We start from the raw sequence: 63168 nt of genomic DNA, 5'->3' as shown, positions 1-63168 counted from the left end.
TTCGGATCCAATGTAGTAGAGGGATATACTCCTTTCAAACTAAACCAGCATACTTTATTTAGGTAACGGTAGTTAAAAAAAAAAAACATAAAAAAACAGTGGACAGAAACTAAATTTTGGATAGACATAAAAATTGGTACGATTTTGGATTTTTTTCTAATATCTCTATCCAAACAAATACAGTAGTTTTCCGATTTAACGACCATTCAATTCTACGAACATCGCATTTAACGAACAAGCTAATTTTTCCTATTGACTACCTTAAATAACGAACAAAACTTGTTTTTTGTACTCTGTTTAACGAACTAATAAAAATATTATTATTTAAATGAAGATAAAATGACATTTATCAAAAATAACAAATAACCTAAGTTGTAGCGGTGCTTTTATACCCAAAACTGTAACACATTCTGGGTTCTTATTAAATTTTATTTCGATGTAGCTATGTCCGTCCGTCCTTCAGATAATGACTTTAACGCTCATTACTCGCTTAACAATACGAGTACGCCGATGAAATTCGATTCAAACATGTTCTATACTAACCGAAATTTCTAACAAATTTTATGGGAATCGGTCCATAATTGACCTTACCCTCCATATCAGGCCCCCTTAAGAAAATTACTTCAACGCTCATTACTCGCTTAAAAATACGAGTATAGCGATGAACTTCGAGAAATAACTTTAACGCTCATGACTGAATTAAAAATACAGCGATGAAATTCGACACAAATATGGTTTGAAGGTGGGTATATAAGATTCGGAATTTTGTGTTTTGTGCTATTTTTATAAAAAAAAGAATTAATTTTTATAAAATACATTTAAAAAATATTCTATGTACCTATTTTTAATTATTTTCCTACCAAAAACCCACGTTTTAGTTAGTACTGCATATAACGAACTTTTCAATTTTACGAACAGGCCTGACAACATATGGGTTCGTTAAATCGAAAAACTACTGTATTAAATCTTTTTTAAAATAAAACGTAAATATTTACATATAAAGTGTGAAAATGTTTATATCTAAAGAAAAAAATATTCTCAATATTTTTGATTTTTTTTAATTTCCATTTGCAAACTTACCGTAAATATAAAATTTAAAAGCAACAAAATGTGTTTAATTGTGGTAGCAGCCAGACCCATCTTGTTTATTTCATCAATTTAGAAATTTTTCATAATTTTCTACACACTTCAGCTGCAAATATTAAAATTTCAAATAAATTTCTTGTTAAAACTAATTAAACTAAAAATATTGAAAATGACGTAATTTTTGTTTCAAAAACTTTTTATCTGTCTGATCTGATGATGATGCACTCGAAATTACTTTTATTTTTTCAAAAACAAAAATATAATTGCAAATTGCTTAAATATAAAATTAATCATTTCATGTTTTCACTTTTATTTTAAAAAAAGTATTTACGAAAATTTAAAAATACTCATTAAATAGATACATATTTATGAATGAGTTGACAATTTCAAAATCAACATAAAAATTACATGCTTAACAAATTGGTCTGCTTGTGCTGTTGTTTTGAATATTTTCTTTTTTTGTTAAATATTGAAATATTAAACTGTTCTGTTTCACAAATGAAAATTGACTGAGATTTTTTTATTTTTTTTGTTTTGTTTCGAAAAAGATTCTATCTAATATTTATTTTTTTTTTTGCTGCCATAAAATGCTCCATGGATATCTAATATATTTTTGCTCATTAGTATCTCGTATCTTTAAAAATATCGGCACACTTACACAAATACTATGAATTGTATACAAATCGTCATCTCTCATGCAATTTTGTTCTTTCTATTTAGTTCAGTTGACTTTTGTACAAATACAACAACAATAATAATAATAACAAAATGTTCATTGAGATCTTGGTTCTACTCTCACCTCCTACTACAACAATTTCCATTTGTTGCTTTTGTTGTTAATTTACTATTCGTAAAAGATAAGTGGGTTTTTGTTTTTTTTTTATTTGTTGTTTATTGTTTTGGATGTTTTGACCATATTTTTCTGAGTTGTTTCATATTTGTAGCAAGTTCAAACGTATATTTGTGAAATAAATCATTAACCTACGCGATCTGGTTACAGACGTATTATTATTCATTAGGGAGCTTCTTTTTTACTTTTTTCTAAGTGAGTAAATTGCACTACCACGAGATTACTAAAATATTAGTACTGTCATTGGTTCTGAAGTTTATCCAGCAAAATCTTTACTTACCCGGTAAATAGGCCAGTAAGATTGGAGCAAAGTGTAAGTACTTACTTTTTGGGTAAATAACCACTTATTTTTTTCGACGATAATGACCAAAAAACTTCTATTTGCAAATGTGCTTACCCGACTTTCCCGCATTTAACACCTACTTTACAGTCATTTTCTGTGTTTATTAATCTATTATCTTACTCAATGCTCCATAACAAGCTATTTTATCGTGCTTTTTGGAATAGTTTTAAAAATCCAATTTAGTTTCCGTTCGTTCGTCTTGTGCCGTGTATTACATTTGTCTCGGGAAGGATGTATTTTGGGTTAAATCAGTTCATTCTTTCACCTAGTCCCCATGAAGCTGTGGAGCTGATAATTATGTCAAATATACTAGTATCTCTACAAAAACGATATTCTTTCTCTATCATCAGGTCACAATTATTACCTAATTTTAAAAGTGTAGGATATCATATGGTCAACCAAGTCCGACTCACTCACTTGTTGTTTACTATAAAAAATTTAGCCTTATAATCATAATTAATAAATCTCCATTCATAAAATCCATAGAAACGTAAACATTGTAAACAGGTTTTATTTATTTCTACCATTTTTAGGTACCAACAAAGTTTTACATTTTAAAAATTTAAATTAAAACTTATAACTTATAGTATTTTATAAAATAACAACACATATTCATTTAAATTAAACAAAAAATCAAATTATTTTAATTTAATATTCTCAAAAAAAAAAAAAATTAACCTAAAAGCTACACATTTTATGTTACTCTCATTTCGAATGAAAGTATGTAACTCCTTTGCCAAAGCTTAGGTAATATTAAAAGATTTTTTAATTTTTTTGATTTTTCGATAAACGAATAAAACGGTTTTTTACTTAAAAAAAAATATCGGTTTCGACTACATTTGCTTTTTGTCGAAGGGATACTTAAATCTTCAGTTCTAGGTCAGTTCTATTTCAGTTCTAGTTCAGTTCTAGGTCAGTTCTAGTTCAGTTCTAGTTCTAGTTCAGTTCTAATTCAGTTCTAGTTCAGTTCTAGTTCAGTTCTAGTTCAGTTCTAGTTCAGTTCTAGTTCAGTTCTAGTTCAGTTCTAGTTCAGTTCTAGTTCAGTTCTAGTTCAGTTCTAGTTCAGTTCTAGGTCAGTTCTAGTTCAGTTCGAAAGCTGTATGAATATTGTAGGGGAAAAAAGGGAGAACTATCGATAGTGGGTATGGCATTTCCTACACCTAATATTGCTAGTCAATACCAAATGGCGTAAATTTCAGAAACTATAACACTTACAGTTCCCAATATTGTGCGATAAATTTGTCAATATGATAATTTTTTGTGAAAATAGACGGACAGAAAATAGTTGTAATGTTAATGGGCAAATTATCAATAGCGGACATGTTACCTTTCATACAAAATAAATAAGTAAGATAATATAGTCCGGCGAGGTCTACCATAGCATACACTACTCCAGTTATAAAAATAAAATGTGATTTAGTTTTCATAATAAAGCATTTAAGTTGAATTGTACCTTGTCTAAGATATAAATACTTAAGCCATTTATTGTTGAATAAAATTGTGGACAGTTAAGTCATATTTTGAAGGGGGCTTTGTATAGGGAATAGGGTCAAATGATGCCCCTTCATTATAAAATTCATGAGGGTCATCAAGGCTAGTATAGAACTTGGTTTTGCAGCTTTTTATCGAGATACGAGTATATTAAACATAATTATGAACTTAAAATCCCTATTCGAGGGGTTCAGTTGTATGGGGGCTATGTAAAATAATGGACCGATGTTAACCATTTTCCATAGACTTCGTCCTTGAGGTCATGTAAAAAGTTCAAAGTTCATTGAATTACCTTCAAAATTGCGACCTGTAGTTTGATTACAAGGTTTATACCCAATAATTGTATTTATATTATTTTTAGGGTAGCGAAGCACACCGGGTATAGCTAGTATTTTATATACAAGTAAATCAAATCGTGAGCAACACAAATTAAAGCACACTACATTAGTTTCAATTCCGAGTACTCTGAAACTTGTGTGTGGTAGAATGTTTTAGCCCCGAAATTACGCAGATTTTTCGAACTCTAAAAATAATTGTTGCGAAAATTGGCCGTCTCTACCTCTAGACTTATACTTTGAGTTATATAAATTCATTCTGGAAAATTTTAGAGCGATAGAAACACGTTAACTGGTGGAACCATGATATGAAGGCGAAAACGATTTTTATATAATAAAAATAATAAATTGGAATATGTATGTAATTATCGTTCCAATAAGTTATAAAAGACAGAAATTTGTTAAAAATTGTAAAAGTTATCACAAATTCCTTCGATAATTTAGTGTTACAAAACATTTAAATGGGAAATATTAAAAAAAAAAAAAAAAAATAGAAATTTATACCGTAAACCGTATTTGGGTATAGCCATAAATGGGAAACCCTTCAGACGACAGTTTTAAAACTTCAGTTTTAAACTTTTAACAATTTTGTTAAGCAAATTTTAAAATTTTAAGAAATGATCATATATGCGCTCATTTTCTGATCATAAATGATGCATTCGTCGGAAGAAAATGGTATCCTACGCGCGACTCTTCTAAATGAATCTTTTATGAGCCCCACTTCTGATCAATTATGTCTAATTTTTTAATATTTTTTGAGTCATTAATGAGCCGAATAACTAGTCGTTTTAGAGTTATTTCCGAATCATATTATAGTCATTTTTAAGTCTTTTCTGAGTACTTTTTATGTTTGTTACAGCAAATACAATACAACAGAAAACTGTTTTTAGTCTTCCGACTGCGCGAAATATAACTACATACAAACTAAATTCATAAACAATCATATTTCAAACACCTGGATCACCTATTTATGATTGGTATACATTTTGTTATTGTTTTTCAAATAAATCAGATTTTAAATTATTTAGACTTAGTTTAGTGATTAGTCGCCCAACTATCTTCCGTAGAAGATCATTAAACATGTAAAATTATTATAATTAAATCATAATATAATTTCAATTTTCTTGACAGAAAATCGACAAAAATATCACACAAATTCAAATACTTATACATTTAATTTTATAAACGAAACATCAACTCATTTTAGGCCACACAAAATGTTTTGCTAACTCTTCCAAAAGAGTCTTTTCTGAGCCCCATTTCTAATCAGTTTCGACTTATTACAAACAAAAACAATTACATAAGGAACAATTTTAGATCTTCCAACTGCTTGAAATATGACCATAAAATAAGTTTTCAAAACCATCATATTTTAAACACCAGGATGATCAATTTATGATTGCCATACATTTTGTTATTGTTTTTCAAATATTCGGGATCATTTTCGAGTCATTTTTTAAGTGCTCAACTTATTAATCACTTTTAGGTCATCAAAAGGATTCAAAAATGACTCAGTTTACTAATTAATCATCCAACAATCTTCCAAATGCTAGCTGGGATGTAATATTGGGAAAATTTCTTGAAACCATAATGAAATATTTTTTTGTTTTCAACCGATTTAAATGAATCTAAGGATATATATATAATGAAGACCCGTATTTATGATGACATCGAAAAAACTCGAAATTAACCCTTAAACTTAAATATATTTTTATAATTATATAATATGTCCGTAATAAATGACCAAAATATTCGATGCCATTTTGTGAGAAAATAATTGGTGATAGAGAAAAACAGATATCAGATTTGGTTTCATTAATATCCGTCGAATTGGTTTCAAAAGTTTTCACAAACCTTCATTTCGTTGGCCTATGTAATTATTTAATAATATTTAAACACAGATTTTTCAGTTTTTTGTTATATTTTTAGGTACACAGTTTTAAGGGAGATAAAAATATAAAATAAATATGTATAACAATATAAATAACGAGCATTATAATGGCTTTAAAAATATATTATCCCCTTCTAATAAATGTTTACATATATTTTAATAAATGACGTTTTAAATATTCGTGCGAATCATTTTCTATTCCTTTTTTAAGTGCGCAACTGATTAATCGTAATATGACCATCAAAGACGAAATTCGTATATTTAGGTACTTAGTTTATTAGTAGATTAGTCATCAAGCTATTTTCCAAATGCTGGCTGGTAATGAAGCATATAATCGAGTTATGCAACTTAATCATAAGAAGGGTTTATTAACAATATTACAGCTCACTATGCTTTGAACGTCGTGTTCTATTATTTAGACTGCTATATAAAAGCCAACTAAATATAAAAGATGTAATCTATTGAAGAGAAATGTGTAAATTATGATATTTTTTAGCAAATAATAAATAAATGTATGGGAATATCATTACTTACTTCTGCAAATATCAGCAAAATTATAACAATATTGAATAACGATACTCTGTTGTGCATATATTCCTTATATTTTGATTCACAGCCTTCTTTGTAGATATTTTCGGGAATAGTACAATTTTGATCTTTGCAACAAGATTTTGGTATCTCATGATCTATTCGTCGATAATCTTCGGTACTATTGACACCACAACATTGTAACTAATTAGAGAAAATTGTATGTTATTAAAGAAATTTCATATGAACTTAAATGTAATGCAATTTGAATAAAATTTTATTATATACATTTTTGCATAAATATATAAAATATTTTAATTACTATATACTGTACCTCGATATAATTGATTTTATTCGTTCATCAATATTTACCGTATTTTCAAATTCGGCTAATGCGCCTGTTTGATAGCTTTCCATCAACCACAGCTGATCAAATCCAGTGTCAACACTATCGGATGTATCATTTTGTTGACTAGTCACTCCAATAGTAAATAATAATAATTGTACCAATACTAAAATAGTTAATGCTGAAAAATACTGTTATAAAAAAAATCAAAATAATTATAAATATTTTAAATAATTGCAAATATTTTCTATTTATACGCACAATTATTAATTTTGTTTTGGATTCACGTATGGTTGCCCAACAACCGAATATTGCAAAGAGTGTTACGATGACACCAACCGCAATTATGATTAATCCGATAACTTTTATTATAACGGAAACAAAAATTGTAACGAATATAGCTTCCATAAGATTTTCTTTATGATGAAGTTCCAGATGTTCTGCGGTTAAAAAATATACTATTCCAATAAATATCAATATCAGTCCTAAGACCTAAAACAAAATAAAAACAAGTAAGAAATTATAGTCGGGCGTGGCCGACCATATAATACCCTACACCTTTGTCAAAAATATAATGTGATTTATTTGCCATAATAAAGCATTTAAGTTGAATTGTACCTTGCCTTAGATATACATACTTAAGCCGTTTATTGTTGAATAAAATTGTGGACATTTAAGTGAAATTTTGATGGGTGCTTTTCATAGGGGCTAGGGTCATATGAGAACCTATTATTATGGAATTCGTGGGGGTCATCAAGTCTAGTATACAACTTGGTTATTGCAGCTTTTTGTCGTGCCATTTGTGCCAAATTTCATTGAATTATCTCCATAATTACCGTTATTTGTTAAGTCGTTTATTGTTGAATAAAATTGTGGATATTTAAGTGAAATTTTGATGGGGGCTTTTCATAGGGGCTAGGGTCATATGAGAACCTATTATTATGGAATTCGTGGGGGTCATCAAGTCTAGTATACAACTTGGTTATTGCAGCTTTTTGTCGTGCCATTTGTGCCAAATTTCATTGAATATAATAGGCTTCGTCTACGGTACCATAAAAGATCATGTGCCAAATTTCATTGAATTATCTCCAAAATTGCGACCTGTAGTTTGATTAAAAGTTTTAAAAGCCCTATTCGGGGGTTCAGTTGTATGGAGGCTAGGTGAAATAATGGACCGATGTTAACCATTTTCAATAGGCTTCGTCTACGATACCATAAAAGATCATGTGCCAAATTTCATTGAATTATCTCCAAAATTGCGACCTGTAGTTTGATTACAAAGTTTAAAAGCCCTATTCGAGGGGTTCAGTTGTATGGGGGCTAGGTGAAATAATGGACCAATGTAAACCATTTTCAACAGGCTTCATCTACGGTACCATAAAATATCATGTGCCAAATTTCATTGAATTATCTCCAAAATTGCGACCTGTAGTTTGATTACAAGTTTTAAAAGCCCTATTCGAGGGGTTCAGTTGTATGGGGGCTAGGTGAAATAATGGACCGATCTTAACCATTTTCAATAGGCTTCGTCACTGGGGCAATAGAAGATCATGTACCAAATTTCATTGAATTATCTTCAAAATTGCGACCTGTAGTTTGATTACAAGGATTACAAGCCCTATTGGGGGGTTCAGTTGTATGGGGGCTAGGTGAAATAATGGACCGATCTTAACCATTTTCAATAGGCTTCGTCACTGGGGCAATAGAAGATCATGTACCAAATTTCATTGAATTATCTTCAAAATTGCGACCTGTAGTTTGATTACAAGGTTTACATGGACGGACGGACGGACGGACAGACGGACAGACGGACGGACAGACGGGCGGACATAGCTAAATCGACTCAGAAAATGATTCTGAGCCGATTGGTATACTTTAAGGTGGGTATAGGACCAATATTATTGTGCGTTACAAACATCAGCACAAACCCAATATACCCTCCCCACTAAAGTGGTGTAGGGTATAATTAAAGTCTATAGCACATGCATGTAAGTAATTAAGATCTAATTTGTTTCATCATTTCATATACAAATAATAATTATTTTAGTATTTTACAAATTGTTGGCTAATTGTTTTAAATAGTAATATTAAATTACGCATCACCTATCATTAATGATGTATAATACATATTTTAATTTATAATTAATGCAATAATGAGTCACTATTTTTTCAGAACCTTATAAAATTAAAAAAAACCCAAGTTAATTATACAGGCCCTCAAATTTTTAACCCAGAGACCAATTGAAACTTACCTCAGAAAAACCCCCGTTTTTGGACACATTTGAGATAATGTACAACCGCGAATAGATCTTATAAAATCTGTTTTGCCATTTGAAAGTTCATGTTATATGTATATTCATCCTTCATCGAGATATCTAAACCTGAAGCTTGGGACAACCATAAATTGACAAAAACTGGATTATTTACAACAAAGGCAATATATCTCTAAGAAAGAAGAAACTCCAAAAAAGTCCTCTGATAGGTTAGTATTCTAGTCATGTAGACCGGAGGTCGTGTGTTCGATTTCCAGCTGAGGCTCGATATAGGCCTAGGTGTATTTCTTCGGATTTGATGTAGGTATGCTTGTATATACATATGTCCTTTCAAACTATGGGCAAGGTTAGTACTATGTCTATTGTATAGACACAAATTTAGACAAATGTTTAGCTCTATCGTTCGAGAACTACCAGACTTAGAGGGGGTCAAAGTTGGACATTTTGGTCATACAAGGGTTTATTTAAATTTAGTAACATTTTAAGTCGAAACCACAATAGTTGCAATATTTGTAAAAAGCTGATTTTTGTAACCTTTGACCCCCAATATCTCGCTTAGCGTACATGGGATTAATTGAGACTTAGGACCTGAATTAAGATTACAAGAATAAACCCAGTGCCAACTTTCACTTAGATATCTAAAATTCCTAACTTTGCTAATTTTTTGACTACAAGACCGGCATAATCCAAAAAAGGTCGTTCCGGGAAAAATGGCTTTGAAATGTTACTGATATTTTACTATTTCTTAAACAACCTTTAAACAAAACAGGGGATTTAAGATATTTAACCAGTTTCAGATAGTTTACAACAAAAACTCGATCTCATACCGAAAATAATAGACATACATATTTGAAATTTTGGTAAACCTATATGAAAGACTTTGAAATGACGCATGTTTTGTACCCCTTGGTTCAAATAATCCGAATTTTGGATTATGCCAGTCTTGTAGTAAATGAGCTACATATATCTACATTAGGGAAATAACTAATTTTTGCAAAATTTTTGGCATACCACCACGTGATGGCCAATGTTGTATAATTAATATTCATTAATAATTTTTATTTTAATAATATTTTTTTGAGTCATTTGGAAACAAAAACATCACGCACCAACAACAATTTCTGAAATAAACCAACTATTACTCCTTTTTACCCATTTCATCTACTAAACATTCGAGTTTTCAAAAATATTGAACCTAGAAACATGGAATTATGCATATAGAGCCCAGAATATGTGAGAACATATAAAATGGTACTATTTGGTACTTTTTCGTTCTGTAAGTGAGAATCTATAAAATGGGACTTTTCGGTACTTTTTCGTTCTTCAAATTTTTAATTTTTATAATATTGAACCTAGAAATATAAAATTAAGCATGTAAAGCCCGGAGTGAAAGAGATTCTATAAAATGGGGATTTTTGGTACTTTTGTTTACACATCATGGTGAAGGATATATAAGATTAAACACAGCCGAATATAGAACTCTTACTTGTTCTTATAATATGATGAGTTGTTCTCTGATGACAAACGGCAAAATTAGTCTTAATGGAAAATATATGAAATTGACAAACTTATATTGTATATTAAAATTTGAAATTGCTTAATTAATAATAGTTAATTTCAAATCTTTTTTTTTTTGTATTTTTTTCTATTTTTAATTATAATTAATTCAAACAATAATTATTATTTGAATCAAAAATGTTATTATAACAAAAATATAAATTTTAAAATTTCAGTTATTCTCTTACCACAAATATAAAATTTAAAAATAATAAAATTTTTTTAATCGTTGAATCACTCAAACCCATTTTGTTTATTATTGTTTTTCAATTCAAAAAATCTATTACTTTCAATAATCTAAAAACATGAAAATTGACGTAAGTTTTTAATCTGATGCATGTATGTAGATACGTAAATGCATCCACCAGAAGAAGGAATTTGTTGAAAAGAATAATGCGCAAATGGAAATTTTGTCACTTGTAGTTTTCACGTTTATTATAAAAATCTACTCGAGAAGAATTTCTTTTAATAATTCTTAAACCGGCACCAAATTTAGTTTGAAATTTATTTTTGTTTTCAATTTGTGAGTTAAACAATTGTTGTTTTTAAATTGTGAGTTAAATAGTTTTGTCCTAAGCGCATTTACAAGGTGGTGACTATTGCACAAAAACAACAAATGTTTTTAAACTATGTGCAATGCTGCCACGATAGTTTTTTGCTAACATTTTTCACAACGAAGCAAATACGAATTTTGCATGTGTTTAATAACAAAAAAGAATTGTCAAGTATGATTCCAAACATGAAAGATACCAATCACTTTAAAAGTTGTATAGAAATCAGAAAATTATTTATATAAAATATTATCTAATATGCATTTATTCATTGCTAAATTTAAACAATGTATTTAAATATACTCTCATTCATATGTATTAATCTGGCAGCTTTGATAATAGCAACTCTATTACATAGCAAACTTAACCACAACAATATGTTTTTGTTTTTAAAAAGTCAAACTAACCTGTCTATGTTTTTGTATTGTTTTTGCTTTTGTTGCAGCAAATGCACATGCACTTATAGTAGTTTCATTTTAAAACGAATGACATATACAGTGTGGTTAATTTAGCGACTTTTAAACTACAATTCACAATTTATTGTAATGCAAAATGTATTTATAATTTAAGTTAAAATATTTTATATCTTAAACCTTTTTATTTAATTTATTACTTTCGTTTGTTACTGAAATTTGCACTAGTTCTGTAGGCCCAATATGCTGATATATTATTTTTGAAAATTTCTATATTATTTGAAACATAAAACCAAGGACCCGAAAACTTTATTTTCAATCATAAAATATAAAAAATATATTTTCCAATCAATATAAAAACAGTTTTTTTTCAAACTCAAACACATATTTGAAAATTGTGAATATTGCATTAAAAGAACAAGATTTAATTTGCTGTAGAGAAAATCAGGTAAAACTTAAAATTTTTGTTTGCAACTATTTAAGTGTTAAAAAGACAATCGCTGAGGATCTTGTCAGTTTGAATGACGATAAGGAACACGCTATATGCCTTGTATGTGACAAGGTTTTAAAATTTCATTTGGGAAATGTTAAAAGACATGACCAAAAAACCCTAACAAGGATTTTGTTATGCTAAATTCGATTGTACTTCCGTCATCGTCAAAGAAAGAAAAATGGTATCGGTACTATTAGAAATGAATACGGATGAATACCTTAAAATTGTAGGCAAAACAGTTTCGCAATTACATATGCCTTTTAGGTTCTTTGACCATGAAGTATTTCAAAAACTATTACAACCTTGGAATACAGCATATGATGTCAAATTCAATTCTAAAATAAAGAAGCCCCAACAGAATGGAATTTATTCTGATAAGATGGACCACACCGTCCACAAATCTGAAGCTCAATACTTCTACTTTATCAGTAGGATATATTATAACATAATAGTTAAAATAAAGAAATGTACAACACTAGATGGGATAGAGTACTCCAATCAGACTGGTCATCCCGTTATTCAACCAGGTTATAGTTAGAAAGATCAAGCCCCATCAAATCAATTAAAAAAAAAAAAGAAATCGATAAGAATAAAAAAACCAAAACATTTCGTTCTGAATTGACAGGTATTATGAAAAATATTAAAGTTCGTTATTGCCAACAGCATAATGTGACCAAAATGTTTCGTTCTAAATAACAGGTACATATATGCATATTTACCTCTATTCATACGACTATATCCCAAAGTTTATCTGTTGTACATTGTGCAGCTCATACACAGCAGTTGACATCATGGGATGCCATTAAAAAGATAAATTAACCATTGAGTTTGTTAAGGGAGGGCGTAAAGGCCATACGAAAAAAATGAGGAAGTTGCAAATCAGTCCTATTCCAACATTAGATAACAACACAAGATGGAGCTGCACCTAAAGTAAATATAGATAGGAAATTTGCCAATAATTTTGAAAAATGCTTCAAACCGTTTGCAGAAACAACAACAATTTTTGATGATTTTTAACAAACTAAAGTCATGTGGAGTGGCCTCCGGTAGGTTAGTGGTTAGTGTTCTCGATGAGGCACTGGATAAGGAGCGCACAACAGTCCAGATAGAGGCCTAGGAGTATATCCTCCTTTCAAACTAACTAACTAACTAAAGTCATTTGGAGAACTACATACATCTATTCCCACAGCCAAAGAAGATTATTTTGTCTATCCAATTGATGAAAGATATGAGAAATTGGAAAAGAAGTTTGCTGCTGCTTTGCTGCGGCAGGATGACTGCAGCACTGTTTTGGAATGATTAGAGCATTTTCAATATGGAGAAAACTTCGATTTAATTCCAACATACTTAATTATTGGAAACAAAAAAGTTAAAAAATTATGCTCTTGCTAAAATTGCTAAGGTAGCACTAGCAGCTCCAGCAATCCAAGTTTCTGTTGAAAGAGCTTTCAGTGGCTTGCATATTGTAATGACAAAGCTCAGAAGAAATTTAAGTCCTGAAAACAGAAGACGTCTTATTACTTAAACTTAATAAGAATAAGAACAATTTTTTTATTATTGAAAAAAAAAATTTAATAAGTTGGTATTCAAATCGGTTTCCTGATAAAAATTATTATTTATAAACCATATACATACAAATACTTGATAAATCGATCGATTATAAATATGTAAATGTATTTATATGTAATTGGCATCACTCAGTAACAGATGATAGAATCTGTATATTCGATAAAATGCCAAATGTAAAACCTGTAAACAAAGTGTAAGTAAATAAAAAAACGACATACAAAAATATCGGAAAATGGTTATAAGACAAGGATTTAATGTATAGCTTAATAAAACTATGAAATATAAAAGTTTGAAAAAAAGGAAAACTCATACATACTTACATATTTTTATAATACATGCATAGTTTACGAAAATAAAAGTTGTTTGCCTGTCGCTGGTTTCCCAGATGATACATTTCAGAAATAATATTTTCTTTATTTTTTTAACATTATCATATCGCTACTACAAGGTTGGCATAATCCAAAAAAGAGTGCTGCCCCAAAAACGGCTTTATATATTTTATGACTCTTTACAATTTCTTAAATAACTTTTAAGGAAATCATGGAAAAATTACATTGAAGTTATATATATTGGTAAGAAGGGCCAACCTGCTCTGGAACTACTAAGTTCACTTCAAGTTGATATTCATATTGATATCACTCTCGAATTTAGTAATACATATATGCCTTTCAACCAAATATTGTGATGTAGAACCAATCCGCTCCATACTCAATTACAAGAAATGGCATAACTACCAGTTATCTAACCTTATTATTTCCTGAACTTATGGGCCATTCCGCTCTGATTTTATTAATTACCTTCGATGATAAACTAATTAAGGAGAAGTTTATCAGTAGGACATACTATAACCTAATAATTAAAATAAAGAAATGTATAACACGAGATGGGATAGATTATTCCAATAAGACTGGTCATCGCGCCCTTCTATCAGGTTATGGTAAGAATGATCAACCGCCATCAAGTCAAGTGATAAATAGGGGAAATAAAAAAAAGTAATCGATGCATCGCTTTGTTTTGATGAGAGAATTGAACAGACATTTTATTATTTCTGAAATAATTTTAAATAATTTATCGGATTTCAAACATAAAACCAGAAAAAAAGGATATGGTTTAATATGGTTCAAATCTAGATTTAAACTAAATTTTTACTAATGAAATATGTATATGAAAAAGCGTAAATTTCTGGTTTAACGTTTACAGCAAATAAATCACCTTTACATCGAAAATAGTAGATATTTTTGATCGATGGTTTTAAGATTTATAAAATTTTTGAAAATTTCAAATCGGCCCTATGTACATTAGGGTGTCCTGTGGACCATTTTGTAGGAGGAATACTTCTAAAACGATACGTTGCAATGTTAAAATTAATACGAGAAAATTAAAAATAGTTTTTTTTTGAAAAGATCCTCAGTTCCCTACCAGCGATGAAAAATCTTGATCTCAGTACAATATGTTAAAAAAAATTGTTTGCAATCTTTTCGAATTGGGTGTTAAAAATTCCGTAATTTTGAGCTTATCGCGGGAAAAATAATTAATAATTATATGGGGCATATAAAAAATTCTGAAATAATCTAAACCAAATGTCAAACTGTTTTTTAAATACTTTTCTGTATGAACTAAAAATTACGAAATTTTTGAGACCCATTTCGAAAATATCGAAAATATTTTATTTTTCAAAAACAACTCTAAGGTCAGGATTTTCAATCGCTGGTAGGGAACTGTGGACCATTCCAAAAAAAATTTTTTTTTCTCCTGTTTAGTACATTTATACGCATCGATTGAGTGGTATTCATACATGAAATTCTTAAAAAGGCTGTTCTTCGGGACACTTTAATGTACATACAAATATTAAAAAGTAAATGTATTCTTAAATTAGGTTAGGTTGATAGGAGGATGTATAATATATCAAATCCGAAGAAATACACCTAGGCTACTATCGGGCCTGTTGTGCGCTCCTTATCATGAAAAAAGTTCACTGAATGAACTATTTTTCAGTGTTCAGAAACTCAGTTTCCTAAACGTAATTCCTAAGAATCTTCCAATCAGTGTTAGTCAGGAATGTTATTTCCGGAATAACATCATTTCCAAGATACTTGAATCTAACTTCGACGAATGCCTTTCAGTGGCAAAGAAAGTGCTCCAGAGTTCCGCTGTCCTCTCTACATGCTCTACATTCGTCTGAATCCGCTCGTCCAATTTAGCATAGATGTGCTCGTAATCCTGTGTGTCCACTCAGAATACGTACCATCTATTTGCAACAATTTCCTCTACGTGGTAGTTGAACTCGATCCCAATATTATTCTTAATAATATGAACTCGAACAAATCAAAAATTTAATATTATTTTTCTTTTTAACTTAATCATAATCAAAATGTTTATTCTACCGAATTTTATAAATAAAAATAAGTATGTAAATAAATAATTTATAATTAAAAATAATGATATCTATTAGATTTTTGATATATACAATACTAATTTCAAATAAAAACATTATGGTCCTTATTCATAACAATTTATCAAAATTTTATAGAATAAATTTTCATAAAATATTTGTTCCTTAAACCTTTGTTAAATGATTTAGAATATGACCCTATATACTTAATTTATTTTAACTATAAAAACGTTGGCGATCTCTGTGATTTCGTATGCTGTCAACTAAAACGCAGGCAAATATAGATCCGATAAACTGTAGGTTTGATAAAAAATATATATAAATTAACAGTTTTATTGATAAAAGTATTAATTGTAAAAACCCACCTCCACTGTAATTAACAACCAGCTAAGAATATTGAAATAATTTGTTTTGGCTCTAACATAATTATTAAACTTTTCCTCACACCCAACCGTGTATAAATTGTAGATAATTGTACAATTGTGATCTTCACAGCAGCTAGATGGAGGCACTTTGTCTAGGAGAAAATAGTCCTCTGCACTATTTTTGCCACAACATTTCAACTGAAAATTTGTTTAATAATATTTCCAATTACTATACAATTGTAGGAGCAGATAACTTTTCCTTTAATGGAAATAACAACTTACCCATTCTTCATATATGGAAAGTGTTGCATTAGGATTTTGATATTTTGTATCCCATAATTCATCAAAACCTTCTCTAAGTTTTTTTGATACTGTAGTATTAATAGCGCTGTGGGTTATGCTGACCATTATGAATTGTATGACAATTAAAACAACCAATAGAACGGCAAACTTTATAAAAAGAAATTTTTAAATTTATAAATTTGTTAAAAAAAAAATGTATTCAAAAAGAGTCGTGAACTTACATATATTAGCATTTTCTTGCATTCCATTGTAGCGACCACAATCCCATAGATGGATACACAGAGCACAACCACTCCCAACGTAATGATTAGTATTCCACCCAATTTTTCACCATGATCAAAGGTAGAATTATCATTACTTTGATATAGCCATATTCCATACCATGTCAGCAATATTCCAAGAATCTGAAATATATAAATTATTTATTTCATTACTAAAGAAATATATGTATGTATGAAAACTATTTACAGGTCCCGAAGGATATACAAAACAAGTAAGAGTGGTATATTCGGCTATGCCGAATCTTATATACCTACCATCAAAACGTATGTTTTAAATTAAAGTTAATTACTGACTTTTATCTTAGAAGTTTAATAGGCCTTGACTCTGCAGAATGGACCTGGCTCTACAAAATTTAAAATAGTGAATGTTTTCCAAAAAGTAATTTTTGTCGAATTTTACATCAATTCCATAATTTTAAAACGATTTAATTTAAGTAATTTTAGTTTATATAAAATTAGTTTCTGTCGAAATATTGACCGACCCTCATATAATTTGGTAGACAGATTTTTGTTCCTTTAGAACTTGTTTATGTCGAATTTCGTCGCTATATTGCTATTTTTAAGTCAGTTATGAATGTTAAAGTAATTTTCTGAAGGGGACCTTATATGGAGGATAAAGTCAATTGTGAACCGATCCTCATAAAATTTAGTTGAGAGATGATGGTTCCTTGTTTTTGTCTAATTTCATAACTGTGCGGGTAGTCTAATTATGGGCGTCAATTTTTAAAGGACACTTTATATGGGAGATAGGGTAAATTATGGATCGATTTACATGAAATTTTGCAGAGACATTTTTGCTATAAGACTTGTTTATGTCGAATTTTGTCGCAATATTGTTATTATTAAGCCAGTTATAATCATTAAAATGATTTTCTGAAAGGGAACTTATATTTGAGGTAGGGTCAATTATGGTCCGATGCACACCAAACATTACAAAATTGCTTATTTTCTATACCAAACTAAGCTTATAAATAGAGAACATATGCAAAATTTCAAACATTTATCTCCTCCCGGATATGACCAGGTCGTCTTAGAATTTAATAAGGACCCTGAATATATATACATTTGTGGGTCTACGATCAATATTTCTATGTGTTAATCAGATAATATATATATGTATGTTACATAAAATAAAATGCATAAAATTCGGATTCCGTAGTAATATTGGTAGTCATTTAAACACTTCACATGAAAATGAAATCGGTCCATTATTTTGCCAAAACTAAGTTTTATATAAGCATAAATGATACATCCGATATTCAAAATGATCAGATCTCATTTGAGTCAAACACCCATACAAACTATCCTTCAGAAAATTACTTAAAAGTCCATATGTAATTGACTTTTAAACATCAGTACACAATGAAATTTAGTATAAACACCTTTTATGACACCTTCAGCGAATATTATGACGATCAGCCTAAATTTGGCCCTAGCACCCACATAAAGCCAATTTCGGAAAATGAGTTTTTTCATAATGGATGAACAACGGTGAACACACTCTAAAATGGTATTTTTATTTAATATTAACTATTTATTCTGACTTATGGGTTCAATTGTCTGGTGGAAAGGGCGAAAACCAAAACACATTAATCAGATTAACACCTCAGTTCAGTCTGAAGATAATGCTAGATATGAAAATAATGCACTATAGCACGAAAACAACTAATTACAACAAAAATAGTCTTCAAACTTAATGAAGGAGATTTAATTGCCTACGGAAATGTACCCAGCAAAAAAAGAACATCCTAAGAAGCGAAAAAGAAGTAGAATTTACTCCATGAATGTACTGAAAAAGACCTGCAAAAGTGATGATTTTAACACAGGCTTGTCATAGGAGGGAAGTCCTTTTTATTTGATTCCAAATTCACTACTTCTGAAGTCATTCTTAAGAAGTAATTTTATGCTCTTTTTTGCAAGTTATTTGGATGCGAAATTGTTAATATTAAAATTAATAAGGGAAATAGACACATTACAAAAGCCCAAAAATACAATTTTTTAACTCATAAAAATTTAAGATTATTTTCGCTTCTTTGGAAGTCATTAAACATAACTTCCATAGAAGGTAAAAAAATCACTTAATGCTACTTTAGAAGTGGTGATAAATGTTCTTCTTTGGAAGTACTTCGTTTTATTTTTGCTGGGTAGTAGTTTTTGGAAAATAAAAAACTAATATTTTTGTTACCTTTGACCTCAAATATCTTACTTAGCGTACAAGGGATTAATAATGACTTTTAGCCCCCCTTAATAAAGATTCCAAGCCGAAGTCCTTTACCAACTTCCATTAAGATATATAATATCCCCTAGTTTGCTATTTTTTTCGAATAATGTCCCTGGACTACTTGGTATTTTGGATGATCGGTCAAGTTTACATTTGTACCCTCAATATCGATTATTTATGATTTCAGTAAATAACATCCCATACAATATAAAGCAAAATATAAAATCCCACAAAATTAACTAAATATTTCATTTAGAAGAGGTTAAATAATGACAATGACCTGTCTAGCTGACAGTCGTTCAAACAAATAAATTACCAGCAAAATGATGCTCAAATGTGCAGAAACAATTTCGGTTATTAAATACTAAAAACTTTCGATAATTTTTTATGTTCTATTATTTATTTTTAAAAATGACCACCCAACCAACAATGACTAATAATGCTGTTCCTACAATATGTACGAATATTAATCTCTTAAACAGGTAATACAAACTGCCACTTACCCCACATATTGTATTTAAAGAAATTGTAATAACTTTGTAGGTTTTTGTTGTAAAATACATTTAAATTTTATTTTTAGTTTCTTTATTTAAAATATTTTTTTTAATATCGTTTTGCGAATCACATAAAGTATTTTTCACTTTGTTTATATTAATTTAATAGATAAATATTTTTAATAAAATGCCTCAATTTTAACACTCGCAAAATTGTCTAGAACATCCGTTTTTCATTCACGTACATTAAGAACTGAACACACAAAAAAAACGACAAAAGATAAAATTCATTGTGTCCAAAAATGATGAGTAAAACTTAATTTTTCACAAAAATTTTTTGATCAACACATTGAATTTTTAACTCAACACATTTGTTTTTTGTAAGATGTTCAAACAAAAGTTAAATAGAGAGACATTTTTAGTGCTTTCAAAATATTGTCCCCTCTTTAATAATTCTCTCACATTCGAGAATAAAGTGCAACGTTATTTTAATCGTCAGAAAGACAAATAAACATTCCCACATGGATAAACAACAACACATTCTCCACGCATTCGAACAAAAACAATAAAATTAAAAAAAAAGATGTTAAGAAAATCACAAAAGCTCAAAAAGACACAATCATTATGTCGATCAGGTAAATAGATAAATCTCCTACACTTTTTGTTCTCCGATATAAAAAACAAAAAGTGATCATCTCTACAACAAAAATATAAAATAAAGATACAGAGATTTATACTACAATAAGATGCAGATACAAACATGAAAATACAAAAACAATATAAAAAACAAATATTTTGTTGTAAAACTAAAAACAAAACGGAAACTGCGGGTAGTCAGCCGAAAAAGATGAATCGTAAAGACTTTTTACTATATGATGCTAAAATCTATACAGATTTGTTTTGCTTTTTGATGCATATTTAATTAGAAAGAGAAGTATCCCCACTGATAAACAAGAAAAAGATCATTTTGTCATTCCGTTTGCAACGCATTGAAATACTGGTCATAGACTCTGGGTCCTTATTAAATTCTAAGACGATCTAGTCATGTCCGTCTGTCTGTCTATTGAAATCACGATAGGGACCACACAGGAAGAGCTAGACATTTGAGCTACTAAATTTCATGCGGCTCGGTCCATATACCCCTTATAAGGTCCCCTTAAGAAAATTACTGTAACGCATATAATTAGACTAAAATTAACTGCATAAATTTGACAAAAACTAACATCTCTCTACTAAATTTCATGATAATCGGGCCATAATTGACCTTTCCGCCATATAAGGTCCTCCCTCTTCCCCATATAACTTTCTTCATAATACCATTACAGCGACAAATATCTACATGCAGTCAACCTCGCTTATAACGAATTCTCCGTTATTACGAACAAGTTTTCAAGTCCCACAATTTTGGTAACTATTTTCATACAAAAAACATCTCTTATAAAGAACTCGGTTATTACGAATCCTCGTATAAAACGAACTACTTTTTAAGTCCCTCAAGTACAATTTCATGCAATTTCCCTTTTTTATAACGAACTTCAAAATTATGTATTGAAATCATAAGGATATATTTTGCTTTGTTGAAAAAAACTTAAATTTAAGAAAAATATTAACAAATAAAATCAATGGTGTTTTTTGTAAATAATATTAAATAAATTTATAAATCATATTCTTAAAATTTCGTAAAATGACACTTTATTTTTGGAACTACAAAAACTTCACCTGCCTTATTACGAACTTCGCTTATAAAAAAACAAATTTGACTGGTCCCGCGGAGTTCGTTATAAACGAGTTTGACTGTACATAAACAAAAATATCTCTACCAAATGCAATGTATTGGCCCATTCAAGGTCCATTTCAGAAAATGACTTTATGGCTTTAAAATTAAAAGCTCACAAAGTTTTTGAAATTTAATATTTAACCCAAAGATCAAAGTATACTTTTGTTAAGGATTAAGCATTGTTATACCCTAATTTGGACCTATAAAGTATATGGGTATATTCCAAGTCCTAATAGATAGCGGATTTGGTCATGTACATCTGACCGTTTTCTCATTCTTGATTAGTTTTTCCAAAAACCCATAAATAACAGCTATTTCAATATATATTGTCACAAGTCTTTTCTTTCTCCCAGTGATTGACATGGTTGAAAAGGCGCTACGAACGAAGTCCTCAATGAACTAAATTCCAAATTGATAATAAACAAAATCCTCAAATTTTTATATTGAGAAAAACAAGAACGATTTTTAAAGATTTAGTTAATTATTTTGGGGCTTTATTCAGAAAGAAATAACTCCCCATTTTACGTTTATATTAAAGTCATTTACCCCAATTTTCACCACCACCAATTATCGTTTAACTGGTAGTTATTCTTCCATTTACGACAATTTTTGTATGAGGACTATCATTATATCTTAAAGTTAAAAAATAACTAGACATTGTGAAAATTTAAGTCAAGAAACATACTCTTGAAAATTACAGGTTGCAAGGTTTTCATGGAAACAAAGACGGACATAGTATACTTTAAGGGTGTTATAAACATTTTTGGATGTTATAAACATCAGCATAAACGCATAATACAGTCCCCACTATAGTGGTATAGGGTATAAAAACAGATTTCTAGTGTTCGAGGTATTAACATATTTTCCAATAGTTCATTATCATCATCACATTTAATTTTGTATAATATTATTATTAATATTTTCCTCCTTTACAGCGAGCGGTCCACGATGTATTTGGAACCGGAGATGACTATAGAGACATCAAAGTGGATCATGAAAAATTTTGCAGAAAATTTTATTGGTCCTTCCTCATCATCACATACCACGATAATCACATCCACGTAAACTACATACTGTACATACTCTAAAAATTCTTGTAGATGTGCCTTCATCAAATACCTCCCAAAACACTGGACTGGACACTGGATTAATCTCGCTGTATATTTACAGAAGGATTCCAAAAGGATTTATGTCGATTTTTCCAAGATTTTGAAGAATCGAATTATCGTTCAACTTTTATAACCCAATCATCTTTGTATCCCAAACAACAATTAGCAATAAAATTATTACTTACGGCTACGAATCAACATTCCGGGAGTAAAAGGAGAGGAAAGGGGGACAACAAATTAATTGATTTTTATACCCTCCACCACCATCAGTGTTGATAGAGAGTATATATAAGTTTGTCGTTTCGTGTGTAACACCAAGAAATATTCATCTAAGACCCAACAAAGTATATATATTCTGGGTCCTTATGAAATTCTGACTCGATTTAGCTATGTCCGTCTGTCTGTCTGTGTAAAACACGCTCACGTTAAAACTAAGCAAAGGAAATCAACCAAATTCATCCAAAATATTTATTATTATCCTAAGCAGTTTGGTATTGAAAATCAGCAAAATCGGTTCACAACGTAAAAAGTTATGAGTAAAAATTTCAGACTACCTCGAAAAAAAATTACGTTTTTTTCATAATCCTTTTGAAGTTTTCTCAGAAACTACCAAAGATATTGTGATGAATTTTATCACACATTATTTTTTCATGGCAGTGATCAATTATGTTCAAAATCTTTACAATCGATCCAATATTTCCCATAGCCCCCATACAAAGGTATATATTCCCGGAAATTAGTTTATCGTTAATAACTCCCTCAAATATATCGGTATCAACACAAAATTTTGCACATGCAAATATAATATGAACAGAAATCATACCGTCAACGTATATCTTAGTCTGTCCACAATTGGCCATAGCTCCCATACAAGGTCCTCTTCCGAAAATCACCTAAACGCACATATTTCGTTGATAAATAAAGCTATTGTGATAAAATTCGAGTTAAACATGTTTTGTGTACATACAAATCATTCTACCAAATTTTTTACGGATCGGTCCATTATTGGTCATAGCTCCCATATAAGGCCCACATCCGAAAATCTTTTAAAAGCTCATATTTGATTGTCAAATAAAGCTATCTTGATAAAATTCGACACAAATATGTTTAGTCTAAATATGAATCACTCTACGAATTTTTTTCCGGATAGGCCCATAATTGGTCATAGCTCCCATATAAAGTCCACTTCCGAAAATCACTTAAACGCATATATTTCAATGAATTACAAAGCTATCGGGATAAAATTCGACGCAAATATGTTTTGTATACATACAAATTATTTTACAATTTTTTTACGGATCGGTCCATTGTTGGTCATAGCTCCCATATAAGGCCTACTTCCGAAAATCACTTAAACGCATATATTTCATTGTCAAATAAAGTTATCTTAATAAAATTCGACACAAATATGTTTTGTCTTTATATGAATCACTCTACGAATTTTTTTCCGGATAGGCTCCCATAGAGGGTCCACTTACGAAAATCACTTAAACGCACATATTTCTTTGAATAATAAAGCTATCTGGATGAAGTACGACTTGAATATGTTTTGTGAGCACATAAATCATTCTACCAATTTTTTTTTTTTCGGATTGTTCCATATATGGTAATAGCTCCTTCAAAAAAATCACTTTAACGCACATATTTCATTATCAAAAGATAATGAATTTTATCAAGATAAAGATATCTTGATAAAATTCGGCACAAATATGTTTTGTGTAAGGTCATAGCTCCTATACATATAAAGTCCACTTCCGAAAATCACTTAAACGCACATATTAAACATATAAGTCATTATACGAAATTCTTTCCTTATCGGTTGATAATTGGTCACAACTCCCATATAAGGACCATTTCCGAAAATTACTCAAATGCACATTAACAATCAAAGTTATCGGGATAAAATTCGACATAAATTTGTATTTTGTATATATAAATCATTCTACGTATTTTTTCTTCCGGATCGGTCCATAGGTAGTCTTAGCTTCCATATAAGGTATACTTCTGAAAATCACTTAATACCACTTAATTCGTAATTAAATGATTATATCCGGATAAAATTCAAAATGAGTATGTTCTGTGTACAGATAAATCATTATATTGAAATGTTTTCAAACTGGCCTATTAATATACATTTTTCTCGACCTAATCAAAATTAGTTTGACATATGCATAAATGTTAGTACCCTCAATAAGGAAACAAAAATTTTGCCAAGTTATCTAAAAATTAGATAGTTAAATGGGTTTCAATAAAAAGTAGCTTGCTGGTGGAGGGTATTTAAGATTCGGCATAGCCGAATATAGCGCTCTAACTTGTTTCATTATTAAATATACATCAATGTGGTTATCTTCAGAGTTCAGATTTTTCTGATATTAATTATATTTTAATCAAAAATTGTAAAGAACAAGTGATGTCCCATCTGCGTTGCAGGCCCTCGATTGGACATGTGGTCACTTCACATAACGATCTATATACCCTTCAATTTTTATACCCTACATTACTTCGGTGGGGAGGGTATATTGGGTTTGTGCTGATGTTTGTAAGGCACAATAATATTGGTCTTATATCCACCTTTAAGTATACCAATCGGCTTAGAATCATTTTCCGAGTCGATTTAGCTATGTCCGTCCAAGTAAAATTTGTAATCAAACTACAGGTCGCAATTTTGAAGATAATTCAATGAAATTTGGTACATGATCTTCTATTGTCGCAGGGACGAAGCCTATTGAAAATTGGAGCCTATTAAGATCGTCCATTGTTTTACCTATACAACTGAGCCCCGAATAGGCCTTATTATGTTTAATATACTCGACAATAAGCTGAAAACCCAAGTTCTAAACTAGCCTTGATGACCCTCATGAATTTTATACTTATACATGAATTTTATACTTATTTATACTATTTGACCGCAGCCCCTATACAAAGCCCCTTTCAAAATTTGACTTAAATGTCAACAATTTTATTCAACAATAAATGGTTTAAGCATATCTGTGGCAAGGTACAACTTAAATGCTTTATCATGAAAACTAAATCACATTTTATTTTTATAGCTGGTGTATAGGTGTAGGGTATTATATGGTCGGCCTCGCCCGACTATAATTTCTTACTTGTTAAAATAATCGTTGCGGCGGTTCAATTGTAATAGCCCAATATGTTATACTACTATGCCATCTAACGGATAGTTTTAAAACTTAACAGTAACACTTCTCACGGCCCCTTAAATGTATATTTGAAGTTTTATCCCTTTTATTAGTATTTAAAATCTGTAGATTCTCAAAATTTAGTATTTAATGCATAAATTGGTAATTTATATACTTACTAGCAACCCTGGGTGCTTCGCTACCCTAACCAAAATTAAATACATACAAAATTTTGTTTACTTTTATAGAAAATTAAAATTGATTTAAAAATTTTTAATATTTTAGTTTTTTACGTTCAATATCACGTGAATAAATTCGCATTCAGGAAGAATCTTGTATTTTTAGTTTCATTCGTTTAGCTTCCACATTATAGAAAATTTCGAAAGTACTATTTGAAAAAAGTACTATATAATACATTTTGTAGATTCTCATTAAATCAAAAATTTTATGTGTCTGTGTTCAATATTATAGACAATTCCAAAAATATAATTTGATGAATGAAAAAGTACCAAAAGTCCCTTTCAGTAGATTCTCACTCACTAAGGTCCCTATATTTTAAATTTTATATTTCTATGTTCAATATCGTAAAAATATCAAAAAGTACCATCGGAAAAACGAAAAAGTACAAAAATCTTTCTCAATAAATTCCCATTTAATAAGGATGTGTTCCGGTTAACCGTTATAGAGAAACCAAAAGGTCCCATTTGAAGAATGGAAAAGTACCAAAGAGTACCCACTTACAGAATATTATTCAGTCAAGACCATGTATGTTAAAATTTATGTTTCTTGGTTGAATATTTTAGAAAATTCAAAAAGTTCCATTTGTGTGATAAAAAGTACTAAAGTTCTCTCTTAAAGAATCTTATTCAATGAGGACCGTGTATGTTTAATAATCATGTGTTTTGAATTCATATTATAAAACATACAGAGTATTATCATTTGAAGAAAGAAAAAGTACCAAAAGTGGAATAAATTCTACCTTAAGTAATAAAAATAGTACAATTTTTCTCCTTTTCGCTTAGAAATATACTTTTTTGAGAATTAAGTTTATCAAATGTTCCGTATTTAAATCTATATACATATTACAGGTGAATCTCAAACGATTCAAATCTGCATTCATTTGTTCCAGAAAAATTGTGCTTTCAAAAAGGTTCCAAACAATTTACTCGAATTTGGTCCTATATAGGTCTTAGTACACGAATTACAAAATAATATACCAATAGCTTATTTTATGTGAGTAAATGAACTACTTTTTCAAATTTTATAAAAATTGGCTTAATGAGTTTGAATAAAGTTAAATTTCCCGTTTTTCCCCTTTTTGGTACGTTTTTCCCCCAGTGAAATAGCAAACATTTTGTTTCAATAAATATTACAGAGTTAGTCTGTATTTTAATATTAAACTTAAATAAATCAAAAAAGTTTTCTTGATGTTCTAAAAAAAAGTACAAAAAATACACCCAAAAAGGGCTGAATTTTAAAAAAGTACAAAACCGGTGTCTCCTAATTTTGGGAGATATATTCAAAATATTTACAAAAATGTTATTTTGTTTATTAGTTAAAAAGTTAAAAAGGGCCAAAAAAGGTACCAAGGTCACTTTTGTTGCACATTTTCACCCCTTGAAAGTACGAATTTCAAAAAAGTACCAGACACCCATTTGCCTATTTTAAGAGTATACAGAGATACAGGTACATTTAAAGCTTTTCTTGTACCACTAATATTAGGTAAGATAAATAAGAAAACCTGTTTTACCCGTTTTTCCCCTTTTTTACCCCCAAATGCACAAATTTCGAAAAATCCCTCCTTAGTGGATCTACATAACCAAAAACACATCTATTGTCAAAATTTTATGATTTTAGGTTCAGCCCTTTAGGCTGTGCGATGATGAATCAGTCAGTCAGTAACACTACTCTTTTATAAACATATAGAGTATATGATTTAATATGAACATAATTGATTAAATGAAAATATTAAATTAAACAAAAATATTGTTAGTCTTAAGATTGTAAAATTTATTTACCAAATATTATTTTTTTTGTAAATTTTTAATATTTTTTATGAAAATTAACAATTTTAATAAATTTTCGCAAATGAATATCGTTCGTTTAGCTTAATGCTTTTATAAATGCATTAATATATTTTTTATAATATTTAAATATTATTTTTAAATTTATTAATTATATTAAATCTAAAGCAAATATTAAAAAGTATAATTAAGCGTCATACAACTTACAAATTAACAGTTTTATGCAACTACATAGTAAATACATACATACAATTTCAAAATGTTAATAATTATTATTTAATAAGTCTAGTACAAAAATTTGTATTGAAAAATAATTAATAAATTATAATCGTTATTATGGAAAACAATTGAATTTTTTTATTATTTGTAGGTGTTAAAAAAGTACAAACTATTTGCATGACTTATTTCAAAACTATTCTCTAATATTATAAACATTTCTTATAAAAAAATATGAACAACATTTGCATTGATCGATACAATTAATTGTGTTGTGAATGAAATGAAACAATTTGTTTAAAAAAAAAGAATTATTTATTGTTTCAACTAAACATTGTATGTTTCAGTTGGTTTTAGAGATTTGGCACAATTTTTTAAATAGTTTTTATTTATGAGCAAAATAATAAAGAGGTAGACTAGCGAAAACAACTGCTAATACAATGAAACTTTTTCTATTAAATATTTATTGTCATATTTTTTGTAATAAGAAAATTGTTTAAAAACAGAAAAAATAAAATTAATAAGAAATAATCGGGAATTCAAATCATTCATCTTTGGTTTACTATCGAGATTTGGGAGAATTTTCAATTGTTTTTTTCCCAAGAATGCTAAAAAAAACTAAACACACGATCACACACACACACATTTTGATCATCAAATGACATTGATGATGATCATGTTGTTGACGATGATTAGGGTAAAGAGGAGATTTTAAATTTATTTTGTGTAGTATTTTGAACGGCGCCAGCGATTTACAATACTATTGGCCAAAACATAAGCAAATGCCGCACAAATTAACTGAAAATAAAAACAAAACAAAATGAAAAATACGCATATTTTATTAAAAATGTCGTCATAAATACTAGAAAACGATTTTCTACACCATTTCCAACTGAATTTAAGAAATTTTCTATTATGTAACCGATTTTACATTAAAAATTGCATATTTTACTTTGAAAAAAAATGTAATCATAATTCAGATTTTTTTTTCAAATTAAAAAAATCTATTTCAAAAATTTTTTAAATTTCTAAAAATTTCCTGAGTGCCTGCAATATAATTAAAATGTCTTTAATGCAATTAGAAATGGTGTAGTGTGTTCTATGACTAATTCTAAATTAGAATTTTTCATTTAATGTTTGCCCAATTTTTCTTACCTCTACGACAACCAAAACAAGTGCGAAAATATTAAAGATGGTCCAACGATCGGCAATATAATCAAGGAACTTTTGCCGGCAGCCATCCATATTTAGTTTATCGGTTTCACTATTATAACAACTATGGGGAGCTAAAACATAATCACTGGAACCAGCATTACCACAGCACTCGAGCTAAAATAAGAACACAAACATAAAAGTTATTTTAATCACATAAAACTTCAAAGAAAACCGACCGCCTTCACACACACTTACCCAACGTTCCAAACTAGCAATATGTGCTGTATTATTTCCTGGTCTAATTGGCACGACTTGATTGTTCCATAATTTATCGAATGTTTTGTCCACATTGATCAGTAGTGATGTTTGGAATATCCAAAAGAAGCCAACGATCAAAACATGTAGTATGGCCAAAACAATTACAAATGCTACAAACTAAATATGAGTAATAATTTTTATTAATTTTTAAAGATTAACCATAAATTGTTAAAATTACTAAGTACATGCTTACGTATAAGTACTTACACATTTTGACAGACGACTACTTTCACGTACCGCACCCAATATTCCAAAAAGAGAGCACAAAGTAACAATTATACCCAAACCGAGTATGACAAAAGCGGCGGTATCAAAATCAAATTTCAATAATATATAAATTCCAATACCAACAACGGCTAGAGAAAGGATCTGAAAAGGTAAAATAAATAAATTATGAGTGTTTTAATAAAATTTAGTTGAAGGCGTATGCTTAATGGTAATAATTTCTATTAGTTAATAATAATTTTCCTTTCCACCAAAGCTAGTTTTAATGGCAAGTAGATAGGTAGATAGATAGATAGATAGATAGATAGATAGATAGATAGATAGATAGATAGATAGATAGATAGATAGATAGATAGATAGATAGATAGATAGATAGATAGATAGATAGATAGATAGATAGATAGATAGATAGATAGATAGATAGATAGATAGATAGATAGATAGATAGATAGATAGATAGATAGATAGATAGATAGATAGATAGATAGATAGATAGATAGATAGATAGATAGATAGATAGATAGATAGATAGATAGATAGATAGATAGATAGATAGATAGATAGATAGATAGATAGATAGATAGATAGATAGATAGATAGATAGATAGATAGATAGATAGATAGATAGATAGATAGATAGATAGATAGATAGATAGATAGATAGATAGATAGATAGATAGATAGATAGATAGATAGATAGATAGATAGATAGATAGATAGATAGATAGATAGATAGATAGATAGATAGATAGATAGATAGATAGATAGATAGATAGATAGATAGATAGATAGATAGATAGATAGATAGATAGATAGATAGATAGATAGATAGATAGATAGATAGATAGATAGATAGATAGATAGATAGATAGATAGATAGATAGATAGATAGATAGATAGATAGATAGATAGATAGATAGATAGATAGATAGATAGATAGATAGATAGATAGATAGATAGATAGATAGATAGATAGATAGATAGATAGATAGATAGATAGATAGATAGATAGATAGATAGATAGATAGATAGATAGATAGATAGATAGATAGATAGATAGATAGATAGATAGATAGATAGATAGATAGATAGATAGATAGATGGACTGTGTTCTTCTGAAATTAGGGAACTAGTTCCCTAACTAATTTTCCCGCAACACACGTCTCTCTCAACACACCCATTTCTCGTCGATTATCATCAAAGTCACTTGTCTATTTTCGGTAAATTGAGTTAGAATAGAATTTGCAATTAATTGTGTTATAACAGACATATTTTGAAAACCTTCGTTTATGTTGAGAACTTTCTTAACTCACCAATTTATGCATCTTAATGTTATTGCAGTAGTATGAGCCGAGTAGATTATATTGAATGGTCACCAAGCACTACGACCTATGTGTGGATCTTTTGTGTAGCCCGTTGGTTTACTATAATAGTTTCAGTTCACGCATGAAGGTAACTGGTTTATTTGGTGAGAGATTGAAGATGTCTTTTGGGGTTAGTAAGGCAGCACCCAAGATCTTAGCTCTGCGGAATCCTGATAATGGACAGTTGCATATATTCGTTATAGACTTGCCTAGAGTGAATTGATGGTACCTAAGATTACAATGTCCAGTAAACAATTCCGTTAGTACTCTGAGATCTCTTTTATTGAGCGCTAGTTGCTTTTTTTTGGTATTAAACGTTTATCCGTCTGAGTCCTGCTATTGCTTCCTAATGGCGAGGAAATTCAGATTTCCCCAAGAGTCACATTTAGCTTTGGCGTATCCTTGGGTAATGCTAAAGAAGGACTCATGGCCGAGCGCTTCTAATTGCTTCTCCTAACGCACTCACTAACGCAAATAAAGATGGCATATATTTCTGCTTGAAAGAACGGGGGATGACCGTTTGGACCCATCTGTGAACCAAACTTGATCAGCGTTTTCTTGCCACCAAGTTTGATCAGTCCATTAGTCCCTAGTTGGTATAGCTGAGTAACTAAATAGTTTTTGGATAATTGATAAAATTAGAATTTAATAGACGTTGTTAGGACACGAATTTTCGACATAAAATATCACTTGAATTTCCTTTTGCTAAAGGATACAACACCTACATTTATTTGTTGTTAAAGTCGAAGCTAAATTTAATAATATCAACATGTGAGTTATATCAGTTATTGTCAAAGTAAGAAACGCTTTCAAAATTAGTATTAATTTTATCAGCATTTCTAAATTGGAATTGTTTTTATTTTAATTTTTATTATATTTTTCAAATAATTTTTGAATAAGGAAATAACTACAAAATAATTAAAATTTTACAAATTTGGTAAACTACGCCAATAAAAACAAACTCATTATAATCCTCAATTTCAAAATACCAAATTTGAAAACCCATAAAAACAAAGATACATTTTAATTACACATGTTTGTGCGTACTTTTAAACTTTTTTGTGGAAATTTGTTCAACTTAAATGCAAATGACGCAATGCAAATCACCACTAAATTAAAATTCCAACACACAAACTGCTCACACTTTTCATTTAATATTTCTTATTGCTTTTAATATTTTATTTTTGATCACGTTTCAAAGTAAAAATGTTTCTAATAAATAACGCACTTTAAAATTAAAAAATATATTTAACATTTATTAATGGCGTTATTAAATACTCCCAGTTTACTCAAGGAAATCAATTATTTTCGATTTAATTAATTGAAAAATCAAACAATCACGTTTTAAATATTAATCGATCAATGTAAAACAACAAAAATACGTAATAAAAAGTCATTCAAAGAAATATTAAATTTGATTTGTGGCGTTACTAGGTTCGTTTCATTCATCATACATTGACATATGACAGAACAAACAATAGTAAGCAAACAGCCAACCAAAAAATAAAATTTCTTATACAAACATTAACAAATTGATAGTTAATATATTGTACCCTACACCACTATAAAAAAATACAAACATTTTAATATTTCATATTTTTTTAAGTTAGAATTTAGTCATGTCGTTTCACTCAACACATCAACATGCATACCGATTAACTTACCAAACTTGGTAATAATACCAGTATTGTTCAATTATTAATAAACATAGTATACATTAATTAATAACAAAATGATAAACAATAATATTATTGTTTATTATAATTTGCATAAATTCATTCAATAATTGTGTGTGTGTGTTTGATATACGTTATATTATTAGTTTTTTTTTTTTTTTTGTTTTTCTTCATTCATAAAAGGAGTTTTTGAACAGAAATGAATGACTGATCATTTCGTATTATTTAGAAGTAAAAAAATAACAAACAATAACAAATTGCATTTACATTTAGATTTGAATTTGAAATTAATACTTCACTTTTCATTTCATTACCATTTTTGTAAAAGTCTACTTATTTAATATGGATACGTATGTATGTACGACTATTTATTTAGAAAGTATTCGGACATGATAAACATATCCCGCACAAGTTAAAAGAATTTGTTAATTGCATGATTACATGTTGCATGAGTGAAGCCAAATCTCAATATATTTCCTCAATCAAACCGCATATAAAATACTTAGGAAGCAGCGTTTACAGTCGAGCCGCTCTTACCTTTCGAAGGCGGTTACATAATACGTTATCAATGTATACTATACATATTAGGGTGATCGATTATTCGACATTTTCCAAAAACCGGTTTTCGAATAGTTCGAATAGTTGACATTTAAAAAAAACCGGTTGATATTTTTCAAATTCAGAAAAAACCGGTTAACCGGTTTTTCATTACAATTAAAAAAATATATTTTAATTTGAAAAACTTAATGTTTATGTTTAAATTTGATTAATAAAACATGGCCCGAAATGATTTTTAACAGTTTAAAACAACGGTTCCCAAAAGGGGGTCCGCGGACCCCTAGTGGTCCGTAGCAAAATCCTAGGGGGTCCGTGAAGACGAACGAAAAAAATCATGAATAAAAAATATTCTCTATATGTTACAAAATATTAAAAATATCTCCAAATTTTTCATAAATACTAAAATACACAATTTTTATTCAATAATCCCAGATTTGTTGGTGACTCTTTGAATTTTATTGTTTCGGTCGTTTATCAGGATGAAGCTAGGCGCTACAAATTTATTGTTTCACTTTTATAAAGTAAAGTATTACGTGATTTGTAATTTTTATAAATATAAATGTTTTTATAGCAGACGGATAATGATTTGCCTTAGAATTAAATACTGATACTAGTATCCCGGAATATGAAGTTAGGTCACATTTCATAATATTTTTTTAAATTGTAAGCAAAAGTGTTAATCTAGTTAATTTTAAATATAAATATTCCATTCCAACGTGATACACAGATTTTAACTTCATTTTGTTGTCCAATATTATTAAATCAACATCAGAGAATTCATAGCGTTTTGCGTAAATAGTCAAAACCACACAGTAAAATAATTCGTAGGTATTTTAAAATTCAAATTTAAGATCCAAATTCACAGTACATTCGCAAAGAGTTAAAGTCATATTTTATGTGGGTAACGCATTCCGCAACAACATCGAAGAAGTCTAACTTTCACATATTTTCCCGAAAATTTAGCTTACATACTCAGCTCACTCCTATGCAATCGCAAAAAAATTTAGAAACATGACTCTTTAAGCACATGTCGACAATACTTGTTAAAGAAACCTTTTCTCTACCTTGACGAGAAATGAACATGAAAGCTCTCACGATCATAAAATTAAACATCATGTTAGAAGTCATTCTATATTTAAAACCATGAAATTGAAAACATCTCCGAAATACTAAATGTTCTCAATGTACGGGAATATTTTATAGGGTTTATGGACCAGGACTAAGACAATTTTCGAACAATTACACAGTGATACAGCAAAAAAATGCAGGGGTTCTCATATACCAATTCCATTTCGTTATAGTCCATAGAGTAGGAATTTATTTTTAATTTTTCCCGATCACTTCGTTTAGTTCCTTTTTAAGAGCAAAAGTTGTGAAAAAGAGCTATTTTTGAAGTTTTAACTTTAAAAAAATATATGTCTGGTAGTTTGCAACCGATTTTCAAATTGGATATTTTGTTTTAAAGATACAAGTGTTGTCTTTCAACCCAAAAAAATAAATCCAAAATTTATGATTAATGTCTTGGTTACGGCCATTTAAGTAAAAAAACTCACACTTTTTTCACAATTTTTAATTTTCATACTGCTCTACGTTGGCCATGAAGCAATAACTTTAGCTTTTACTAGCATATCCTGGGTGCTTCGCTACCCTAACTTAAATAAAATACATACAAAATTTTGTTTACTTTATAGAAAATTAAAATTGATTAAAAATTTTTTTTTAATGTTTCAGTTTTATACGTTCAATATCACGTGATTAAATTCGCATTCAGTAAGAAGCTTGTATTTTTAGTTTCATTCATTTAGCTTCCACATTATAGAAAATTTCGAAAGTATAATTTGAAAAAAAGTACTATAAAATACCTCTAATAGATTATCATTTAATCAAAAATTGTATGTTTCTGTGGTCAATACAATTCAAAAAATATAATTTTAATGAATGAAAAAGTACCAAAAGTCCCTTTCAGTAGATTCTCATTCACTAAGGTCCCTATATTTTAAATTTTATATTTAAATATAGGGACCTTCGATGTTCAATATCGTAAAAATATCAAAAAGTACCATCGGAAAACGAAAAAGTACAAAATTCTCTCTCTATAAATTCTAATTTAATAAAGACCGTGTGTTTCGGTTAACCATTATAAAGAATCTAAAAGGTACCATTTGAAGAATAGAAAAGTACCGAATAGTTCCCACTTAAGAACATTATTCAGTCAAGACCATGTATGTTAAAATTAATGTTCCTAGATTGAATATTTTAGAAAATTAAAAAAGTACCATTTATTAGATAAAAAGTACTAAAAAGTTCTCTCTTAAAGAATCTTATTCAATGAGGACCGTGTATGTTTAATAATCATGTATTTTGAATTCATATTAAAGAACATACAAAGAGTATCATTTGAAGAAAGAAAAAGTACCAAAAGTGGAATAAAATTTACCTAAGTGGAAAGTACTAATAAAGAATACAATTTTTCCCCTTTTCGCATAGAAATATACATTTTCAAGAAATAAGTTTACAAAATGTTCCGTATTTAAATCTATATATCACAGATAAAACTCAATCGATTCAAATCTGCATTCATTTGTTCCAGAAAAATAGTGCTTTCAAAAAGTACCAAACAATTCACTCGAATTTGGTTCTATATAGGACTTAGTACTCGAATTCCAAAATAATATACCAACAGCTTATTTTGTGTGAGTTTATTACAATAAATATTACAGAGTTAGTCCGTAATTTAATAGGAATAATTCAATAAACTGAAAAAATTTTCTTAATGTGCTAAAAAAAAAATACCATAAATACAGTTTTCTCCCTTTTACACCCAAAAAGGACTGAATTTTAAAAAAGTACGAAACAGGTGTCTCATAATTTTGGGAGATGTATCCAAACTATTTTTAAAAATTTTATTATGTTAATTAGTTCAAAAGTTATAAGGGGCCAAAAAAGGTACCAAAATCACCTTTGTTACACATTTTTACCCCTTAAAAGTACGAATTTCAAAAAAGTACCAGACACCCATCTGCTCATTTTAAGAGTAGATACAGGTGCATTTAAAATTGTTCTTGTATCACTAATATTGTGTAAGATAATTAAGAAAACCTGTTTTACCCGTTTTTTCCCCTTTTTACCCGTAAATGTACAAATTTCCAAAAATGCCTCCTTAGTGGATCTACATAACCAAAAGCACATCTACTGTTAAAATTTCATGATTCTAGGTTCAGTCGTTTGGGCTGTGCGATGATGAATCAGTCAGTCAGTAACGCTACTCTTTTATATATATAGATTACATTTGAAAAAAGCCACATTAAGTTGGGTTTCCAATGATGGTCAATTTATGATAATCGATGAAAAAGGTTATGAGTTGTACTAAGTTTTATAAAAATATAGCATATTTCTTCCATACAAAAACGTTCATGTTTCTGGTTTTCTTTGTAACAAGTTTAAAAAATGTTTATAAACATTTTTATACAAAAATTAATTTGTATGGAGAAAACCAAAAATTCGAGAAACATGCTATTAGAAAAATTGGCATAAATTATCCAGTTTTTCATAGATTTTTATGAAATAACAAGTTTTAGAAACCTTCCTTTATGTGATTCTTCAGGAAAGTAATAAGAGATGAACTCACTGCCTCATGGTCAAAGTAGAACATGATGAAAATGAAAATTTTTTAAAAAAGTGTGAGTTTTTTTACTTAAACGACCGTAACTCAGACATTTGACCATAAATTTTGGATTTCTTTTTTTGGATTAAAAGACACTTGTATCATTAAAAAAAAAAAATCGGATTTGAAAATCGGATGAAAACTACTAAACTTATGATTTTTCAAATTTAAAACTTCAAAAATGGCTCTTTTTCGCATCTTTTGCTCTTAAAAAGTAAGTTAACGAAGTGATAGGGGAAAACTAAAAATATATTCGTACTCTATGGACTATAACGAAATAGAATTGGTATATGAGAACGCCTGCATTTTATTTTTCTTCACTTTTGTATCACAGTGTTATTTATAACAATAAGATATCAAAATATGTATGGGGGTCCGTGAAATTAAATAAATTCCTCAAGGGGTCCGCGAAGTAAAAAATGGTGGGAACCGCTGGTTTAAAAGATTATAACTTTAGATCTAGTCGTCTGATTTACATTATTTCTTTAATATAAAAAATTAGGAAAAAAGTGGGACACTTCTGTTAAACATAAGGTACTATGTAATCCTAGCTTATTTTAAAAGCCCTGTTTAGGAAATTTGCATAGGCATTCCAACACTTCCATAAAATTTCAGCCGTAAATTAATTATTGTAATTGGAATATAATCTTAAGATTGCTAAATTTTATCAAACAGTTATCCATTTTACAAATAATTTTTTTTAATTAATTAGGAAAATCAAAAAAGTTTAACCAAAAGAGCTGTAGAAAAATATAGTCTAGTTCCTCGACTCGAATATTTTTAAAATTTAGACGGGCTGTATTATTATTTACTTAAAAATTTCATTTAAATAATCTTTGAATACAAAGCAAATAAAAGTATTCGAAACCGGGTTTTAAAAAGTGAAAAAACCGGGTTATTCGATATTCGAAAAATCAACATTAAGAAAAAACCGACACTGGTAAAGCAGAAAAAACCGGTTTTAAAACCGGTTGAAAAATCGAGTCGATCACCCTAATACATATTGAAGGTTATACACAAGCAACGGATGTGCTCGATCTCATACTGGAAACAGAAATTGTCGGGAATTGAGAGGCAATTATCCCAGAAAGGTGTAAATGGTAAAGCCACACATTAGAGAAAACACCTGTTAGAATTAGGGTTCTATAAATCGACTTTCGAATAATCGAACAATCGACTTTTTGTCGAAAAAAATCGAAAAGTCGAAGTCGACTATTTTGTTCCAAAAAAAGTCGATAACTCGACTAACGTCTATGAAAAAAGTCGAAAAGTCGACTTTGTAAATAAAAGTAGGAAAGTCGAAAAAAGTCGATAAGTCGAATAAAGTCGGAAAAAGTCGCAAAATATCGGAAAAAGTCGGAAACTCGAAAATATTTAGTATAAAAAAGTCGAAAATTTAAAAAAAGCGGAAAAAAAGCCAAAAACTCTAAAATAGTCGGAAAAACTCGAAAAAAGTCAAAAAAAGTCGAAAGTAGTCAAAAAGTCGAAAAAAATCGAAAAGTCGGAAAAAGTCGACTATTTATACAATACTAAAAGTCTAAGAATCGACTTTTAATTAAATGAAAAAATTCGAAAAGTCGAAAAATCGACTTTTCATAAAATGCAAAAAGTCGACATTTAACTAAATGCAAAAAGTCGACTTTTCGTTTCAACTATAGAACCCTAGTTGAAATATGTTGCTACACGGTGTATGACGAATTGTGTAAAATGGATGGAATAAATATGGCCGATAGATGTTAACATAGAGTTTTTTATTACAACTATAAACTCTATTTTAGAGTTTACAATTACGATCGAAAGGGAAATTATTCCGTATTTTGCTTTTTAGAACTAGCTGAAATAAATTTTCTTTCAGAATGATAGTAAATATTAATGTTTATAAGTCAATTATGAAAGTTCAAGCCAATTTCTGTGGGGAACTTTATATAGGGGTTATGTTCGGGTGAGGTTCGATTAGCCTTAAGCATTTAGGCTTATATAGAACTAAGTACAATATTTAACATAATTATAAACTCCAAAGCTCTATTCGGGACAAGGTTTAAACTGAGTATTCGTATTGAAATATAATTTCTTTACACAAGATCTGATTCAATTAAACTCCTTCAATAACAGTTTCTATTAAGTAAAACCAGTATCAAATTTAAACATTAAGCAAAACCTGATATTTTTAGAATAAATCGCAAAATGGAATTCCCGAAATTTTCCTACTAAAATGTCCAAGGATTGCCGAAAAGATATTCTCGGGAATTTATTACCGCTTAGAAACCCTATGTTAACCATATTAACTTAACACATCCGATAGCTAAAGGTCAATTACAACAATATTTGCTGATAAGATTAAATGTATAACCGCATAGGACTGCAAGAGAGTCATAACCGAATACTCATTTAGTTGGAAAGTCTGCATCATTAGACTATTCGGGATTAACGGACGGGAATTTGGGGAAGTTAACCTGACGAACATAAAGTTGTTAGAAGCATTAAAAACTGAAATTGGATTTGTGGAACAATGGGTAGAGTTGCAATGATCTTATGGTATTACCTCAACGAGAGCAGTAAGAGAGTTTCCACATAATGGGTAAGCCCGAGGCTAGAATTATGATACGAATTCTGTCGAGAAAAGGAAGAAAGCCTCCGCAGAATTAGTAAGTCCAATGTTAGAATGATGGTGCGTATTTTGACAAGACACACAGGATTACGGGCACAACTAGGCAAGATTCAGACGAATGTAGAGCATATAGAGACGACAGTGAAATCTAAACGGTGTTGTTTCTGTGTAATTTTCAAGTTTGCGTCTAAATTAGATTCAATTGTGTATCTTGGAAACAATGTTGTTATTACATCCCAGAGTAACTACAGGACGTTCTTTTACAATTCAAAGAACAATTCTATAGGAGGCGGCCTGCAGGAAAAAAGATGTTTGCGTCTTACACGCCTAAAAACTCCTATGTATCCTATAAAAATTATTGGAGTACATGATTCATTTAGGTAACTCCCTTGTAAACATTATGGGAGTACATGATATGTTTAGTAGTCCCTGTAATGCAGGCATGGACCATGTTTATTTTTTTTTAAACAATATGGTCCATAGCCATAGCATTAAATAGAATCATGTTGCGGATAATGTACTCCCATAATTTTAGCATGGAGGTTTGGGATTAATCTGATCCCTGGAACATCACAATGTTAAATGGAGTATGCATATTTGGATTAGTTTTGAACCAGTCTTAATCCTTTGATAAGTACTCTTCACATTCGTCTCAATTTTTAAAACGTAATTTTTAGGTTGAAAAAACATATTTAAACATGTGATAGAACAACATTTAATAGAACAACTTAAGCCAAAATAATCGCCAGTCTTGGCGCCAATAAACCGCCAATTACATTTATGTAATTTTACCATAAAATTCTTTTATTGAAACGTAAATCATATAGTTAAACTTTGATTACAGGCACATTTTTTCAATCGTCTCCATTAACTTATTTCAAATTATGTTCAGTGTCAAAAGATGAAAATTAAAAAAAATAAGGTGTTACTATTGAAATGACGAACCTAAACTACATCCGCTGTTCTATGGCACATGCCCGAACAAAAAAATTAAACATACAAATTTAAAAATAAAACAAAGTTTGACATAAATTTTGGCGTACGTTTTCTACCCAAATAAATTCTTACAAAGAAAAAGTTGTGCGTGTGTTTTTATTTATTATTTTACTACAATTTAAATTTAAAAAAATACATTTAAATGACTCATATTTAAGACAATTTGAAGGCAGCCAGTCAGTCAGTCACTCACACTTAGAAAACATTTTTCAAACGCTCAAGTATTTTAAGCGTTCGACAGTTCATTTCAAAATGTTACAAGACAATTTTCTGGTACAAAAGTACAAAAAAGTTTTCCAAGGACTTTTAGCTGTTAAAAAAATTCCTTTCTTTATTAGGTCAAGAAATATAAATATTTACATACTAGTAGGGTATCCATCAAAAACATCCCAGCAGTTTTAGTACATTGACATCACATGAATGATTTCCACAAATATTAATTTTCACTTATGTAAGTCATTCTAAGTAATCATAAGTGGTAATTTTAAAACTTTTTTGTCTGCACTTTAGAAACTTAAGTTTAAATTACTTTCTCCAAGGATACGATTATGTTAAAGCAAATAATAATATATTAATTCTAATTAGTCAGCGGTAATCCCAAATGATAAGTTTATTTATTTATTAAAAAATATCTTAATAACTTTTTCACAAATTTGTGCAAATAAGTTTCTTTAACATTTAATTAGGTGCCTTATGTATTTATGTGACACTCAATTAAAGTAATTATACCCTACACCACTTTAGTGGAGAGGGTATATTGGGTTTGTGCTGATGTTTGTAACGCACAATAATATTGGTCCTATACCCACCTTAAAGTATACCAATCGGCTTAGAATCATTTTCTGAGTCGATTTAGCTATGTCCGTCCGTCTGTCCGTCCATGTAAACCTTGTAATCAAACTACAGGTCGCAATTTTGAAGATAATTCAATGAAATTTGGTACATGATCTTCTATTGTCCCAGGGACGAAGCCTATTGAAAATGGTTAATATAGGTCCATTATTTCACCTAGCCCCCATACAACTGAACCCCCGAATAGGGCTTGTAAACCTTGTAATCAAACTACAGGTCGCACTTTTGATGATAATTCAATGAAATTTGGCACATGATCTTCTGTGGCACCGGAAACAAAGTCTATTGAAAATGGTTAACATCGTTCCATTATTTCACCTAGCCCCCATACAACTGAACTCGACGAATAGGGCTTTCAAGTTCATAATTATGTTTAATATAATCGTATCTCGACAAAAAGCTGCAGAACCAAGTTCTATACTAGCCTTAATGACTCTCATGAATTCTATAATTATAGGATCTCTTTTGATTATAGCCCCTATACAAAACCCCCTTCAAAATCTGACTTAAATATCCACAATTTTATTCAACAATAAATGGCTTAAGTATATCTGACACAAGGTACAATTTAAATGCTTTATTATGAAAACTAAATCACATTTTATTTTTGTTACAGGTGTAGGGTATTATATGGTCGGCCTCGAACGACTACTTGTTTTATTAATTTAGATTGATTATTATAATAAAGATTATGATAATAAAGATAAAACTTAAGGGTTGATGAGTTTATTTCTTAAGCAAAAAACGACCTCGTTAAATCTGTCAAGTCATAGGCATGTGTTTACATGAAATTTGTTTAAAAAAGCTCATTTCTACAGGGAATACAAAGTAAAGACAAAACACTTTTTTAACAAATAAATCACATAAACTTTTGGGGGACATTGTAAATATTTATGTTGAAATACAACAAGTTGGTCATTTAATATATTTATACCCTACACCACTATAGTGGGGTGTTGATGCTTGTAATACCCAAAAATATTGGTCCTACACCCACCTTAAAGTAACCCACCGGCTTAGTACAAGTTTCTGAATCGATTAAGCTTAGAGCGTCTGTCCGTCCGTCTGACTGTCCATGCACAATGTCGCAGGTCGAAAATTTCAAGATAATTTTATGAAACTTGTCATATAATATTTTCCTTGGTCCAAGAGCGAAGCCTATTAAAAATTAAATTGGTCTATTATTTCACCTAAACCCCATACAACCGTGCCACTCGAATAGGGATATTGAACTCACAATTATGTTAAATGTTCTAGTATCTCTACATGACATGGCAACACAACGGGACTCATCTAGACCCAAGTGAGCGTTGCTTCAGGCGGCTGCCAAATTAACCTATCCTAACCTAGTATCTTTACAAAATTCGGTACAACTTAGTTTTGTATAAATCTGAATGTATAAGCCGTAATGATCGTGCCTCTTTCAGAAAATTACTTCACTAATAAACTCTAGTATCACGATTTTCTCCATCATATCTGTGATTTGAGATATCGTGTCCTTAAGTTTGGAAAAACTCCATTTTTGAGGCATTATAACAGCGCCAAATCGACGTAAACATCTTAGCATCTCACATATCTTCTTTCTTCTCCGAAATATATACAACTAAAGCTTGAAAACTGATTGTGTGTAGGACATCGTAAATATTGTTTATAACGAACAAAAATATTGAATCCATCTCTATCTGAAGATGTTCCAATCGACTCAAAATTACTTTTTAATTAGATTCGTTCGTCAATTTCGGACGAGTGATATCTCAGCAAATAAAGCAGGTTTTTAAAAAATTTAAAAAGTATTTTCCTTTTTGTCAATTTATTGTTATATCAAGCTTTAAGTGAAGATATCTGGAAGAAGAAAAAAGATATGTCAGATGTTAAGTTTTTTTTGTTTTTAACCGACAGACTTGGACTTTCAGAGGGCATACAACATTTTATAAATAATGATGGAAGGACATAGCTTAATTGACTCACATAATGAGTCTTAGCCGATCGGTATATTTTAAGGTGAACCAATATTTTTGAGTGTTACAAACATCAGCACAAACGGATAATACACCCCCCACTGTAGTGGTGCAGGGTACAGGGTAGTTAATATCATATATGATATAAGATTTTTATCAAAGGGAAATTCTTGGGCCTGAATAATGGTCTGGGAGTCAAACTGTTAAAGACTGAATGAGTACCTATTACCGAAGACATAAAATCCCAAAATTTATATCACCTCGGATGAATGGTGTTCTGTAATTTTGAACAGAATATAGAATATTTTAAACGTAATACTGGGATCTGAATGAGTGCAGAGTCATATGTCCTTAAGAAGAACCCGAGAATTAGACGACACTTTGTTGAGTTGATATGGGTACCAAGACCTGAAGGAATTTGGCAAACTCACCAATTAACACATTGTTTCCCAATGCGAGACACATTAGAAATATAATTCAGGTGATTCCTTTCAAAAAATCAGATATTGACGCACTTTGCTCCTGATCTCAAGAGTGCAGACTCCTTCAGGATCTACACTGTCTTAAAGATGGGGTTCTAACATACATATGTATTTATTGGAAATACCAAGTACTACGGTATTCAGAAGATCGTCCAAATTAGAGAATGATTTAGTTGATATTTCAAAAAGATAATTTAAGTTTAGTGTAGGTCTATTATTTTCAGAAGTAACAAATTTCATAACGAACGTTTAATACTTTTACATAAATATGAAAAAAAGTCAAAAACCAAATTTTGATCGTAGTTATAACTCTAAATACATATTTTGTAGTTAGATTGAATTGCCTTGGTTGGGATTTACTTTATTTGAAGCACAATCTGCATGAATTAGTTTAAAAGATGCATTTTTTATAAAAGGAAACCAGAAGAAAATGGAAATAACTGCAATAAATCCTACACAAATTCATCCATTATTTAAATGTTTTAACACAAAAATTGGTAATTTCTATAAAATATTTTTAATAAGTTCCATTTAATATACAAACTTGAATAACTTAAAATTCCTTAAACAATAAATTAAACTTGAAATTTGGAAAAAACGGCAAAAAAATTGGCAATAAAATATTTATTAAACGTATTAATTATTTTAAAATTTATTTTTGTGTTTATTTAGAGCATTAAACAAAATATATTTAGACAGTTTTATATGAATAGGGGGGCGAATACCCAGTACCCCGGTGCTCAAATATTTAATCGTGTTCTTTTTTAAATGTTTGTGTGTTGTTGTTAAAACAAGAGGCACCCACGTTGAGTTTATGCATAAAATTTTGTATTTTTTTTTTTAATTTTTATTATTATTTTTTTTTTTTTGTTTTATAAAAAATCAGTTTTTGAAAATATTTTTGGAAATTATTAGTTTTGTAGTGTGTTGATGTCATGCTTTTGAGTTGTTTATTTTTCGTCTTAAGAAAATTTTCTATGATTTTCAATGACACTATGAAAAGAAATATTAAATAAATAAAAACTTTTCTTTGCTACGGATACACACACACGAACTAATTGTGTATGTTTTAGCCGGCTTACTCACTCAATATATAAATTAGCCAGGGAAATAGTAAATATAAGGGGGGAAATGAAAAAGACATTAGATTAGACAAATTTGGGAAAAGGGAACCTAATGATTACACACCCCATTTATATTAAGCGTTTCCCCTAGAACTTTGTTGGTAATGCTCCCAATTAAAATAGAACTACATTGAATCGATCATATTTTGTTTTACTTCTGTAAGACCCAAAACTGGATCATACCCCTAAAAACCTGTAACTAGACCTACAGTTCTCCTCCCTGTAAGTTTTTTAATAAAAATATTTGCGTTATGTCTACAAATCATGTCAAGAGATGTTACATGCATTCTTTAAAGGCGTTCCGATTTTAGGTTATATTACCAAACTCTAAAACTCTCAGGCACAACTTGGTCCATTGCAATAATCTTAAAGTTATCCTCAATTTTGGTAATCATTAGAGTCCAATGATATTACTCTGAACTCTTGCAGATCATGGTAATCATATTGAAGTTGTTATAACGTTCCTTTAATATCTTCGTTAAACAACTTCTGCAGTTGTACCTTTTAGGTAAACCATACGATTTGGCGTGAGTCCAAATCATACATTCGATAAGTATGTATATGAAAGATCCCAATACAAAATATAAGTCATAATGAGTTCTTATCAAGAGTGTTTTTTATTATAGTTTTCAAAGAACTTTTCTACGAAAGACCATTCAAGACATTTATGATATTAAGTGGCGATATTGGACCACCTGAGTTTCGTTTCTTCTGTCGCCCTTTACTCGATCAAGTTCAATACCTCAGCTATTGGAATATCAATATCCTTTTGCGACACAATCCATAAATTCATTTACCCGAATACCCTCAATTTATGAAGAATCAAAACGGCCTTTTGAAGATTGGAGTCACGACCAATGCGCTCGAACATGTCGATGAGCTTAAAGTGTACTTATGTTCGAGTCAAAAGGCAAGGTCTTATTACCTTTTATGCTATATGTTATCAGTTTACAATGTTAGGTTAAAAACTCATCTGATCTCAAAAGATTTCCTATTATAAGGCACAGAAAGTATTATATGTATATGGGGAATTTCATGTCAAGTGACCCAACTCAAAAAATCGATCTTTAGATGATTTCCGATCAGATCGTCATTATTAGATTAACCTCACATCCTTCTGAAACGTCTTAAAGAAAATTGTTGTAATTTGTGGAGAAACATGACTCTAAACATATTTGTTGGTCTCAAGTGTTTTCCCATTCCCCATTTTATGTATTTTTTTTAACATACATAATAATTTATTTTCATTATGCATTTAACCTTAACATTTTTGGCGGCACAGATAGAAAATTAATTTGATTTTTATATTTACTGTAGAAGAGGGAAATATTTTGCGTATTTGAATAAAATAGAACTGTTTACAAAGGGAGTTCAAAATGTCTGGTATTGTAAATACATAAGTATTCGACATTGGTTTTGTAAATGAAAACGTAAATGTGATTTATTAAATTAGAATATTTTTTAAGTAAAATTTAAAATAAAATTTGTTTGTAAATATTTTCAGACGCACACATAAATTAAACAAACAAAAAAAACTTTAAATAAATGGTAATATTAAAAAAATTAAAAACATTTAATGGGAAAAGAAACAATGAAATGTGCTGCTCACCAACTCTTTATCCATTTTTTTATATGAGTTGGAGGCAGTTAAAGCAGACAGACAGACAACCTTTAAAATCATTTAACAATCTACCATTAAGAATGATTGTGAATGCTTATGATTGTGGATCCCACATAAAATACTATCTTTTAACTATAAATTTACCCATTACATAAGACGAAAGCTCGTCTATGAGTGGAAACGTTTGGGTAGGTCTGTCTCAATGACATCTGTAGTAAAAATTTTATATAAAACTTTAAATAATTTGTTTAATTTTTCACTATCATTTGACACTTTTTTATGTTTAAATCTCATGACGATCATGATGATTTTGTTTTGTGTGAACTGATAATATTCAACACAAATAATACCCAAGTATACTAAATATGGTCTTAATTATGGTGCGTTGGCAACAGTTTAGTTTTTTTTTCTATATAGATTGATGATCATTGTGCGTCGTACCGTCACACATTTTTGTTTTCATACACGCAAATATTTATCTTATCAGTAGTATAAATATAATTGTAAACATAAAGTAGTGTTTAATTATAGTTTTCAAATGTTTTTTTGCTTTTATTTTATTTAATAATCTTGTTATTTAATATTTTTTGTTTTTATTCCCTACACCATTATAGCGGGAAGTGGGTATATTGCGGTTAGGGTTAATTTTGGTTGCGCTAAAAATAATATTCTTTTAATATATAGCATATCGTAAGTCCGTCTGTGGGTTAATGAAAACGTTTCAGAGTATGGGAATTTCAAAAGGAAGAGTTATAGAGTTTACGTTCTGAATTTGATCACAATTCTTTGTTTCTGATCTAATACAAGTCTATGCATATACAATAAGATCACATGCAATTAGATCAACTTTTTGATCCACCTTAGTCTAAGTATTATTTTTTTGCTTATATTTGAACCAAATATTACCCAATTGCATTATAATTTATTTGAAGAAGACAGTTTTCTTGCGACTTCGCGATCACATCCTCGCTCTTAGGATTTAACCTTCTCTATTATGAAACAAACGGCTAAACTATATTTTTAGGAGTTCTTGCTCACAGGATCGTTGCCTGTATTGGAAGTTCTCTATTCTTGATCAGTCCTAGCTTAGTACCGTTACAGAGGGAGAGTTATTTCCAACATGTTTTCCTGATCATCATACACTTGATAATCTCGGGCCTCTCCATTTTATTCATGACCTTACCTAGGACTTTGTATCGAATTTACCAGCAACTATATTTAACCCTTAGTTACCTACCCCCGAAAACAATCACGTAATTACCTACCTCCTCAGTCTCTCAAACACCAAAAACATTTCATAAGAACTAAGAGGTGTATTATAGCCGATTTGGAGCGTTCGAGAGCTAGCTCCAGCATTTGTATTAGTAATAAACACAGAAGACGCGAACAGAAGAGATAAAGACAAAACCAATCCCTATGGAGTCTGAGAGACTCCATATAGGCAATTAAGGGTTAATTTGCCACTATACTAATGAAATTTGGCATGAACAAGTTTTATTGACCAAAATCTCTCTATACAAATGCTGTTCCGTCCATAGTTGATCCTACCCCCCACACAAAGTCCTCTTCAGAAAATGACTTTAAAGCTCATAGCTTTAAAATGCAATCGATCATATCGATGAAATTTTACATAAACAAATGTTATATTAACCGAAATCTATCAACGAAATATTTTGACGATCGGTCGATAATTGACTCAACCCCATATAAGGTCACCATACGAAAATTATTTTAACGTTCAATACTGACTTAAAAATTACATTATACCAATGAAATTTTAAATAAACAATGTTTATATTATCCGAAATCTCTCTAGGCCACGATGGAGCCTGTTGTGAGCTCCTTTTCATAAAAAAATTGTTCTTTGAATGTATTATTTTCCAATGTTCAGAAACTCAGCTTTCTGAACATTGGAATGTTATTTCCGGAATAACATTACTTCCAAGATTTTTGGTTCAAACTTCGGCAAAGGAAGTGCTCCAGAGTTTCACTGTCCTCTCCACATGCTCTACATTCGTCTAAACCCGCACGTCCAATTTTGTATAGATTTGCTCGTAATCCTGTGTGTCCGCTCAGAACACATACCATCATACTAACCTCAGATTTGCTCATTTTGAGGAGATTTCTCGTTATTTAATATTTTTTTGTTTTTATTCCCTACACCATCATAGCGGGAAGTGGGTATATTGCGGTTTGGGTTAATTTTGGTTGCGCTAAAAATAATATTCTTTTAATATATAGCATATCGTAAGTCCGTCTGTGGGTTAATGAAAACGTTTCAGAGTATGGGAATTTCAAAAGGAAGAGTTATAGAGATTACGTTCTGAATTTGATCACAATTCTTTGTTTCTGATCTAATACAAGTCTATGCATATACAATAAGATCACATGCAATTAGATCAACTTTTTGATCCACCTTAGTCTAAGTTTTATTTTTTTGCTTATATTTGAACCAAATATTACCCAATTGCATTATAATTTATTTGAAGAAGACAGTTTTCTTGCGACTTCGCGATCACATCCTCGCTCTTAGGATTTAACCTTCTCTATTATGAAACAAACGGCTAAACTATATTTTTAGGAGTTCTTGCTCACAGGATCGTTGCCTGTATTGGAAGTTCTCTATTCTTGATCAGTCCTAGCTTAGTACCGTTACAGAGGGAGAGTTATTTCCAACATGTTTTCCTGATCATCATACACTTGATAATCTCGGGCCTCTCCATTTTATTCATGACCTTACCTAGGACTTTGTATCGAATTTACCAGCAACTATATTTAACCCTTAGTTACCTACCCCCGAAAACAATCACGTAATTACCTACCTCCTCAGTCTCTCAAACACCAAAAACATTTCATAAGAACTAAGAGGTGTATTATAGCCGATTTGGAGCGTTCGAGAGCTAGCTCCAGCATTTGTATTAGTAATAAACACAGAAGACGCGAACAGAAGAGATAAAGACAAAACCAATCCCTATGGAGTCTGAGAGACTCCATATAGGCAATTAAGGGTTAATTTGCCACTATACTAATGAAATTTGGCATGAACAAGTTTTATTGACCAAAATCTCTCTATACAAATGCTGTTCCGTCCATAGTTGACCCTACCCCCCACACAAAGTCCTCTTCAGAAAATGACTTTAAAGCTCATAGCTTTAAAATGCAATCGATCATATCGATGAAATTTTACATAAACAAATGTTATATTAACCGAAATCTATCAACGAAATATTTTGACGATCGGTCGATAATTGACTCAACCCCATATAAGGTCACCATACGAAAATTATTTTAACGTTCAATACTGACTTAAATATTACATTATACCAATGAAATTTTAAATAAACAATGTTTATATTATCCGAAATCTCTCTAGGCCACTATGGAGCCTGTTGTGAGCTCCTTTTCATAAAAAAATTGTTCTTTGAATGTATTATTTTCCAATGTTCAGAAACTCAGCTTTCTGAACATTGGAATGTTATTTCCGGAATAACATTACTTCCAAGATTTTTGGTTCAAACTTCGGCAAAGGAAGTGCTCCAGAGTTTCACTGTCCTCTCCACATGCTCTACATTCGTCTAAACCCGCACGTCCAATTTTGTATAGATTTGCTCGTAATCCTGTGTGTCCGCTCAGAACACATACCATCATACTAACCTCAGATTTGCTCATTTTGAGGAGATTTCTCGTCTTGCTCTCATCAGGGTTATCCCATAGGATCTTTGTGGTTCTACCCACTGTTTCATTACTCCAAAAGTCCTTATGGGATTCTCACACCCATATTTTTAATTCAGCATTTATTGCGTCGAAAGGTTTTGCGTTCGTAAGGTTAACTACCTCGAGCTCCCTTCCCTTTAAAGTTATACATTCGTCCCTTTCGTTGCCGACTACTCCCGAGTGGCCTGGTACCCATATGATGTAAACCTTATCTCTGGGAGAATATTCAGTTAAAGCTTTCTTACAATCCAATACGGTCTTAGATTTAATTCTATTACCTGATATCGCCCTAATTGTCTTCTAGCTGTCGGTAAATATATATATTATGCCCCGTGGGCGCTATATTTATTCTAATCCAATTTATACATTCCGTTATTGCTCAAACTTCTGCCAGGAAGCTTGTGTTATGATTAGGTAAGCTGTGGTATATTTCAGTTTCTGGGATTTCATTATAGAACCCCAGGCCTAATTTGTCCCCCAAAAATGGATATTACTACCTTTGTTTCTAAATCACATCTACTGGCATAAGGGAGGGTATCGTACAGTCGATCTATATTTTATTTTCTACTATATTTTATTACTTTTTTTATATATTTGTTTCAATTTTAAATTTATGTATTAAAGATTTTCATTTCGAATACATGTATTTTAATATTTTTATAATATTCATTCAAAGTCTGATAATATTCAGACTTGACACAGAAATTAAAACTGGGTTAAAGTTTTAGACAATCATTCATTTATTTAGACATTAAAATACGTACTATTGTACGTATGATTTTACGTGTATACAGTAGTAAATAGATATGTACGTTAATGTCAAAAATATTACATTTAGTTTTTTTTTTTTGTTTCAAAAAGTTCTTTACACATTTGTCTAGAATATATTTAAATAGTTTAAATTTAACGACAATTTCTGTTGAGTTTTATTAAAAACAAGTGAGCAACGTTTATGCAAATTAAATTGCATGAATGTCATTATAAATTTTCGGTTTCACTTAAAGTGGTAGATTTACATACTATTTATTGTATAAGCCTATTTACTTTAATAGTAATCTAACTCAAAATTAAAGAAAAATATTAATATAAAAAAGTTTGTTAAAAAAAAAACTAAATTTAAAGTTTGTTCATAATTTTAAAAAAATATTTAAAAAAGGAAGTTCAATGTAACAAAAATAATTCTATTTTAAATAAAATTGTAATTCCCTCAAATGCGTGTTAGAGTTTCATAAATCATGAATAGATCGTTCAATGATATTTCTTTATTATTTTCAATTTAATTTTAATTAAATTATAAAGCTTAACTTCGCAAAATACTCTCTCATATACATATTTAAGGGCTTAATAATATTTAACGAAAAGCTGATAAAAACCAAATACAAATATTACACAATTTTCGATCTTTCATTTAACCCTGAAATAATTTATTTATATTTTTATATTAATATATAAAAGTATTAACAACTTAATCAACTCGTTGTAATTATTTTCTCATATAAATGTGAAAAAAAAAAATACAAAATAACTTTATTAAACTGGCAGACCATCAGAAAAATAAATACTTAGACAAAAACCATCATCATAAATTCTATTAACTGACAAATCTAATCACAATGTTTCAAAATTACATTGATGGAAACAAATTTTACACAAATGAAAAATAGTGAACAAATAAACAACAAACTTATCTAAATTTAACTCATAACATAAATTATGCTGAAAGAAACCAACCAAAAATAGATGTATTCATTCATATACTTGTTACACTACAACTATAGAAGTCTTAGGCAGTTGCCTGTCCATCCATCCATCCATCCGTCCGTTCAATGTTTGTCTGATTGTTTACTTCTCACATGTCTTTGACTCGCTTTGTTTCCACTTGTTGAATGTTTGCGGCAATTTTAAATGGAAAACATCAAATACATTTTAATACAAATAACAAAACAAACAACTAACTACTGGTCTACTTTGTAGTAGCAAATATTCTTAAAAGATTGTGCAACTTATTTTTTAATTTATTTTAAAGACCGGTCAATTCAAGGTGGAAGAATTAAAACAAAAACCATGTTCGATAAAAAAAATTTTAGTGAAATACCCTACATTAAGCGTATTTGAATTTTTGGTATTATAATATGATAAGACTGCTATATTTACGTTGGCCCTAGTTACTTTATATTTTTGAGACAAAAATTTAAGTCATGGATTAGGACGAGGTACTCTTATTCAAGCCTTAGTTTTATGTTGACCAATTGCTCCGTAACTGAATCAAGAACATTCTAAGAAACAAATGTATAAACTGTGAGATGTCCAGTGTACAGTTATATCTGTCAGGAAAAGAGACAGTTATATCGGACATCGGACATGAGAGGCCTTAATGTTCACTCGTCGAAGGCGAAAATCTGTCTTCTCACTAGAAATACAAAAATGTCTATCCTGTTAAAGAAAACACCGGTAATGGACAGAGTTAAGTACTTAGGTTTAATATTTGGCCAGAAATTAAAATGAAGTCACCACTTAGAGGATACGATCAGCAAGGCACAACGGTGCTGGGCAATATGTAGGAGAACCATAGGCATGAAATTGCGCCTTGGTCCTACTATGACACATTGGCTTTATAAAAGTGTAAATAAACCGATGGTAACTTAAGCTTCAATAATCTGGTGAACTTCTTTGGACAAAAAGTGTAATATCACACTACTACAGGGAGTTCAACGTACATGATGCTTGGTTATAAGTGGTGCCATGAGTAATACGTCAATCAAAGATCTGGAAACGTTGCTAGATATTCCACCCATTGAAACATATATAAAATATGAGGCGGCACTTATAGCCGAACGGCTCATAACTTTAATCGAACTGGCCAAAAGCGGTTTAGGACACGCCATCGATGTATACTGGACACATTGAAAGGCTATACACAATCACCGGACAGGCCTGTTCGCATACCAGACATAGAAAATATCGGTAATTTTGAAACACTTATCCCAGATAGAATATCATGGTCAAGCAGAACATTAGAGCAAATACCCTTAGAAATTTATTGTTACACGGATTGCTCTAAACTCGGAAGACATATACCACCGTTTACCTAATCACTATACTAGCTTCCAGGCAGAAGTCCGAGCAATAAAAAAAAGAGTAAATTAAACTAGAATGTATATGGCGCCTACAGCGATTAACATATTTACCGACAGCCAGAAGGTAATTAGGGCGATATCAGATGATAAAATTAAATCTAAGACCGTATTGGATTGTAAGAAAGCTCCAACCTAATACTCTCCCAGAGTTAAGGTTTACATCATATGGATACTAGGCCACTCGGGAGTAGTCGGCAACGAAAAAGCGAATGTAATAGCTTTAAAGGGAAGGGATCTGGAGGTAGTTATACTACCGAACCCAAAAATATTTGACACAACTAAGCCAGAATTAAAAATATGAGAATCCTATAAGGTTTCTTAGAATATTGAAACAAAGATCCTTTGGAATGACCTTAACTAGAGCCTTCTCAAAATGAGGAAGTGTAAGGTTACACACACGGGCACAGCCATACAAAATTGGCCCTGCGTATTTATACGAATGTAGAGCATGTATAGAGGACAGTGAAACTCTGGAGCACTTTCTATGCCAAAGTCAGGCTTTCGCCGAAATTAGATTCAAATATCTTGGGAGTAATATTATCCCGGATATAACATCCCTCACGAACACTGATTGGAAATTTGCTAGGAATTACGTCCAGGAAACCGAGTTTCTGAACATCGAACAATAATACATTCAGTGAATACTATAAAAGGTGGGAACATCCTAGAGAAGAGTTAAGAAGAAATGCACAATAAACGGATAAACATGGTTACCCAAAGTAATGTTCAATGTTCATCTCTCAATTCTGATTTCCTTAGGTTGTCTACCACTAACAATAATGGAATAAAAGATTCAATTGTATTAGCCAATACGAGAAGAGAACCCGTAATAGGCAAGTTCAGAGATTTCATAATACTTAACTGGAACTTAACTAAAATTTAGGACAATCTGTACAATAGTTGTGGTATCTTTGTCTTACTAACTACAGTGCACAGTGACGTGTAATCACTGATTGCAGTTGCATTTGTTTTTCACGTCCTCATAAAATATTACAGATTTCATGAGGACTCTGTGTGCTTTCATATTCAGAATATCCAGGGGGCAGCATAGTTTAATTCATGCATGATTCCAATGACAAACTTCAAGATTGTTCTCAGAAGCGACAGTATTTTATTCACGATTCGACCACCTTAACAATTATTTTCCGTTGCTTTTGGTACAGAATTAGACATTATCTCAAGAGGAAAAAGAAGAGTCTAGAGCAATATCTCTAGATATATTCTTAATGAAAGCATGTCACGAATAAGCGTTCCATATAATCTCAATATACCTTTTCCCACTAGCACTCATAAAAGAGATACTTACTGGACAGTCTACTATTGAAAGCATTTCTACCAACTCCATTCAGTACAATATCTTCTTCACTATACAAGAGCACATAATAAGATATGTAGGTATTTCGAAATAAACCACGATCATGATCCGAGTTTTCATAAATTAACATATCAGGAGATTACCTCATGATTTTCAAAATTGCCCAAATAGTGAGTAAATATAATTCAGAATAATGTGCTTGTAAAATTGTATAATAAACATACACGATCGACCATATGATAGCCTATAGGCTATCTAGTGTATACACTAGTTATAAATATATTTTAAAAATTATATATTTTTTATAAAAAAAAAACTTTATGTTAAATTTTACCTTTATTCCTATGTACTAGGAATCTAATTCAAATTATATTGAAATTTTCTTTTTAATCATTCCAAATAAATATCTCAAGAAATTAAAAACAAACTCAATTAGTATGTATGTATGTAAACTATTAAGTATTGTACTTAAGTAAAATGTGAATGAAATAAATCTTATATTTGTATGTACAATGTACAGAAATATTTACGAGTACCACGTAAAATATTTAATTTAATTTTGTATGACTATATACAACAACTATTTACTATCAAATACCACGGGGCAAATGCTTAGATATTTTACATGCAATCAAACACAAAATTACAATTGTAAATCAAACGTTTGGGACAAATAGTAAAAAAGAGAAATATGCACCTTAAAGCTTCTCCAAATATATCATAGAATATAGAAATACATACATACTTATTTATAGACCTCATTTTCAAGAAGGTTAATAAAACAAGTTGTTTATTTGCTGTTGCCGTTGTCGTTGCAGCTGATATTGCTGCTTTTTTGCTGCTGTTGGCAAGTAAACAAATACTTAAAATATACACAATATTTTGTATTGATATCTACGATTTTTTTTTCAGAAAATACAGCAAAATATTTAACAAACAATTGCAATTTTCCTAATATTGAATTTATTAGTAACAAATGTTAATGAATTTAGTCTGAGACGACTTCTTGAATACCCTAAAAAAGATCACAAAGAGCTTGATGAAGAAACAAGGTTTGCATTTAACCTATCGAAATATTGCTTTTATGATCTAAAATGGAAAGATCCTTATGAAATTTGACTGAGAAATTTTAATTCAAATAAGATTTGTTTCTGTCAAATTTAATTTCACTTGTATTTTAAAGACAGATATTAGCGTTAGAGTAATTTTTTAAGGGGACCTTATATGGGACCTATTTTCCTATTTATATACCAAACAAACTCCATCAATTAAAACTATTAATACAGACGTCTCATTGCTCGAACGTCTTATAATCTAATATATAATCTAAATGGACCCAGATATACATATATACCTTTATGGGAACTATATTTCGATGTGTTACAAAGGGAATGACAAGAACCCATTATCTTTAGAGAGAATTGTTATGTCTATATTCAGCCTTACAATTGAAAAACTCAATTGTGCCCCACTATGGCCTGACTACGCCGAAAAACATAACAAAATACCATTATGATTTAAATCGGAACATGGATTATAGATTCCTAAATGATCCACTGTCTCTCCAAACTAAAAGAGGTTAGCTTTAAGTTTTCGCTTTATTAGTATTGCAAGGAGGTCTAGGTGAAATCGTGGACTATTTGCAATACCTAACATTTATGATTTATAAATTTGTGAATTTTAAATTGCATCCTTCTAGTTCCCCTTTCGTAAGCAACAACGGACAGACGGACATAGTTAGATCGTCTTTCGATCATAGTAAGTACTTACCACAGTGTCATACATGGTATGTCTGGAAGGAACTATAGGCTACCTTTTGTTTTGGAAATTCAAGTAGGTGAGGTGCCACGCCCACATACATAATAAGTATTAAGCATATCTCATAGGGTCCCCAAATTTTGTATGAACAACTTTGACATCCATATGAACCCATGTTGACCAAATAGGCAGTACTTCTGAAAAAGTATAACAACTAAAGTTCTCAAATTTTTTGGGAGCTACTTTAGTATCGACATGAATATTTAGGACAAAAAATTGTCGGATTAGCGATAGGGGGCGTGGCACCTTCCATAGAAATTACATACTAAAATTCGTTTATCTGGGAAACTATTGGAGTTAGAATCTTAAAATTTTGCGCGAAGACCTTTAACATCTATGTGAATATTTGGAAGATATTTGGGCGGACTTTCATAAGGGGGACTTATCACCTCCCTTATGAATCAAATACAAAAATTTGTTTTTATGGGAAACTATTGGAGCTACAATCTTCAAATATTGTAAGAAAAACTTTAACATCCATGTGAACATTTGGTAGAAAAAGGGCGGACTATAATTAGGGAGAGTTGGCTCCTTCCATATGAATTAAGTAGAAAAATTCGTATATCTGGGAAAACTGTTATGTAACAAAGCACACAGGGTATAGTAATACAAAATCTCATTTAAATTTTGTTTCCGGTATTGTGTTCAAATTCGATATAAATAAAAATAATAACCATATTCATAACTCAAAAATATTGTGAGAATTGATCTCTGAATCACTGCTGTGGAGCATGTCCGAATTCTAAATATGTATGTTTATTTTAAACTATATCCACAATGCAACAAGTGTCCAAATTTGGTTTAATAGGAAATGCATAACATTGAAACATAATTAGAAATTCACTAATATTTTTAAACAAACATATTTTAAATTCTCTTATTTTGATTAAAACCATTTAAAAGAACTCACACTTTTAAGTACATAATAACCAATGTTTACACCTACGAATGTCTCAAAGCGAAAAAGTCAAGGTATTAAATTTAATTAATTAAAAAAAGCTGTTAAGTTTTTCCTGTTTCTTTAAAAAAAATAATAAAAACAAATAAACTCTATTTTACGTCACTAGTGTGTCAATTCAAAACACTTGAATTTTTCTGGTTTTAGACATGTCTAGTTGCCATTGATACGATATGGCCTACATTTGATTCTATTCAAATAAAAGTTGAAAGTAGAGAGCATTTGTTTTTTGCGTGGGCTTAAGTGGGTGAACTTAAGCGGCCTTGAAAAATTTTGCAAAATACGTAATAATTTGATTAACATTAATATAAAAGAAATTATCTCTGGGCCCAGAGGCCCAATTCTTATCGAAATTGTATATTCGTTAAATAAATTAAGAAAAAATGTTTTAAATTTCTCATTTGATATCGAATTTCATCATCTCATAATGAAATATAACGAACAATTTTACTGGATCAAGTATTATCTATAGTGTAGGGTATCTAAAAAATCATATTGTTTCGTTATTTACAAAGCACTCTATGTTTATAGTTTTTAAAAAAGTGCATTTATTGCAAAAGAAAATATTTATAAAAATTATAAAACTGTAAATATAAACGATGAACACATCAGAGGACTACGATTGTCAGAATTAAAAATACAAATTTTAAAAATATTTAAATTCATTACTATAGATAGATATTTTTAATTGCTATGCTTAATGCAGCTCTTATATCTATCAGATACTTCGTACACCACTAGATCGGTACTTACTGTATAAAGAAAATCCCATAGGAGTGCAAAAACTTTCAATGTTTTCGTTGAACAAGCCATTTTTTTTCTTTTGTTGTTGTTGCTTTATTGATAAAAATTAACTGTAATATAAATAAATTTTTGTTTTTAACACAAATTTTTACACAAAATTTATAAATATTAAATGAAATATTTAAATGCTTTTCGTTTTCACTTAATGTGTGAAAATTATAAATTTTATGGCAAAATTTTCTTTTTGCTATTTTTTTGTTATTTACAAAAAATATTTGATTTTTTCACCTATTTTCTTTATTTTATTTTTTTCGTTACGAGTTTGAGTTTTATTATTTTTTGCGCGCCACACACTTTGAAAATGCCGAGTTTATTGTTGAACTGTGCGTGTTTTCTTTTGTCGTTTTGTTCAAGCAAATTTTAAAAATAATCTCAACCGTTCTTTTTCTTGGCCGTTTTTTTTATTGTTTTTAGTTGTATTTTCCTAAATGTTTATTTAATTTTTTCTTACTCTTCTTTCTTAATTTTTAACCGTAACGTTCGCCGCATGCAAATAAACTAAAAAAAGTTAATCGTTTGTATTTGTTTTGATTTTCTTGTGGCGATTTAGTTTTGCGTTAAAACAAGCTCGTTGCTGTGTGGGAACGCAATGGAATGGAACTTAAACTTATCAAAGTTTAACAATGTGAAGCTTTTAATTGAAACAAATAAATCTATTTGTTAATGGCAACACTTGGCAAGAGCTTTTCTAACGACCGTTAAAACGGAAATATAGTTTGATTTTCATTTATAGTTGAAATCAGTGTTGCCAATAGTAGGGAAAAATTAACTTTTGTAGTGTATTTGTTTGTATTTTTGATACCATTTGTAATTTTAAACAAGTGAGAGAGTATAGCCGGTTGTGGCCGACCCGATTTATTGATGAAAACTGATTTTAAGAGGCTATATATGTATATATGGGGGATAGGGTCAAATATGAACCGATCCTAACAAAAATTAGTATAGGTATTTTTGTTGGCATTGAAGGAATTTCATCGAAATAAAGTGTTCATAAGAAATTTAACGACGTTCAAGCTTTTTCAGAGGGGGTCGAAATAAAACATATGTATGTATGTAGTTGTACATTTTTGTAGGGATATTGGTATATTAGGCATAATTATGAGCTCCAAAGCCCAATATAGGGAGTCCTGTTGTATGGGGACTAGGTGAAATAATAGGTGGCGTGTCATAATGTCCAGTGTCATAATGTCCATAGTCTTTATGACACACCTTAACTTTTTAAAATGTCATAATGTCCATGGACATTATGGCACTTTTAAAACAGAAATGTATTGGAAAATTTATTTAGAATTTAAGAAAGGGACACACTTAAAGAATTGCTCCTAAATTTGGTTTATGTTGCATTTTGGATTCCTTTTAAAAAGTTTCCTGGATAGCCGGCCTTCGGCCGGACGCAGGGATTTCAAACTCTGGGGAATTTCGAATACCGGCTTCGCTAAAATAAGCCTTTTTTGCTAAATGGACTCTTTGAAATCCATGGACTTTCTGTCGCATTGCTCTTGGACATTGTGAAACTTTTGAAATTGTCATTATGTCCATGGACATTATGACTCAATTTAGTGTGTCATAAGGTCTATGGACATTATGACACACCACCGAAATAATATACCGATATCAATCAAACCTTATAGGGTTTGTGTACCAAAATGTGTTTCTGTAAAAGAAAGAATACAGGGACTTTTTTGGGAAAAACCCTAAAAAATATGTCACTTTTTACATGTTGCAACTTTGAATGCGTCTAACTAAACACAGATCCGGAAAATTAAAGAATAAAAAAATTTAAACCTAAATATCTCTTAAAGCAAAAGAAATAACCCAGACATGTAAGCGTATTTTTTATAAACCTTCTCAAGGAGTAGTTATATTTTACTTCAGCTCATTCAGATCATAAATTGATTTTTGCTGATTTTTTAAAAAATTAATACCCGAGGTGATCAACTTTGAGGGTCTACGCACTGGCCACCATTCCGCCCTCAATCACCTACAACTGTCAATTAACTCGAAAACACCTTAGCTACAAACATGTAAAGTTTCACTGCGATATATCCAATAGCTTCAGAGATACCGAATTATGTCCAAAAATAAAAGTTTATAAACCACTGTGCATTGATACGAAAGTTTATGTATTATTTCGAAACGCTAAAAATCCGTTACCAAAATCTGCCAGATATTATATATTTCGTCACAAATCTACTTTTATTAGATATATTTAATATAAAATGTTTGGAAGTACATACTTAGAATCATAAATATTTGTACGAACAAATGGCACGAAGTCGCATCAAAAACGAACGGTTTCGATTGAGTGAGTGAGTGCGACTCTTTTTAATATAATGTTAAGTGACATAATCCGAGCATTATTTGTGCTTCTTGTTTATTCAAAATATTTAAAAATTCATTGCAAATACAAAAAAAAAGAAATATTTAAAAAATACACAAAAAGATAAGATTATTATGTTTTTTCGAATTTTATTTAAAAACATTTATATTATGCGATATTTCATCGATATGTGTATATATGTATGTACATTAGGGATATAACTATTAACATTTTTTGCAAATATGCAAGTTGGCATAGCATTCGCATTAAAAACTATGCGAAAATACGTTATAATTTTTCAGCGGTTATTAAAAAAGTTCACGCACCAAATATCTGTCCGTCTGTGTTTTAAAATCAGTTTTTTGAAGGCTCTATATATGTATATTCGGAATCCGAGTCTTAAATAATTCAATTAAATATGCTTTTAAGTATTTAGCTGTTTAAAAGCTGTAAAATCGGTCCATAAGAAACGGAGATATGGTCGAAACAAATATCAACAAATTATTTTTTATGAACTTTTTAACTAAAGGGTGTAAAATAGTAAATTTACGTAAAAGTCGAAAAATCCTGAGATATAGGCATTGGCGGTTAAAACTGCCTATAAATATTTAAATCGCCAAATTAGTTATATCCCTAATGTACATATATATAAATATTTAATCATTTGGGCTTGTTCCAGTATATGGATTGTGTTCCGAATGGTTTTGCGCATTTAAAATATAATTATAAGAAATCAAAACATTTGACTGAGGAAATGCAAAACACCGAAAACACGTTTCTAGACCTCATTTCACTTTCAATGAAAAATATAACAGCTTTTTTATTTCGCTCAAAATTGACTATCGTTACCGTTAAAATACATACTCAGCAGAAATACCGTTACCTAAATGAGTGCAACTAGCTTTCCCACAAAAATACCGTAACGAAAAAATGTAAATAAAGTTAATCTAACACATTCACTTTTACGTAATGGTAAGAGCTTTCAGCGTACCAATTTTTTTTAATCGAATGCTAAATCAAATGCACATTAAGGATTAAAACATAAATACCTCTATTTTTAAAACTGAAGGAAACCAACAAATATGTATTTAATAAAATGTTATCACTATATTTTACAAGTTCTCCAAAGCACTCTTAATAACTAAATAAACCAATTATTTGTTTTTAACACAATACTGAGTAATAATATTGTAAATAAATATACAAAAAATGTACATACATCGTTATCAATGGGTGGGGATTTGTCATTAAAAAACAATCCAAATTGTGATTTTTGTACCATTTGACATTATGCACTGTTATCACTTTTAAATATAGCTGGACACAAAATCCCCCGAAAAATTTATATAATTCCAATAATATCCGTTATAAAAAAAATAAAATAGAACCTTTCGAATAGGACTTTAGGTTAGGTTGATAGGAGGATGTATACTACATCAAAACCGAAGAAATACACCTAGGCCACTATCGGGCCTGTTGTGCGCTCCTTTTCATAAAAAAAATTTCACTGAATGTATTATTGTTCAATGTTCAAAAACTCAGTTTCCTGAACGTAAATCCTAAGAATCTTCCAATCAGTGTTAGTCAGGAATGTTATTTCCGGAATAACATCACTTCCGAGATACTTGCATCTAACTTCGACGAATGCCTGTCAATGGCAAAGAAAGTGCTCCAGAGTTTCACTGTCCTCTCTACATGCTTTTCATTCGTCTGAATCCGCACGTCCAATTTTGTATAGATGTGCTCGTTATCCTGTGTGTCCTCTCAGAATACGTACTATCATACTAACTTCAGACTTGCTCATTTTGAGAAGATTTCTCGTGTTGCTCTCATCAGCTTTTGTTGCGTCGAAAGGATTTGCGTTCGTCAGGTTAACCACCTCCCTTTAAAGCTATTACATTCGCCCTTTCTTTGCAGACTACTCCCGAGTGGCCTGGTACCCATATGATGTACATCTTACCCCTCGGAGAGTATTCAGTTAAAGCTTTCTTACAATCCAATGCGGTCTTCGATTTAATCCTATCACGTGATATCGCCCTAATTGCCTTCTGGCTGTCGGTAAATATATTAAGGGCGCCATATCAAATTTACGCATTCGATTATTGCTCGGACTTCTGTCTGGAAGCTTGTGTTATGATTAGGTAAACGGTGGTATATTTCTGTTTCTGGGTCTTCAATATAGAACGCCAGCCCCATTTTGTCCCTCAATTTAGAGCCATCCGTGTAACAACGGATTCCTACTGATATTTGCTCTAATGCTCCGCTTGATCAAGACATTCTATCTGCAATCAGCGTTTCAAAGTTTCCGACATATTCTGTGTCTGGTATGCGATCAGGCACGTCCGATGATTGTGTATAATTTCCCAATATGTCCAGTATACATTGATGACATGTCCTATAACCGTAAAGAGCTGTTCGGCTGTAAGTGCCGCCACATATCTTAAATATGTTTC

The 63168-nt window shown here is 30.2% G+C and overlaps 4 protein-coding genes across 7 annotated transcripts in view; all 4 read right to left on the bottom strand.

Moving 5' to 3' along the window:
* Positions 1–1626, bottom strand: part of LOC119613705 (tetraspanin-9-like) — an 8978-nt gene extending 7352 nt beyond the window's left edge. Inside the window, exons 1-2 of one of the 2 annotated variants that reach the window (XM_037969775.1) lie at positions 1495–1626; positions 1081–1192 (exon numbers count right to left, since the gene is read on the bottom strand). In XM_037969775.1, the coding sequence (XP_037825703.1) occupies positions 1081–1140 (60 nt within the window). In that variant the 5' untranslated portion in view covers positions 1141–1192; positions 1495–1626. The remainder of the gene's footprint in view (positions 1–1080; positions 1193–1494) is intronic. The other variant, XM_037969837.1, reaches the window with a different exon arrangement.
* Positions 1627–6019: 4393 nt separating this feature from the next.
* On the bottom strand, positions 6020–11306 carry LOC119616159 (tetraspanin-6-like). 2 transcript variants are annotated; one of them, XM_037972431.1, is made up of 5 exons: positions 10889–11306; positions 7132–7362; positions 6897–7061; positions 6531–6728; positions 6020–6454 (listed from the first exon to the last, which is right to left on the bottom strand). In XM_037972431.1, the coding sequence occupies exons 1-5, from the start codon at positions 10946–10948 to the stop codon at positions 6374–6376; spliced, it is 735 nt and encodes a 244-aa protein (XP_037828359.1). In that variant the 5' UTR covers positions 10949–11306; the 3' UTR covers positions 6020–6373. The 2 variants fall into 2 exon arrangements, with proteins under 2 accessions (XP_037828359.1, XP_037828369.1); XM_037972441.1 differs by having other exon boundaries at positions 6021–6454; positions 7132–7310.
* A 4776-nt stretch (positions 11307–16082) lies between these two features.
* LOC119614030 (protein late bloomer) lies at positions 16083–20038 on the bottom strand. Its single transcript, XM_037970152.1, has 5 exons — positions 19792–20038; positions 17008–17190; positions 16766–16933; positions 16484–16681; positions 16083–16412 (listed from the first exon to the last, which is right to left on the bottom strand). Exons 1-5 carry the CDS (start codon positions 19849–19851, stop codon positions 16335–16337), a joined length of 687 nt encoding a protein of 228 aa, XP_037826080.1. The 5' UTR covers positions 19852–20038; the 3' UTR covers positions 16083–16334.
* An 8608-nt stretch (positions 20039–28646) lies between these two features.
* On the bottom strand, positions 28647–58924 carry LOC119616075 (protein late bloomer). 2 transcript variants are annotated; one of them, XM_037972237.1, is made up of 6 exons: positions 58847–58924; positions 58345–58445; positions 29729–29890; positions 29459–29638; positions 29204–29377; positions 28647–28846 (listed from the first exon to the last, which is right to left on the bottom strand). In XM_037972237.1, the coding sequence occupies exons 2-6, from the start codon at positions 58402–58404 to the stop codon at positions 28766–28768; spliced, it is 657 nt and encodes a 218-aa protein (XP_037828165.1). In that variant the 5' UTR covers positions 58405–58445; positions 58847–58924; the 3' UTR covers positions 28647–28765. The 2 variants fall into 2 exon arrangements, with proteins under 2 accessions (XP_037828165.1, XP_037828156.1); XM_037972228.1 differs by having other exon boundaries at positions 58624–58898.
* Between the last annotated feature and the right edge of the window lie 4244 nt (positions 58925–63168).

Source organism: Lucilia sericata, unplaced genomic scaffold (genome assembly GCF_015586225.1).
Source record: "Lucilia sericata isolate MDLA Ls3-8-SP2 unplaced genomic scaffold, ASM1558622v1 Contig000002F_arrow, whole genome shotgun sequence".
Lineage (NCBI taxonomy): Eukaryota > Metazoa > Arthropoda > Insecta > Diptera > Calliphoridae > Lucilia > Lucilia sericata.
This window is presented reverse-complemented; position numbering and strand designations above follow the sequence as displayed.

What these genes read in the sequence shown, in the direction of transcription:
- LOC119616159 (XM_037972431.1), bottom strand. Translation starts at nt 10,948, where the DNA reads ATGGGTTTGAGTGATTCAACGATTAAAAAAATTTTATTATTTTTAAAT. An exon ending in CCAAAACAAAATTAATAATT is followed by an intron (nt 7,062 to 7,131) that starts GTGCGTATAAAT and finishes TTTTTATAACAG; the next exon opens with TATTTTTCAGCATTAACTAT. An exon ending in TAGCCGAATTTGAAAATACG is followed by an intron (nt 6,729 to 6,896) that starts GTAAATATTGAT and finishes TTCTCTAATTAG; the next exon opens with TTACAATGTTGTGGTGTCAA.
- LOC119616075 (XM_037972237.1), bottom strand. Translation starts at nt 58,404, where the DNA reads ATGGCTTGTTCAACGAAAACATTGAAAGTTTTTGCACTCCTATGGGAT. An exon ending in TATGGGATTTTCTTTATACA is followed by an intron (nt 29,891 to 58,344) that starts GTAAGTACCGAT and finishes TTACCTTTTCAG; the next exon opens with ATCCTTTCTCTAGCCGTTGT. An exon ending in GTAGTCGTCTGTCAAAATGT is followed by an intron (nt 29,639 to 29,728) that starts GTAAGTACTTAT and finishes ACTCATATTTAG; the next exon opens with TTTGTAGCATTTGTAATTGT.
- LOC119614030 (XM_037970152.1), bottom strand. Translation starts at nt 19,851, where the DNA reads ATGTATTTTACAACAAAAACCTACAAAGTTATTACAATTTCTTTAAAT. An exon ending in CTTTAAATACAATATGTGGG is followed by an intron (nt 17,191 to 19,791) that starts GTAAGTGGCAGT and finishes TATATATTTCAG; the next exon opens with ATTCTTGGAATATTGCTGAC. An exon ending in TTTCCATATATGAAGAATGG is followed by an intron (nt 16,682 to 16,765) that starts GTAAGTTGTTAT and finishes ACAAATTTTCAG; the next exon opens with TTGAAATGTTGTGGCAAAAA.